This window comes from Molothrus aeneus, chromosome 2 (assembly GCF_037042795.1).
Source record: "Molothrus aeneus isolate 106 chromosome 2, BPBGC_Maene_1.0, whole genome shotgun sequence".
Lineage (NCBI taxonomy): Eukaryota > Metazoa > Chordata > Aves > Passeriformes > Icteridae > Molothrus > Molothrus aeneus.
The window spans coordinates 27,659,258-27,721,447 of record NC_089647.1 but is presented as its reverse complement, the minus strand read 5'-3'; the positions used below and the strand labels follow the sequence as shown (position 1 = coordinate 27,721,447).

The following is a 62,190-nucleotide window of genomic DNA, read 5'->3' as shown; positions in this document are numbered from 1 at the left end:
CTATTTTGCAGAGCTGTGTATGTCCTCTTTCTTCCCCCCATCCCCCTTCCCATCCAGTGTAATGCTTTGTGTGTTCTTCTCTTCTCAGTGTTAGGGACCCCTTTTTCATCCCTCTTGCTCTTGTGGCATCACTGGTATCCCAGCTCAGTGAATTCCAGTCTGTAAAAGATGTAAAACTGTCATTTCAGAATTTAATTATGCTGCTTTCCAAAATTACCGAACACTTACTTGTTTGTTCTCATACACAGAAAAGATAATTAGGAGCTCTTGAATCATTAGTCTGGGAACCCACAATATCTGGAAGGAGCTAAAATTACTTCTTTGCTTTAAATTTGTAGCACTGAATTGCAATTTTCATTTTACCTCTAGCTTCTCTAGGTATGTTTGAAGTTTCCCAAGGCCAGAACAATCATTTAATTCAAACATAGCCTGGGCTTTCAGGAGCAGTGCTGACATGCTGGATGCAGCTGGCCCGTGCCAGGGAAGCTCTCTGGCTCCCCTTGTTGCTTCAGGTGGCGTGCTGGCCTCTCGGGAGCCACGGTCCCCACACAGCCAGCACCGCTGTTCCTGCTGCCCATGCCCAGAGCCTCATATCCACACAGCACACGGACAAGCTCAGAGGAGGGACTTCCCAGCACTGGTGCCTGAAACAGGCAACTTGACACGAGCCAGCTGGTGCTGAAGCATTGAGGAGCTGGGATTTCTCCTTTCTTCCTTTTTGATGCCTTGCCAGTGAGGCAATTTCTGCCACCACCTCTTATTCTGCTGTTCTTTCATTCTCCAAATCTGGAAGTACCTCTAAGACTTGGCCAAGCTGGCTGGAAAATGAACTGAAGGAGAGCCAAAGGCTTCTTCAGGGGGGATGCCAAGGAAGGATGCTGACATGCATGAGGCAAAGGCTGTGGTTTGGATGTGTTGCTCAGAGGTGAGCACACTTACAGACCCTGGGCTTCCTCCTAGGAAACACACTCTTGGGAATACCCTCAGAAAGGAGCCAGTCCAAAGCTGAACATCTTGGAAGAGTCTGGTACTCCAGCCCTACCCTCACCTTTGAGAAGGGTGGATGGAAGCTACTCTTTCTCTGCAGCAGTGTTAGGCTAATGAGCCATTCAAATGGACACTGAATACTGCCCTTCCTCTCCCATCCCCCCCCTTCCCATCCCCAAGATAAAAAGAAATTAGAAGAGGCTGAAGTGCACAGCTTTTTCCCTTCTAGACCTTGGGAACATGGAAAGAAACACGCAGGGTCATTTGGCTCTGAAGGCTGAGGGATGCGAGTGCTCTGCTGCAGAGCCTGCGGGGAGCATGAGTCACATGGATCGGCTCGGCAGATCCGGGCTGACAGCATCCACCAAATCACCGCCTCACGCTGCACTCAGAGGGCAGGGATAAACTGGCAGGCAGGAGGGGCTGGGGGAGGTAGCACTGTGGGGTTATTTCAGCCCGAGTGTTTCCAGCTCAGCAGAACTGGACAGGGCAGTGTATCCTCAGCTGTGCCCAACCTCCTCCCTCCACTGGAGCAAGGAGGTCTGTGAATCCTGACTGGGGACCATTGGAGCTGGGTCCAAAGGACTGGAACATGTTCTTCTCCCTTCTGCAGCCCAGAAACATGGGGATCTGTAGTACCAGAAAGACTGATGTAATAGGAAAAATCAGCACCTCACATATTTTTCCAAACTCATGCTTTCTGCGGTATTTCCACATCACTACACAGGGCTCTTGCTGATATTGTCATTTTGTAAGTATTGCCATGTATGCCATCATCTCAGGGCTACTCTGATGAGCTGTCACCACATGATAAAATAAGTCTGTCATTGTGTTTGCTGCTTTGCCAAGTTGTTTATTGCTGTAGTGTGTGTCCTGCAAAGGCATTAATTCCATTGCATAGTGTAGATACAGCCTTGTCACACCTAGCAAAGGGAGAAGCCCCCAACACTTTCTTCTGGGGACTCATCTGCTTTGACACGTTTTGTGCAAGCTTGTTCTTATCTGGTTTGAATCTCTACCTCTGTGCTGCCTTGAAGCCCACACTGAAGCTTTCAGTATTGCACTCACATGGAAAGCAAAGCCCAACCAGGACTCACTCTGTGGATGACTTTTCTCTCAATCAGGGCAGTCTGTGCATCTAGGGAACAAAGGAGGAAAATGAAAAGACACAGACAGGAGAGCTGCCAAAAAAGAGAGATTTATAAGATTAGAGCCTACAGTGGTTTGTGCTTGCAGGTGAGCTTCAAGTAGAGTAGGGCAGGGTCACAACTTTTGAGATCAGGAGAGCCACTGAGGAATTGTGCAATGTTAAGGAAGGCCTATCATTTTTGTTACACTCGTGCAGATGGGAGAACTGGAACCCGTGCATCTGTGGATGCAGCTGTGCACTTAGAGACATCCCAGTGGCACCACCACATCTGCTGGCATGCCAGCCAGGCCACCTGGGAGCAGGCAGAGGGACCTTCTGCATGGATGGCAGGGCTGTGAGCCTGAGTGCTCTTTGCAGATGGGTCCCAGCTGTGCTTGGGGACAGAACCTTTGGTCACTTGTGAGGACTCAGTGTGCCTCTGCCAGCCTGTGCAAGAGAGGAGAGCTGCATCCTGGCTTTGACAGCTGTCAGGCAGCTCAGGCACCCCCGTGTTCTCCGAGCACCGCTGCTGGCATTGTCTGCTACCCATGCATTTTATCCTGGGCAGGCCAGCTTTGATGGACCCTGTGCTGAGAAGAAATTAACTCTATACTGGCTGAAACTGGGACACAAGGTTTTTAATAAGCCCTGTTAGCTTAGTCTTTTATTGTCAGGCTGATTATCCAGCTGAAGAAGTCAAGGCTGGTGTTTTTAGGTGAAGAAGTGGTTGGTTCAGCTGTCAGTGCCTCAGGTGAGCATCTGAACTGCTGGAGATGGCTGCAGTGCTAAAGGAGCTCCCAATAGATGTTCACCCAGCCTGATTTTTTTGTCCCATCCAGGTATCAGGTGGTACAGGACAATCCCTCTGCTCCAGATACCCATGTGAGTTTGGGTACTCAAGCAGTTATTTAAGATGAAGAGTCTGGACTGCAGAAACAGGGGTAGTTTTTTGTTGAGGGGATTGTGCCAAGCAGTTTAGCATGACCATTACACAGACCACCAGTGATTTTGTGCTCATTTTCCCACATACAGCTCCTAAAATGGACATGTCCTTAAGCCATGATGATGCCTTGTTTAGCAGATTGATGGCTCCCAAGGTATCCAGGCAGTTCAGGGACGGGACAGGAGCAGGAGGAGCAGCTGCATGCACCAGGATATGCAGGCTTTTCCAAAATTAGTGTAGTCATGTGCATGCAAGCACGAGCTCTGGGAAGGAAAGTGATGTTGGTGTGGGCCTTTGTCACTCCTGTTTGAGTGAGGATGATGGTGGAGGAGCAGGTCTGACACCAGTGGGGCCCACACCTGCTGCCACAGCTGCCTGGGGCTGTGTCCCCACCCCAGGGCTTGTGGGCTGGAGGATTCCCCAGGCTCACAGGTGCTGCCTGGGCCTGTCTGTTGTCTGTCAGTAACAGCGTGGTGCTGGCGTGACTGACACACAGAAAACCCCTCCTCCAGCAGCAGCAGGCATCCCTCCAAGGGTCTTCACCACAGGGAGCCCTTCCCACAGCCAGTGCCCCTCTGTGCCTGTCCCCAAACAAACCAGGACTGCAGCCAGTGACAGCTGTAGGACCTCAAGGCCTTTTTGACCTGCCGCTAGCAGACAGACAGTGGAGTAACTTCTATAAACACAAGACTTCTGTGTACATATTTTAACAGCATTTTTTTTCAGGACATTCTGTCATCTCTGCAACATGCTTTTAGTTCCATCTGAAATTTCCTGAGATTTTCACTCCCTCTTCTCATCTCCTTGAGCCAAAAAAAAAGGGGGTCATTTGGTGAGAAACAATCCCAATGGCTTTCTCAGAAGCATCTCCTTTCTGCACTCTGTGTGGCTAGGCAGTTCAAGGCTGGTTTGTTCTCCTAGGCAATTACTTTCTCATACCATTCCCAAACTTACCTTCTAGATCAACATACAGAACTTCCTCAGGCTCTGACTTCCAGATCTGTTGGTATCCTGGGCTGCCCTCCTGATAAAATTAGTTCTGAATTATCCCACTGATTGTGCTGGTTTTACTTGTTTGTTAGCTTGTTATGGGAGAGGTGAAAGCTACAGGCTGACAGATAGATATGGGGAATCAGATATGTAGGTCTAGGGGTAGGTATGTAGGGCACAGAGTGCCCAGGAAAGGCAAATGAGCATGGACAGAGAGGTTTCGCAGAGAACAAAGAGCCGGTGCATTAAGGAAGGCTCATAGCAGCCAGGGAGGTTGGACACAGTGAAAATCAGCATTTCACATCCTAGCAGGAAAGAGAGAAATGTGAATTTGAACCAGAGAAGAGTGCCTCAGAAAAAATGTAGTCCAGCTTGCAAAAAATAACTCCCAACCCCAAAGTAATTTATTGTCACTCAGGCAGATAAAAGAAGCGCATAAAATTGGTTCCACAAGAAGGTCAAATTAAGTACATGAACAAAATGCAAGCATATTATATATATATGTGTGTGTGTGTATGTATACACATATCTTCTGTTCAGCATCTCTCATTATAGAACTGAGGATCAATCATAGCCCCTCAGGGTTTCTTGTCTGGTCCATTGGCTCCTAGCCAGACAACCTCCCTCCATGGCGTTAGACTGGGGGAGTGATGAAGGAATAAAGAATTTCATTAGAACAGGAGAATGGGAGATGGATTCACAGAGCACTGTGGGCTGCCAGGTGGTTATGTACAGGCAGAGACTTCATCAGTCCTTGTGATGCCAGTGCTGCAGTGTTACTTTCTCAGCCGGCTGCAAGAGAAAAGTACTACATGAGTACCACCCCCCACTTGTTTTTTGCATAGAGAATGACTACCTGCCTCTGTGGCTGAGGATGCAAACAGTTACTTGAGCATCCACACGGCTGCAGTTTAGGTTTCAGTTACACTGAGCTGCTTACTTGGCAAAGAGAGTTAGAGAACAACTGTATCAGCACTTGTACTGCACAGATTTATCTAGATTTTGATGTATCTGTACAGACTTTGTCCTCTCTTTATGGGGATTATTTTTTAACCTTGATAAAATGTAGGTGAAAACAAGGTGAAATCTTTGACACGTTATGCTCTTCACCACATATACATCCCAGCTGTGATGGAGTATTTGCCAATAAACATTCTCACTGAATTCTTGGTGACAGTGAAAAAAATTAGGTGAAACTATCACAATTTGCCAATGTCACTGGTGAAAATGAAGCAGAAGTCTGGTTCTGTACCCAAACATTCATTGAGCTTGTTCATGCAACCATTTATACTTCCCTTCATGCTCCCCTTCCAGTGACAGAATGGCTGTCAGTGTTCCCAACTGCTGTTTCTGATGCCTGATACCATATAAGCTTAAAGACATGGAAAAGGGCAGCTTCTCTGCTGAGAAATCCTTGCTCCCATGAAAAGGGTCATGACACAATGGTGTATTTCATTTCACATCACCCAAGGCCTTTAGGAAAGGGTACAAATCAGACTGTTCTGTGATTTTTTTTTCCCCTCCTCTTTTGTTACTCCTGGGAGGTTATTGGCAATTTTCACCAAAAGCAGTCCAGCAATGCTCTAGCAGAGCTGGAATTAAATTATGGACATCATGGATTTTTAAAATTTATGTTTCATCTTTGTGCTTGGTTTTGTGCCTTTCACCTCCACAACCTTGATATCCAGATCTCAGATTCACTGTGGACCCTACCAAAGGACTTTGGGACTCCTGCTTGGGTTCAGCTAACATCTCTCACCACTAAGATAATTTGAGTGAAACAACTCTGCTCAAAAGTTTTCCAGCACAGTGCTACCATGGGTGTGGGATTTAGCATAGCTCATAACTCTTAAGCAGGATTTAACATGAGTAAGAGCTGAAAATGCTGAAATGCAGCTGTACTGTTTCACCAAAGAGGCTCAAGTTCAATTCCTCCCTGCTCAATCATCCAGCTCCTCTCTCTTGAAAACAGTCTTTGCCCATTCTGGGTGCCCTCATTGTCACTTACTGTTGACACTGACATGTCTTGTTTTCCAGCAAGTGTTGTCTTGCTTGTGCCATCCTTTTTGCCCGTTGCTGCCAGGAGAGAAAGGACAAAGAACAATTGGATATTTTTATGCTTCAAATGCTTTCCTCTGAAGTGGTAGTAAAGTGCTGACATCTGCAGACTGCCCATCTCAAAAACTTGCCTTGAGTCTAAGGATTGACTCTTTGTCTGTCCTGCCCTGCACCCAGACAGGAAATCTGACTCCTCCTGTGGTTTGGAGAGCCAGTAATCTCTGCTCCTTTCACAGGGACCATGGCACTCACCCTTCTCCGCTGCCAGCTTACACCACTGATGATGCACAGGCACCCAAGGGCAAATGCCAATAAACTGCCTCCAATGCTTGCTCCAATTATCACATTGTTAATCCAAACAGAAGCTTCCTCTGTGGGACGATACAAATATTTAGACACAGAAACAAATAGAATTTTATAGCTTTAGGGTCGGGGCAGGGATGTGATGCTAATTTACATACCCACGTGGTAGTGAAAGCTGATCTTTTTGTCACCATCTTCTATGAGGTGACAGCTCCACAGCCCTGCAGTGCTGATGTTCACCTCCAACTTTACTTCACGCTGCTTTGAGTTCTTAATGTCCATCTTGGCGCCATTCACAGGTTCCCAGCTCAAGTAGGCATTGGGTGCGAGTGGTCCGGAGACCTGGCAGGTCAGGGTCACACTGGCCCCTCTGGAGAGTGGCCCAGCAGGGTTAGCTGAGACTGTAAAGGCAAGACAAGGACATGTGAGTGAGGGGATGGGGAGATGGGGCCATCCCCATGCTTTTGGGGCTTGCAGGTTTCTGTAGCTCCTCCTCTTCATGACCCACTTCTCTTCCTTCCTCTCACCTTTCATCACCACCAGCTCTATCTTGCTCTGTGCATGTCTTCTTTCGTACTCCAGCTGGCACTGGTACTGGCCAGAGTGATTGAAATGGACTTTGGGGAGCTTCACTTGTATGGTACTTTCAGGTTTGCTTTCAGGTATCTCAAACAACAAGTTGTTGCTTTTTTTAGTCTCATGCAGCTGTCCTTCTGCTGTGATGCTGAAATCAAGCAGCTCATGAGATTCTACACCTTCCTGTTGTTTCCAATTCAGCTGTCCTGTGAAACCTTTTTTCCATTTTATCTTCTGGGAATTCAGGTCCCAGGACAAGATGACAGGACTATCAACAATTGCATACTTTCTTTCCAAATCTGGATTCTGAAAACCTGAATTTAGAAGAGACAAGGAATACAGAGGCAGGAAAAGCCATGGTTACGCTTCCCCATGTCTGCCCTTGATCCAGAGTGAGGCACGCTGCACTCAGTTTAAAAAGGACTTGGAGAAAAGCCATTACATCCTCCAGGAAGGTTAAACAGAGAAAGAATAAGACAGCAGAAAGATCCAAAGCTCCCAAGCACAGCAGAACTAAGAAGAACAGACCCCGAGGAAAGGAGAATCTTCTCCTCACCAAGCCTGGAGAGAAAAATGAGTGCAAGAGTGAAACAGAGCTCAGGAAGCAGAACAAGCCCCAAGCTGCATTGCTGGAAGCCCTAGGAAGTCAACCCTAGAGCACTAGTGCTTGGAATGTGGAGATTAAAAGTTAAACTCATGAGCTGAAGGGAGCAGTGGTTCCCAAGCCTGTATGTGAGTTCCATTTCTGTTGTCACATACCTAACACCTTCACTGCAAAGGAGATGTTCTGATTAATCAATGGAGAGTCTGAATGGATCTGACACACCCAGGTCCCGCTGTCCACAGTTTTCAGTTTCTTTAAATTCACTATGTATTTTTGACGGCTCCTGTTTTGTATTTCTGGTGTCACTCTGTTATTGTTACTGTCAAACAATGTGATGCTGAGATCGGGTAGAGGACTGGATGAATTTTGAGTTAAAATCAGCTCAGGGACTTCATTTTGCAGAAAATGCCCATCCAAAGAGATTGTCACTATAAAAAGAAAATGCACAGGCAGTAAGTAAGTTTGTCTTCCTGGAAGAGAGACACAAGTGTTACAGCAAAGAGAACATGGAGACACTGTGCTCTGGAGATGGAGGAGAAATGAACCGTGATAGCCCGGGACAGAAGAAATGCAGCTGGATAAAGAATCCCAGCAGAGAGGTCTCCCCAAGCTCTATGGTCCCCTCCCCTCCTGATGACCAAAAGCCCTACACTCACTCACAGTTAACGATGTGCAGCGAGGTGTGGACTTTGTGAGTGCCGTATTCACAGGTGTAGATGCCGGCGTCGGAGAGCTTCAAATCCCTCACACTCAGTTTGAATTGAGTCTTGATGTCAGACCGGCCAATAATGAAAGATGGTTCTTTTGAAAAAATAGGCTTGGTTAGGAGGGAAGAGGTTTCTCAGCTGTGTGAAGGGAGAAGGGATAATGAATCGGAAGCCTTACTTCTCCAATATCTCTGATTATTTTCCATACGCCATAGAAGAGTATCAGAGTACTTCCATCTCACAACTGAGTCCCGAGGTAATTGTGATTCAGGAAGTATGCCTGTGCAGTTCAGGGTCACCTCCCCTCCTGCAAGCCCAGTCTGGAATTCATTTTTGTGAGCCATACTGGAGGTCAGGCCTGAAAGTCAATACCCACCCAAAAAAAGGCATAAGTTCACTTTCTGAAGGGTGGCTCAGTAAACCCTTCCCAGCCCTCCAAAAATATGTTGATATTTTTCCTCCCTTTCCCAGACACTGAAATTATCCTCAATTTCTGAATTTGTCACTCCTTTATATCATCAATCAAGCAATCAATCAACTGAGTTCTTTTATTATTGGTCATTCTCTGGTTATTCTCTTTCACATACATTCAGAAAAAAAGGAAAATACCAATAGTTATGGTGGACTGACCACCATTCATAATTTTGAAATGTCAACAATTTTACTGAGACAACCTTTTTCCACTGGATAAGACTTAGTTATTCTACTGGTAGCAACTGAAGGACAGCATATGTCAGCCCTCCTTCACACACTTGATGCAGCACTGACAAATTTGCTCACACCTTCTTCCAGTTTTTGCATGGATGAAGACTGAAAATACCAAAAAATGAAGAAATAAAGTAAAAAAGAAAGAAAGAAGGCTGACCTAATGTCAGGTTCCTGTTCTTGGGAGGAGGGATATGTGATAGTAAAAGAAATATGTTGTATAAAGTTGAAGAAACATTAGGAGTTGTTTCTTGGGAGAATAATTTCCTTTCCTTCACTGTAAAGAAGGTTTCTGCAGGAGACCTTAAGAAAGAGATGCAGTTGCTAGAGATAAGACTGGGAATAACAGGATTGTGATCTCCTGCCTCACTGCTGGTAAGCTCTTAGAGATGCAAATCCCTGAGGTGACCTGAGTACTGAAGAGCTATAGAAGTGTAAAATTAAAAGTTTACATGAGTTTAATGTAGGGTTTGCCAGAAGTTACATCCCTCTAAGAGGTCACCTGCAACAGTACCCATACAGGTTTTTGGTAATTGCACATTGGACTACAAAAGTTAATGATTTTGTCTTTAATTGTGAAATTAGAAATGTTATTAATAAGAGTTGGTATCTTTTGCTTTTCATTTGGTTCTAGGATGCACAAAAGATTTCCAATCTTTCCTCTGTGACCAGAGGAATCAAAGCTGAGTATCTGAGAATTGCAGGCTTGGCCTTATTCACTGTCTTTCCTTTCCTGGAAAATGAGCACTAAAAAATCCACCAGAGCTTATAACATTACCAGTCAAGCTAAGCAAGCCAGTAGCATTCCATTTGCAAGGGCAAATCTGTGATGAGATTCTGAAGATCACATCACAGATGTGGTTACGCATCACAGATATGTTTTTGCCCAGACAGCTGGAGGCAATGTGGAGGGCATATTTTCCACTCTGTGTGGTGTGTATCCTGGTTCTCACAGGACCCCCACTCCTGCATCTCTGTGGGGCAGCTCCCCAAACCCTGGTTTTGGCTGGCAGGCTCAGCAGGTGGGCTGGGAACAACCTGAGTCCCAAAGCTAAACCATGTGAGGAAACTTCTACAACACATCAGAAAGAGCCTAGAAATACACCGAGGGTTGTGAGGCTTGTGAAAAGGCTGTGAGAACCATGAGGGTTTGCTGGGCCCAGGACTCACCCAGATGCAGAAGCAGGAGGGCAGCACATGTGCAGCTCAGGGCTGTGCCACTCAACTCCATCGCTGGGAATGCTCCACCCCTCCCAGGAGAGCAGGGCTGGAAATGCTGCCACCGCCAAGGGATCTTATCCTGGAAGACCCAAATGCTCTGTTAATAATGTTTGATTATTCAGACCTTGATGGATGGGACTTGTTTCCCATTCAGCTCCCACCATCCTTCAGCACAGGAAAATGGAAGCTTATTGGGAAAGTCACCAGAGCCTTTTGTTTCAGCAAAGAATCCATCTGCAGCATGCCCCTGGAGTTTGGTAATAAACATTTCATTTTACTCATCCCTAGGTTTCTGGCATTCATCAGGCAGCAGCTGTTTATACTGCCAAGAGTTCTGTGCTTTTTTACTTCTCTATGGTGGGTTATCATCACTCTTGCAGAGATTAAAGCTAAACACATACAGGGCTGCATTAGCAAGAGCACAGCCAGCTATGCTGGAAGTAGAGTGAAGTAATTATTTCTCTCTCTTTGGCACACCTGAGGTCTCATCTAGGATACAGGGTATAGGTTTGGGCCCCCAGTACAAAAAGGGTGCCAACAAACTGTATGGAGTTCAGTGGAGGGCTGGTGACATGGTGAGGAAGTTGGAGCACCTGACATAAAGGGAGAAGCGGAAAACTGGGCTTGACAGGGAGAAGGGAGCCAAAGTGGGATCTAATTTCAGTTTCCCATCATCTAATGGATATTACCTAGAAGAGTAAGTCACATTTTTCTCAGATGTGCACAGGTGAGGAGCAGGAGGCAGCAGCCATATGTTGAGCAGGGAAATGTTGACTAGATAGAAGGAAAACTTTCTTCCCACTGAAGGTGGTTCAGCAATGGAATAGATGCCAAGTGATTCCACGCAATCTCCACCATTGGAGATGCTCAGAAGTTGCCTTGTCAAGCCCTGAGCAACATGTTGTAGTTTTAGAGTCAACTCAGCTCTGAGTAGGAGAACCACCTGGAGACCTCCCAATGTCCCTTGCCATCTAAATATTTCCATGTAATTTTGTGATTCTATGATTACAGCCATGTATTATTAATATTTTTCTTCAGGTTTGGGTTTGGTTTTTTTTAACTTCTTACCTTAAAAATCTCAATAACCAGCAAGTCTGATGTTGGAAAGACCTGCTTGGATTCTTAGGACTATTCAATGAAAAGTATGGGGAGAAGGGAGGAATGAGGTCCACAACAAGAAGTTGCATTAATGGTAGCAAAACCTTAAGTGGGAACTGGAAGCTAATGGTCATGCTAAGGTGAGTTATCAAATTAGATGCAGTTTCTGACTGTAGCAAAGGCCAAGTGCTGGTAAGAGCTACAGCTGGGTGGGGTGACAAGGTGAAGGGGACCATGGCTGCTGGTGCAAGGACACTACTGAGCTCTCCATCCCTAAACCAAGGCATAAACCACAGACGGGAAGCCAAGCAGCTGAAATGCCCTGGGGAGTGAGAAAGCCAGTGAGATGACCTCACTTCTCTGGAAGCAGGTAGTCCCCATGTCAGGCGTGTGACAGACTGAAGGCTAGAGTCTTAATGGGATTAGACTCAAAAGAAATGCATGAATAATTTTCTACAGTATTTATATGTACGATGTGCAATATTAAGTGTAATGTATTCTATTAGAGGATAATTTAATACTGAAATTAATTTAATGATCAGAGCATGTGAAGCTATCAAAGAGTAGATGAAAACATCAGCACTACATTTAAATGGAGATCAGGTCAGTACAACATCTGACATCCAGACCGATGTGCAGACATGCACAGATGAAAAATATGTGTGCAAGAGTGAGACAGCAGCCATATGCACCATCATAAGAGAAACAGGTGGCAAAGACACAGTCAGAGGAGACTTGTGGCTTGCCTCGTGCAAAACAAAAAACCCACCCCAGGCCAGGAAATATTTGCATGAGCTGTTTTCTGCGAAAATTGTAAAACAAAGGAGCGAGTGCGGATGATTGGAGATCACTCCTAACAAGATGCAGAGGCAGTGATGAAGCAGTTTGCTGGGTTAAGCTACAGAATAAAGAAAGGGGCACTAACAAGGCATCTGTATGCATCTCACTCCGAAGGAACATCCATAACTGAGAACTGGCACGGGGCCCTGAGTAAGATCCATTCCTGAGGTGACAGGAGGAACCTCATCCCTGCTGTGAAATCTTGCATCACCTGTTCCTGTGGGAAGAAAAAGTCAGCCCCCACTCTAAAGTAGTATCTGTGAATTAACAGTTCAGTGATGGGTTTCAAATTTTTTAAGTCATTAAACTTTATATAAAACCTGAAGGTAATGGAACAAGTAAAAATTAATGAAATCGCTGAGTCACACCTCATAATTTTGTTTTGACTGGGAATCTCTATTCTCCTGTCATATGGCTTCAGTTTATTCTTTGTCTTCTTGCTTCCTGGTTATTGAGCAAAGCCACACAACCAGAGCACTGTGGGACTGATGAACTGCTGACCTTGTGCATCTTGGTAGATGCAGATTGATACATCTTTGTTCTTCTGGTTTTTTTCTTGGTTTCACATCTTCTGCATTCCCATTTTGTTCACACTAATCTTTGTATTTCTGTGGCAGATCTCCACAGTGTGATGTTACCACCTACATGCTACAAATCAGTGGGGAAAATGGGTTGCCTTCAGCTAGGATTTCTTTTACACACTTTCCTTCTCTCCCTGCCTATTTCTACTTCTCATGCATGCCACTTCCTATTCCCCCGTGCCTTTCTATCTCCTTCTGCATCCCTCCAGGCCAGATCCCAGGCAAGGCTGCTCCGGAGTTTACAGATCTCAGAGAGCAAGGCTCCACTGTGTTAAGCGAGCAAGCTGCTCTCATTAGCGGATGCTCGTAGCAGACCCACAGCCTCCTTACAGGCAGCCCAGCTGCATCTTGCGGTGGTACTCATAAATTAGGCGGTGTCACAGAATGTCCCCAGGCACTGGAACATACTCATCAGTCCTGTTAAATTGCTAGTACATTTCCTGACACATTTTTGGCCGGGGACAACTCTCCCTCTCCCGAGCAACTCTTGGGATGCATTTAGGTGTTAGCATGGGCCAGGGACCTCTCCCATTAGGTGGCTGGCATGTGGCCAGTTCATTTTGGAGGTTAAGTGAGTTTAATAGCTCAGACCATCTCATGCCAGCTGGCCTCTGTGCCAGAAACAGTCCAGGCACACTTGATTTATTAGCACATCTAGCAACGGAGGAGCAGGGCTCCCTCCCAAGTGAACATTGATTTCCTTTTCATTTTAACTTCCCCCTCTTATTAAACTGGTTTAATTTCCTTCTTGACTTATTTTAATGATCCTTGCTTCTCTGAGGTATAGGAAAAGGAGAGCTGAGGTAGTGAGTGAACTTGCTTCAGAGAATGATGCCTGCAGGACCAAGTCATGCCTGGAGAACATCTGCTTGAGAGCAGGGCTGGCAGCCCATCAGTACTGAACCCCAGTGGGTGATGGCTACAGAGACGTCTCCACAGGCTGGCACTGGCATGACACAGGAGGAAACTTAAATTAAAAAAACTCCAACAAATAAAAACTCGGCAACAGCTCCTGGTGCAGAGCAGGACATCTCCTTTTCTCTGTGTTTTCCTGTGTCTCTTTCTTGCAGTGTGGTTTTGGTTTCTCCTCTCGCTGTTGTTTGTGGCTGTGCTTTTGATCTGGCAGCAGCTCGTTGTGACAGGGTTGGGGGCCCCCAGCCCTCCCTCCCTCCCCACAGGGCTCCACACCTCAGCTTCCGCTGCGGCATTTCCCCTGTGCTGCCTGCCCGGCCAGGGCTCAGGGATGCAGCTGTGCCTTGCCCTGCTCGAGAGGTAGCCTCAGCTGTGGGGCTCTGGGCTAAAGGGCTTCACCTCTCTTCTTCTCAGTTTAAAAATCTGAACCAAAGCTGACTTGGCTCTTTTACCAAACAGTGGTTTCTTTGAATTTACTCCTTGACGTTAAAGCAAACGTCATGCGAGCAGCGGGCAGGGTAAGAGACAAAGTGCAATGAAAATAGCCAGCAGAGAGCAAAGTTATGACAGCAGTGAAGGTCATTTCACAGTCCCTACTGTCCCCCTGGACTGTTTGACCCTCCCTCCATTTCCTCCTGAACATCTCTGCTCATCCAAGAGCAGATGCCACCCTCCCATTGGAGCCCCTGGGAGAGGAAGGCGCCGGATCAGGATCCATGGGTCACACAGGTTAAAGCCTTGTACTTACAAAAGCAGGAATTGAACCTACACTAGAGGAATCAAAACCCTCCATACTTCCTTTATATTACTTTCTAGTAGGGTCAGCTAAACAAGCTATCGGGCCCATATCCCGAAAATGATGGTTCAACTCTTTCCCCTGCTTATGAACGCCCAGGAAAAACTAATCTTTATCGCTAGCTTACTCCTAGGAACAGCCATTACTATCTCAAGTAACCACTGAATTACGGCCTGGACCAGCCTTGAAATCAACACACTCGCCATCCTGCCATTAATCTCAAAATCCCACCATCCATGGGCCATTGAAGCCGCCACTAAATCCTCCCCAGGAGAGGTCCCACCATCAGGACAAGGAGGGTGCTGAAGTCACTGTGTCAGCACCAGCTGAGCTCCCCTCAGCCATGAAGTACCCCATGCCCAGTGACATGCCTGGAACCACGTGGAGGCCGCAAGAAGTGGCTCCATCTCCACAGCCCAGGCTGCTCCCTTCTGGCCAGAGGGGAAGCCAAGACCTGCCAAAATCACCAGAGGCTGTGACTAATCAAGGCACTGTGAAGCACTCTGAAATCAGCTCTTTCATCAGCCTTCCCAGCCTTGTATGTGCTTGGGATGACATTTGGGTATCATCCCTCCGTAATTTTGCTCTGGTGAATACAGAGTCCCCACGAGAGGCTGTGACAGATCAGGTGGCACCGTCCCTGGGCACTCAAGAACCTCTAGTGGGGATGAGGTGGATGCTCAGTTTGGATGAGCCAAGCCCTGCTGTGCTGCAGGCAGACATGTTTGTGAGACACTGGGGAGGACAAAGGAAAAGACAAGGGAGACCTCATCACAGCCTTTCAGTACTTAAAGGGATCTTATAAAAAAGAGGAAGAGTGACTTTTTAGATGATCAGATAGTGATAAGAGAAGGAAGAATGGTTTTAAACTGAAAGAGGGTTGGTTTAGATCAAATGATCAAATGTGTTAGGAAGAAATCTTTTACTCAGAGACTGATGAGGCACTGGAACAGGTTGCCCAGAGAAGCTGTGGCTGCTCCATCCCTGGAAGCGTTCAAGGCCAGGCTGGATGGGGCTTTGAGTGACCTGGTCTAGTGGAGGGTGTCCCTGCCTGTGCAGGGGTGTTGGAATGAGATGTTTTCTAAAGGTCCCTTCCAACCCAAGCCATCCTGTGATCCTATGATTCCAACCTGCAACAGGGAGTGTTGAGTTCATAGTGGAGAACACTGAGCAGTAACCTGAGCTCAACCCTCATGTGGAGGAATATCTGAGGTGGCTGACGGAGGCTGAGCATGATATGCCACCTGAAAGTTGAAATATTCAACCAGAAATTAAACTCCTGCTTTCAACAGCACAGCAGCCCATGTGAGGGGGAAGCAAATCACTTTTCTGTTGTCCTGAAATTGCAAGGATCCCTCTTTTTCCAAGAAATCCTGCTCACTCAGCCCTGAGCTAATGGATCAGGCTGCATTGGCAGCTAGTGTCAGGCAGTGAGCCAGTCAGCCTGGATTAGCAGAACAGACCCCTCCAGTCTCAGCACGTACAGATGTAAGTAGACATCCTTACTTAGCTAGAGACTGGCATCTTCTTGTTTTTGCAGGCTTTTTTTAGAATAAAGTTCCCCTTCCTGCAGGGTATGTGGAGAAGGTGATAGCAAGTGGCAGCTGGTAGAGGGCTGCTTCCCAATGCATTTGCAGCCCTTGGGGATGTGCAGTCACCAGTGACAGGCCCTCATATAGGACATATTTCCCTATATATGCGTTTAAAAGATCCATGAGATCCCCAGGCTCTGAGCTTTTTGTAACTCCTTTTTTTTATGCCCCTTTCAGCGAAAATTCCAGGGAGTCAAACAGTTTTTAGTTAAAATTAAAAGGCCTTGGAGAATTGCAGAGCCAGAAGTATTATCAAGTCAAAGGTTTAAGATGGTTTTACAACAGACCTTTAAGTGGGGCAAAACCAATCCATCCGTGCCGAAACAGCAACTTGAACGCAGTAATAAAGTTCATAGCATTAAAAAACCCGAAAACAGGCTGGCCTCTTATCAGAAGAAAGAGTTTCCTTACCTCTTTTCTCTCAGCCTCTGTGTTTCTGTCTCCTTGTGTTTGTCACCTGCCGTAGTTGATCTCACCCAACTACAGCTGAAACAAAAGAGGAACGAAGTTGATGTTCACAAGCAGATGTAGGGCTGGCCTTGATGTCTCCTCCTCTCCAGCCAGAACGACAGCAGCAAGGTCTTACTGCCCGTCCAGGCTCTGCCGACACCCGCCAACTCCTCTGGGCAGATGGTGATTTTCCAGAGGCATGTGATTTCCACTCTGGGTGTGGGCAGAAATGGACCTGAGCGGAAGGCGAGCCATGGCAGCGGTGGGGAGGATGAGTGTGCGGAACAGAGAGAGCCTATTGGCCACGGGGCAGCTGATGGAGGCCCTGATGGGGCTGAAACCTCAACATGGATGGCTGGGAGCTGGTTGTGCTCTGCTGAGGAGGAAAGCTGACAAACAACAGGTTAGCTGAACAGATCCACACCCAGCGCACACCTCCCGCACTCTGCAAGAGCCATCTGAGCTCCATTTCCCAGCCTGTCTCCTGCACCACCACTAAGAGGAGGCACCTCTGAGGGCTGACCCCAGCCCCACCTGTCTGCAGAGTTCATCTGAGATTTAGGGTGAGATGAGAGAATATTTTCTTTATAGCAGTGGTGGCTTTTCCTTGGCTGTCGGCCAGCACCCACCCAGCTGCTCTCTCATTCCCCCTCCTCAGCAAGGCCGAGGGATAAGATGTGAAAAACCTTCTCAGGTCAGGATAAGGACAAGGAGATCTCCCCCCAGCTACCGTCATGGGCAAAACTGACTTAACTTGGGGAAAGGTTAATTTAATTTTTGGCAAATTAAAAACAAACAAATAGATTTATGGCTAATTAAAACCAAACAAACATAGTGATAAATTTTAAAAAACCCAACAACTTTAAACAGCTTCTCCCACATCTCTTTTCTCCTCAGGCTGAACTTCACACCTGACTCTTCTACCCCTCCTTCCTCCCCCAAAGTGTCACAGGGGACAGGTCATAGAAGTCGTAGTCAGTTCATAGCACTTCATCTCTGCTGCTTCTTCCTGCTTATGTTGTTCCTCTGCTGCACTGTGGGGTCCTTCAATAAATGCTCTGATGTGGATTCCTCCCATGGACTGCAGTTCTTCATATTGAACTTGACATTAGAAAGACCTTTTTTACAGTGAAAAAAATCAGTCACCAGAATAAACTCCCGAGGGACATGACAGAGTTGCCATTGCTGGAGGCTTTCAGGGTGTGATTGGGTAGGGTGCTAGATAATCTCATCCAGGACCGCACTGTGAGTCTTCCATAGGCCACAGCTTCTGCCAGAAAACCTACTCCAGTGCAGACTCTCCATGGGCTGCCAGGGAATCTCAGCTCTGGCACCTGGAGCACTTCTTGCCCCTCCTTCTCCCCTGATCTTGGTGTCTGCAGGGCTGTTTCTCCCACATATTGTCCTTCCTGTCTCCCACAGCTGCTGTGCACAGCTTTTTTCCCTTTGTTAAACACACTGTCACAAAGGTGCCACCAGCATCACTGATGAGCTCAGCCGTGGTCTGCAGTGGGTCTGCTCTGAGGCCGTCTGGAGGTGGCTCTGACTGACATGGGGCAGCTCCTCACGTCTCACAGAAGCCGCTGATGCAGCCCCTCCAGTACCAAACCCTCGCCCTGTAAAGCCAGTGTAAGGTTACTCTTCAGTAACCTGTACCAACCTGCACCACTACCGAATCTCAGCAGTTTCCCTTCTCTGTGGGGTGGAGGAGGGGGCTTTTGTGGTTTCCCACCCACATTTGGTCTCTCTCTCTCTCTCTGAATCCCAGCCTCAGCCAAGGTGGCGGAAACCCACTGAGCCCCAGACATGGCTGAGATTTCATCTCTGCGCCACCCACTCTCCTCCTTTTGGCAGTGACTTGCCCCTTTGTGTGAGGATGGGGCTGTAAGGTGCAACCAGGCTCTGGGGGCAGCAGGACAGACAGCCACAGCAGCGAGGCTCACAGTGTGCCACCAGCTGTGACAGGAACAGCCGTGATCAGGCCTCCAGTGCAAGGGCTTCTCCATTGATTGGGACTTTGGAGAAAGATGATGTCCTGCTTCAGAGAGGAAGGCACCTGCACGAGACAGGAACTTCCCAGTGTGGGATACAAACTGGGATGGGATGGGATGGGATGGGATGGGATGGGATACGATGCAATGCAATGCAATGCAATGCAATGCAATGCAATGCAATGCGATGGGATGGGCACTCTGCTAGTGTCCAGAACTTGGGAATGTCCTTTTCTGAGACACTCTGAGCTGTCTGGCAAGAACCTGACATATCCCATTAGCATCTTCAAAACTCTCTCACATGTGTCAAATAGAAATGTCCTTTTGGTCCCCAGCTGCCAGAGAGGGGATGTCCTGGGAAAAAAAAAAACAGCGTTAAGAAAACTCAGGTTGGGATTGTAAGGCTTTGGCATCTCAGTGCTTGGAGATCTGAGGCATTGAGCTGATGCTTCAGTTTGTACAGATTCTGGCTCGCGTTTTGTCTCCCCAGCATGCTGTAATGCAGAAACACTGGCTTGTTTTTAAACAGTTGGTTTATGTCACTGCAAATATCTACCAGAAATAGCACTCCCTGAAGGGGTAAAGCTTGCAAAATGCACTTGAACTTGCTGCAGAGTTGCAAGGAGAAGCAGGGCTGTGGTCTGAGGTGACAAAGCCTCAGGCTTGTGACGTTGCGAGAATGCCTGTTCTGGATCCAGTGTCACCCTAGGGTGGGGATCCATCTCTTGGAGCTGCTGCAGTTGTGTGGGGAACAGGTGCCTCTGGGACCAAGGGTCACAGCGTGCAGTGACGTGTTTGTATCTCTTTCATCCAAGCATCTCAAAGCACTTTGCAAGCATTAATTAAACATCAGAATCCAGAAGGGATGAATAATATTAGCCAGTCAGTCTCTCTTCTGAATGTAATATTCCTCATAAATATTTAAGTGGTTTTTAGGTTCTTGGCAAGTCTGGTTCTCACCTCGCTGGGGCAGTTGCTGTACTGCACCCCTGGGGAAAGGGGGCTCATCCAGCATCACACAGTGACCCCCCCAGCACAGCGAGAACAGCCTGAGCACTGCACACAGCTCTGCCCCCACCAATCAGGGGCTGTCATGTTTCCCTGCTTTATCCCTTGCAGAGACACTCTGTGCTCTCTCTCTTTGCTCTAATCCCATCACCAGCAATATTTTTGCAAGCTCGTGTTGGAGAGAAACAGATCCTCTCAGCAGAGAGGAGCAGCTTCCAGGCTGTGCTGGGTGATGGTCACAGTCTGCAGAGACACTGGGGGTCTCCAAGTAAGTGAGAGATAAAGGGAGAAAAGGGCCTCAGAAATCAGATGTTGAGAAAGACCTTTTAACTGGCTTCACTGGAAAGCCAAGATGCCTCCAGAGATCATCTCCTTAAAACCAAGTTCCCTGCACATCATGGGGGTTCTCAGTGTGCCTCTGTAGACTGAAAGATGAAAGATACCCAGATGTGTTGGAAAATTAGTGATTGCCAAGTGGTACTAGAGAGAAGGAAGGACAAGTGTTTGATGCAGCATAAAAGCCAGATCTTGAGGCACCTGACTATCAGCAGCTTCAAAGGCCAGGAGCGTTCTCTTTGCAACAGAGTAGCTGACACCTGGTGAGCCTCTCGAGGGGCATTTCTGGTGCCTGATGTGGGAGCTAGAAACAACAAGCTGGCTGCTGAGGGGGCCAGTGATTCACCCCAACACAGCTGTGTTCCTCAGAAATGGGGAAAACTGGGGAGAGACACCTGTCTGCAGGAACTTGGAAGCCTGAACTGGGAAGAAAGGGCTCTCTAAGCAGATATCATAAAGGTTCATGTGCTGATCACAGTGGAAAATCAGGAACCCTCCAGAAAGGTCCTTCATGAGCAAGGGGGTCCCCTGTATTTAGTCAGGAGGGGTGGAGCCTGATGGAGCAAGACGAGCCAGGTGCGCTGGGAAATTAGGGACTGCTTGGAGGGCACTGACAGAGGAATCAAGAATGGAACCTGCAGAAATGTGTCACCAAAAGTGACAGAGGGTAAAGCAAGCCTAACCAAGACCAAGCCCATGTTAAGGACATGTGAGAAATGCAACAGGCAGGAGGGGGGTGGCTGGAGGAGTTTTTAGTATAGGATGCATATCGCTTTACTATCTCACTATTGCTGGCCTTGGCAAAAGCGAGGGGCAGAAGCTGGTGGCAGGGGTTGTTCGGATGCGCAGCTGGAGGTGTTTCAGCAGCGCAGAATCCCGCGCACGGTGCACTAGATGGCGGCATTGGCTCGGGACAAGGAGCTGGGAGGGACCGCGGAGCAGCCGCGGTGTCCCCGCAGAGCTCTGCCCGCCCTGCGAGCCCGAGGAATCACAGAGGGGCTTGTGTTGGAAGGAACCTGAAAGATCATCCACTCCGACATCCTGCCGTGGGCAGCAACACCTTCCAATAGACCAGGATCCTTGAACACTGCCAGGGATGGGGCATCCACAGCTTCTCCGGGCAACCTGTGCCAGTGCCTCTCCACCCTCACGGCACAGAATTTCTTCCTAATATCTCATTTGAGATTTTGAAGGGCTGGGGAGTGCCTGAGCACAGGGTCCTAACTGAGCTCCTGACAGCCCCCAAAACTCGTTAGGGAGTTTGCTGGTGTGTTCTCCTTGGTCCAAAACCTGTGTCATTTTACATACAATAAGGGCAATGCTGACCTGGTGACAAGAAAGAAGACACACAGTGCTTGTAAAAGAAAAGGAACCTCAGTAAGAATGAGAATTACCAAATGCAAAATCTGCCCTTGTGTGTGACTTCCTGCGTTTCTGGGCTCCAGGAGTGTCCTATGTCCTCCTGCCATGGGACCCTCTGAGACCCCTCTGTTCAGGTGGGAGTGACCCCCTTTTCAGAGCACGTCATATGACAGCTCTCGGAGGGAGAGGCATTGAACTGGCAGGCCAGAGGGACGGAAACCTAGGAGAGAAACTCTTGGGCATGATGGAATCCACAAGTATGAAAAGACTGTCCCAGATGCTTTGGAACTTAGTGGGAGGCCCAAGATGCACTACCCACAACAACAGCATTCCCGTAAGGAGCTTGGTTTGACAGTTTGGCCTTTAGAAGGCAAAAGTAAAACCCTACATATTTTGGCTTTATTCATCAGGGTTGAAACAACAGAAGCAGAGTAAGTCGTAGATTTTTTTGCAGGATTGGTGCTGATATTGTTCCAATAAATTTGCCAAGCAAATATAAAACTCAGTATGCCTTAGTAGCCTACATAATTTGATATCTGGTTTTAACATTTCATTGTTTTTAAAAGGCTGTGCAGAATGCACAAAGACCACAATAGATCTATTTTTCTTGTTGCTCTTTTGTCAGATTATGCTATTTGCTAGAATTTAGCCTCTCACTGTAAATCCCTCAGAAGTCTGGGTTGCAGAACATCTGGACCTAGTTATGATTTTTTCTAATGATGCTGATCTTTCTTACTGAAAAAAGATTAGTTTGGGATTAAAGGTTGTCTTCCAATTCCTTTTGGAGGAGTCCTACGCAAAGGAATTTGCATGTGTAACACTTTCTTTGCATTCCTTAAGGCCTCCTCTCTGCTAAAAGGGAATCCACTGGATTTCCTATGTTTTTTTAAAAGTTTCCATCCACTGTGCAATGAGTTTTTGTGGCAAGGTGTAGATAGTTGGGGAGCTACAGAGTTGGCTTCTGTGAGAAGCTGCCAGAATCTTCCCCCATGTCTGACACAGCCAATGCCAGCTGGCTCCAAGACACTGATGGCCAAGGCTGAGCCACCAGTGATGGTGGTAGAGCCTCTAGGACAACATGGTCAAGTGGGATGAAAAGAACATGAACAACTGCAGCCAGAGAGAGGAGTGAGAATATGTGGTAGGAACACTCCTGCAGACACCAAGGTTGGTGCAGGAGGTGCTCCAGGTGCCAGAGCACAGATTGCCCTGCAGACACCAAGGTTGGTGCAGAAGGAAAGGCAGGAGGTGCTCCAGGTGCCAGAACACAGATTCCCCTGCAGCCCATGGTGAGGCAGGACACTCCTGCAGCCCATGGAGGTCCATGGTGGAGCAGAGATGCACCTGCAGCCCATGGAGAACCTCAGGCTGAAGCAGGTGGATGCCTGATGGAGACTGTGACCCCATGGGAAGCCCACACCAGAGCAGAGTCTTGGCTGGACTTGTGGCCCTGTGGAGAGAGAAGCCCACACTGGAGCAGGGGAGAGTGAGGAGTCCTTCCTCTGAGAAGGAAGGAGTGCCAGAGATAACACCTGATGAAGTGATTGCAACCCCCATTGTCTGTCTCCCTGTGCTGCTGTGGGGAAGAAGGTACAGAAAATTGGGAGTGAAGTTAAGCCCTGGAAGAATGGAGTGGTGGGATGGAGGTCTTTTGAGTTTATTTTCTCAATATCCTGCTTGGATTTGATTTGATTTAATTGGTAATAAATTCAGATAATTTCCCCATGGTGAGTCTGTTTTGATGTGATGATAATCAGTGAGAGATCTCTCCCTGTCCTTATCTGGACCAATGAGCCTCTTGTTATACTTTCTGCCTCCCATCCAGTTAGAGAAAGGAGTGATGGACCCAGCCAGGGTCAAACGACCACATTCTGGTATGTTGAAAATATTTTTTTTTAATTTGAGTTTTGCACCTGTAGCTGCATCCTTATGGAAAAGCATCAGGTCTCTTTCTGTCATATGTCATTTGCTTTATTTCCTGTTTCTATTTATTGACACCACTTGAAACAGGTTTCCAGATTTGTTTGCTTTATTGTGCAGACTCTTGGTCCTTCCACCTCAACTCCACCGACTTGCCTTGTGCCATCTTGATTTGGAAATATTTTCCTATATATAGGAATGGTTTCTAGGAAGGAAAACTTAAACTGCATAAACACTTCCAGGCTTTTTCTCACTGTAACTGCACCATGTCAGGCATCTGCCCATCATGACAGGCACAGTGAACAGCTGGCTACAAGCTCAGTGTTGTTCCACTTCTTCCAGAGAGGCAGACAAAACACGGAAGGGCTGGATGGAAGTGATGCAGAGAAAGGCTCTGTGTCTCATGTAAACCAGCACTGCTCCCCTGCTGGGCTGCTGCCTCCTCTTCCAGAGCAAAGGGCCCGAGCAGAGCTGACCATGCACAGAGCTGGGCCTGCCCAAACTGTCAGAGAGAATGTCCCAAAATCTGGGATTTGTACCTGAAAGGCAGTGAGTCAGGAGGGGATGGGGAAATAACAAAAAAGGGGCTGTGATAAAATGTGGTAAAATAATGGCCATCCAAGGTAGGATAGATTTGGGAGTCCCTCTTTTCCCAGCCTTTGTGATGGGAGAAAAGAAAATGGTGAAAGTGGAAAGCTTTTAGTTCAAAATGGAGAGAGGAACCATTTTCACACAGTGAATAAGCAGATCTGAGGATGGATTGCCAGAGGAAGTCAGAGAGTAGAAGGAAACAGGGAGGTTTAAAGACAGACCAGGCACACATCTGAGCAATGAGAACATCCAGGCTGGTCACAGGCAGTGCTGAAAGTGGTACCCACAGGAGGAGAGAACATCCCATTGTGTGTGAGAAGAGAGAGCAAACAAACCACTGTCAGGCACTGAGAGAATATGATGTGATCCTGGTGGATATTGGATTGCCCCTCAGCCCCACAGGGGTTAACCAGCCTTTTCTCTACCTCCAAAGCAACTGGCAGACAGAGGTGATTGAGCTAGACAGATCACTCCCACCTGAAAAAAGAAATGGCAGCATTATCATTTGCCTAGGAAGATGCTGGTACCACGCTGGACTGTCTTGCCTTTTGTTGGTTCTGCTCCAGGGTCTGACTGAAATTGCATGGGATGGCTGAAGCAGACAAATCTAGCTCACAGCTCTGCTGCACTTCTCTAGCATTCAGTGGAGAAAGAGGTGTCATTTTCAGTAAAATACATGGATAGCTGAGTAGCTAAAGAGCTGAGGAGTCCAGACATGCTCCCTGGAGTGGGCTACTTGTGAGTAGCTACTTGGGGTGTTGCTGTGCTTCCTGAAGTCTAAGGACACCCGAGTGCATTCACTACCTGAGTGCCTGAACCTTTTGGGGAGGGAAGGTGGGACCCACACAGTAAGAAGGTCTATTCATGTGCCTGCTGAAATAATAAAAAGCTGTTCTGGCTGTGACGTTCCCTCAAGTCAAGAGAATCTTCCATCCTGAGCAGGGAGCAGCCTCAGCGTGGGGCCCATATGGGAGAAATCCCACGCGTGACTCTCATTATTAAGTGTTTCTTCTGGGGCTGCATTCAGTACCACAGTCCTCCATGGCTGCTCAGAGGGGACATGAAGAGCATTCTGTGACTGCATGAAACCTAAACACATTGAAGGTCTTGAGAGGTGGGGCCTGGCAGACTCATGCTTACATTGCTAAGTACGTCCTTAGAAGAGCCATAATGTCGCTTGTGGATCTTTCAGGAAAATGTGAGGACTAAAGGAATAAATGAATGAATGAACAAGGACAGTCAGATGGGAGAAAAAAAAAGAAAAGAAGGCTCTGAAATGCAGCAAAAAGGAAAGACTGAACCTGTGATTCTTCCTTCTCTAGTGGCATTTAATTTCCCCCTCCTCACTGTGAAAATGTCAGAAACGAACAGGAACTTCAGTAAAACAGAACTGAAAGAGAAAGAGAAGGCAGCAAAAGCCTTAGAAATGGCTTCACACAGGCAGAGGTACACCCAGCTCTGTCAAATAGGCACGTTCCTCCACAAGCACACACAGGGGTCAGTGGGCTTTTTCATCACATGAATTTATTTTAAGTTCTAAAATGATTTTCTAATAAGTTAAAATGCTCAAAATGTGCAACAGGGCAGTGAGCTGGGCAGTGCAGGGAGAGGGAGAGGAGAAGAGAGTCAGTATGGGGGGAAAACATTGTCAGACTGCAGGGGAGATGGATTCCAGCCATGTCCTCCATCCAGGTGTTCCACCAGAGAAAGCCTGAGAGAGAGGCCATGAAGGAGGGGCAAAGAGTGGGACAGACATGTGGCACTGAAGCAGGCAGTAGCTGCTGGCTCAAATACTCCCAACAGCTCCCAAGCATCTCTGCTGCTGGCCACCTGACTGCAGTGGTGAGTCTGCCTCGCCCTGGCTGCAGCTTCCAGCCCCTCTGCAGGTTCAGAGCTCCCAAGGTCCCCAGCATTGCTCATGCCATCCCTAGCCCCTCCTGCAGAGAGGGGTCTGCACGGTGCCCATCTCTCTCTCTCTCTCTGTGTGTGGCACACAGAGTTTCACCCTGCCATGCAGACCAGCCCCGATGCCCTGCGTCCATCAGCACTCCGTTTGCTGGATCTTCCCTTTCTGCTTTTCCTCCATGGGCTTCCATGGCACACTGGCTGCAAACATCCCTTCCAGTGCTGGGAAGGCAGGAGCCTGTGCCTGAAAGGGAAGCAAGAGGCTACATCAGACATGGGAGAGAGACTGAATGGCGCAGGTCTGGGCTTCTCCCTGCCATGGAAGACAATCCTACTGCTTGCAACCAGAAGGCTCCCATTCCCTGCCAGGGCCAGGGAAGGAGACACTCTCTGAGACATGCAATTCCTTCTGGGGAAGGCTGGCTCAGCACAATCCTCTGTGGTGTGATGGGCATAAGGAATAACAAAGACAGGACCTGGCTAAGGGAGAGCAATCACTGATCTGGGCAATGGTCAGGCCACTGTCAGGTTTGATGTATCTCAGATTGTACAACACCTTTTTGGAGAGGTAATAAAGGCATGAAGGCTTGTGCAAAATGAGATAAGAACAAATTAGAGAGAGAACCACTATCACAAGTGAAAAAGAGGTCGATCTCAGGGCTCCTGATAGCTGTATAGGGTTACACCAGTACAGCAAGAAGGATGAGATTAGTTAGAGAATGGCATGGTAGGTGTGATCTCAGCTAAGAGGAAGGGACTGGGGTTTGCTGACAGGTTTCTGCCAGACTGAAGGGAAATGAAAAGCACAAGTCTTCAAAGACCAGTCATTATTGGCACAGGGAGTGTGAAAGTGCTAATGAGTTAGGCAGCTGATAAAGTTGAGGAGCCTCATTTGGAAGAAAGAGGATGAGAATATCATGCAAGACAGATATTTTAGGAGAAGGCAGCACTAACCTGTGACAGGATCAATGAAATGCAACAGTACTGATCAGACATTGATAGGATCAGGGGATTGGAATGGGAATTCCTAATGTGTGGGCAACAGCCCATCGGGTGTGCACAATACACCTTGGGGAGCATCCAGTTTCCAACCAGGGCAGGAACAGCAAATGCAGTCTCAGAGGATGCCAGCAGAGAGAGAGAGAGAACCAGAGAAGAGCTGATATCTCTGCTCCAGGCACCACCTCATCTGCCCTCTGAGGGAGGGTGAGCCCGGCGGGGAGCCTGTGCAGGGAAGGGTGTGAATCACAGAACCAAAGGGTGGCTGGGGTCGGAAGGACCTTTGGAGATGATCCAGTCCTGCTAAAGCAGGGCCATCCAGAGCTGGCTGAGGAACACCCATGGATAGAGGAGCTCTGCTGCCACACGGGAGCCTGGCTTGCTCAGCACAGCAGGGCCATGGGGGCAGATGCAAATGCTTTGGGGCGCTGAATATCCTGGTGGGATGGGAGCTGTTTAAGCAAACAGCTAGACACCCATTTCCTGCTAGCTGAGGCTTTACAGGTGCACTGTCAAGGGGTTCCAGTCCAAGGTTTTGGGCCAGAAAGGTTGGTTCTGATCACCTTGCCCTGGACTTGCACACTTTAGAGAGTCTCACAGAAAGTGTAAATTTCTGCCTCATATTATCCTTTACCATCAGTGCTGATTAAGGATGGATGACAAAGAACCTGTCACGAGCTGCTCTTGCACTACCCACAGTGGTTTCTTTAAAATTTCCATCTTGCTTCTTTTGTGATGCTGCCTGCCTTCAGTCTCCAGCCACTGGGACTTGCTAAGACTTTTCATCAATTTTGTCACATCCCTCATGTTCAGCTCGAGGCAGTTTCAAGGCTCCCAGCTCTTTCACCAGGGTAAGCTCTTCCAAACTCATCTCACTCTCATCGCCCGGCCCCTTCCCCACCAGAATTGTCATCATGGGCCCTTTCCACGAGGCTAAGTAGGAGGCAGCTGCATTAGCTACTCCCTTGTCTGCAAAAGGAAACCCTGAAGGATGATTTTGCCACGTTATTAATTTGCAGAGCAATAATATGAAAACTTCAGAGAAACAGTCTGACTTGTTTGCACAGTTTTTTCCAGTGACGTGCTGGGGAGGGATTAGTCCTGGTCTGGTCTTGGGGGATCATAGAGGGAAGGTACAAGGCAGAGTTTTCAGAGGACAAGATACTGGAAGAAGCTGAGCAAATGAAGGGCATTAAGTTGCAGGAAGCTGAGAGCTGAGGTGTGAGGGCTGAGCCAGAAACAGCAGCCCTGCATCAATACCTGTGTCTGGGCACCAGCAGGCATTGGTACAGAACAGGAGATGGTTACATTAAGGCATCCAGCTAAGGAATGAGAGAGAGGACATCTACAAAAGCCTGGCAACTGACCCTCCTCTACTACAGCATGGCTTGATCTCTGGGGGAATAAACATGAGGCTTTTCAAAGCTTAGGAGGTTTTCTTCCTTCTCTGAGGTGTCTGAGCTGCCCCTAAGGAATGCTGTGGTTAGCCAAACCTGCCAATGCCCAGGTACAATGTGCCAATGCCACAGCTTTCCCAGTGTGTCCATGAACCATCAGCAGGCTCCTCCAGCCCCACATCTCCTCTGGCCACTGCGTCCCCAGAACCTTTCACTGCTGTCTCTGGAGTAATCTAGGGAAGGTCAAATAAGGGTGGATGTACAGGAGAGATAACAGAAGTGGGGTGATGGACACTTACCCTTTTTTGTAGGGTCAGAGCCACAACACATACGGCAAGCAGGAAGAGGAGGGTGAGTGTGAGCCCAAATGTAATCTGCCCACTAAAGATGGAGGGAGCGCTGGAGACCTGGGCACCTGTGAGGAGGAATCACAGTCAGGAAGGAAGGGATGGTTGATTTTGCACCAAGGAAGGGGTGGGACTGCACAGCAACAGGCAAAATATGAAAGAGGTAGGTGGGGAACTGGAAGGAGCAGCATGAAGAACTGGTGAAAGATAAGAAGATGGGATCCAAGTGGTCCAAGGGGAGAAGGACAGGATGAGGTTGAGAGAGGAAAGGGCACCAGAGAGCTAAGCAGGGTGAGGAGAAGAAGAGGTTGTTTGCAGAGCCATGGGGGACAGTACCTGTGATCTGCAGGTCATACTCCACTGCTCCCAGTCTGCCTTCTGGGCCATACACGCTGCATTCCCAGGTGCCCATGTCCTTTTGTGACACTTGGGGTATTTCCAAGGTCGGTCCCATCCGGGAGCTGTGGCCCTCCAAGCCACGCGGAGTAGCCACAGCCAGCTTGCTCTTAGTGGGGGCTGAGTCAAGGTGTGTCCACTGGAAACGCTCATGTCCCTGCGAGTGCATGAGGCTGCAGATGAGCAGCAAACGATTCCCCTCAGAAACTGGTCCTTGGATGCTCGGAGTCACTGTGGCAAAGGGAAAAAAGCAACCTCAGGAAAGCCTACAGGCATGTCCACATCTCTTCCTCGTCCATTCTTCTGCTATTACATCTTTTCTTTATTACTTCCTCTAAATGATTTTCTTTGTCTTTCTCATTCTTAAGAGGAATAATCAAGTCACCCAGGAAAGCCCCCCATTCCAGCAGAGTCCAATGCAGTGCAGTGCCCTGAACAGAAATCTTGCTTCCTGCCCCCAGGGTGGGAACCCATGACCAGGAGCTACCCATGCTCATTGCACAGACATGTGGGGATGTTTGTCTGCAGTGAGGGACCCCAGTCTCTCCTCTCACCTGTAAGCACGGCCAAGGTCACGTCCCTGCTGATTGTCCCGTGTCCCACCGAGACAGCGCAGCGGTACTGCCCTGCATCTCCCGGCCCCACCACGGGGAGATGCAGGGGGAAGCTTCTGCTGCTCAGGTTCTGGGAGATGCCCCTGTCTTCCAAATGTCCTCCTGCAAGATGGCTCCAGTGGGCTGCCACCACCCTCATCCCAAAGGCCCTGGGAAGGTAGCTCAGACTGCACGGTAGATCAGCTGCAGACCCAGCTGCTGCATAGACCACAGGGTTGGTTGGGCCATCAAAACCTGAGCCAGGGAAAGAAGGCAATGTGGGGTGGTGCCTGGAAAGAGCTCCTCAGGGAGGTGACTAACCTGGGAAGTGAGGAAAGGTGGGAGCTGGGGCCATGGGGGTTAGTCAGTCACATCAAAGGGATCAGGTTAGGGATTCTGGGGTATCAACACACAGGCTGAGCTCACCTAGAATTTGCAGGTTGAAGGTGGCAGAAATGATCTCTTTATCAGAGTACCGAAGCTGGCAGCGCCAGGAGCCCGCATCGCTCATGGCTGGATGGAGGATGGAGAGAGTCCCAGACAAGGAGCAGAAGGTCCTGGAGATGGGGCCCAGGTGCTCCTCGTGGAACCAGCATGTCTCCACAAGGCTGGCCTGGTGGCTGGAGTTGCAGCTCATCAAGAGCAGTTCACTTTCTATCACAGGGTTGGGTGGATTGAGGGTCACTGCAAAAAGAAGGGTTTGGGTTGGGGGTGAGCTAAGGTCGTAGGGGAGCCACCAAAGTAGCCCTTTGTGTCTGTGCTGCCCTAACTTTATCCCTTTGGCAGCTCTCCCTGCAGAGCTGAGGGCAGACAGCACCAAACTGCACTTTCCAGAGGGTGCTGCCTGTGCCAAACACGGCCCTGCCAAACACAGCATCCCCACCCTATCCACCTTTACAACCTCCCCTGCCCTAAAATCACCGTTCCCCGGGTTTTCCATCCTCTCATACCTGTGATCACCCCCAGCTCCACGTGGCAGCTGTGCACCTCTGTCCTGTATTTCACCTGTGCCTCGTAGAGCCCCACGTCCTCGCTCCGGACGGGGACAATCCGCAGGGAGAAGTTGCCATTGCGTAAGGCGGAGTCCTGGAGCGACACCCGGGGCTTCATGCGCTGGGCTGTCTTCTGCAGGCCCGAGTAGCCAACCTCCAGCACCACGTGGGGCTCCTGGTGCACGCTGCAAGCAGGACAAGGGAGCAGCTCATGCCAGAGGCAAACATGAGATCAAGGGAGGGGGCAGGTAGAAGGGAATATGGGGAAGGAAGGAATATGGGCAAGGAGGGAATATGGGAAAGGAGAAAAGGGGCTCAAAGAGCCTCCAGCCCCCCCATTCCCCCAGAAGGACCTCGTGTCTCTTGTGGCCCTGGCATACCTTCCCCCATGCCTCTTCCACAGCACAGATATCTTGTCAGGCAGCTGCTTTGAGCTCTCCCTTGTCTTTCTGGGGCTCAAGTGGCAGGGCAGCACAGCTGAACTCCCCTCTCTGACCCACACTTTCTGCTCCCTGCTTCTCCCCTCCGATAATCCTGGTAGGATGTGGCCAGCTGTAACAAGATGGAGAGTTGAGCAGAGAGTGGGATTCAGTATTATCCCACTCTGGGGTGGGGATGCCATCTTTTCCAGGCTGGGTTAGGATACAGCATGATATCTGGCCACCTTCTGTGGAGTTGGAAGGGCAGAAATTTTCCCTTCCAGCCTTTGCAGAGATCAAGTAACACTCAGATTTCTGAGCTACTCTTCCCTCCCCAATATTTTCAGCCCCTCTTACCAGTGAAAGGCAGCAGAGTGAAGATGAGGAACAGCAGCAGAGACACCAGCCTCATGGTGGCATCCAGGAGGGGGGCTGCTTCTCACTCAGCTCTGTGCTTAAGGAGGTCCAAAGCTTGAAGAAATCAGCAAAGATGAGGCATGGGCAAAGAAGGTTGTCAGAAAGGGTGGGTGAGCATAGGGGTCAGTGGGATGTGCTTGCTCTCATGCTCTCTCTCCCCCTCTGATCAAAGCATTTCCCTCAATGCCTTTATAGTGCAGGTGGGCAGCGAGTTTCCTCGTATCACTGAGAGGATGCGTCACGACCAAGAAAGCAGCAGGAGCCCGGGGCACGTGAGGGCAGAGAGGGAGGGACCAGAGACACTGCTCTAAGCATCTTTTAGTGGAAATTCTTTGGGTCGCTGTTGTTTTTCTTACACGTTTCGCTTCTATATAGCCAGTGGAAAAAGTGTAGAAGACACTTCCCAGCAAGTACCCTTCATGTTTTTCTTTCATCTCTTGCCTTTTTTGGTTTGATCTTCCCGTCTCTTACAGATTCTCTCTTAATTCTTTCAGGGCTTTTGAGAACATGGTCGTCTTTTTTACTGCTGTTCTTTCTTTTGTTGGTTTTCTTATTATTATAAAATTTTTTTCCTCCTTCTTTAATCTTTCCAATGTGCTGACTTCTTGGCTTTTTCTCATTGGTCAGCTCACAGGCAGCATGAGGAAAGGCTAATGCTCCATGCTAAGCTCCAACAAGGATATATGTGACCCATCAATCTAGAGTCCAGGGATAGCATGGGACACACCTGAGGTAGTCCAAGGAGACAGAGGGGAGCATCCAGAGGGAAAAAATAAGCACTGAAAAGATGAGCTGCATGCTGTGGCACTCTGAGGAGTGTGAGGAAGGAAGCTTCTTGCTCCAGCAGCTTTGGGGGAAACCCACTCGAGCTCATGTGCTGAGGGGGCTCATCCTGGCCCCGACGCAGCTGCTGACCTTTGCACAGGCCAATACATTTCCATCCACGTGCCTCATCCTGGGCCCCCTTTTTGCCTCAGAGAACCCCCATTGTTGTGGTTCACAGTTTCCAGCTACCCACTGGCTCTGACTCTTTCAGATTATCAGCCCTTTGTGATGAGTGTCAGACAGCCAAGCCCCTCAGTGGCTCATCCACCAAGGGCTTGGGCTTTTTCTGAAGCTGAGGGAAGGGAGGTGACTCATAGTGGCTGCTCTTGACTGTAGAAGGAATTCTTATTTGCTCTCTGGTTTTCCTCAGCTGTGTGGTGGAGGTGGAGGATAAAAGAGAGCCAGTGCTTTGCTTCCCCTCAGCAGAGCTCTGTTGTAGGGACAGCTCTCAGGTCTTTCATCCCACGTGGCTCCTGAGCCTCCTGAGTAGTGGGACTGGTGTTCAGGTGTGGCCTTACGTGCCTCCATGGCCCTGAGGGCAGCTCTGCAGTGGCCCTTCATGCCCTCTTGTGTGACACTGCCCAGGGGATTGCATGAGAGAAGAGGAGACAAGTGAAGATGGGGGAGAACTTGTGACAGTTGTCAGGAGGTGTTTTTTCCTCCTGTTCAAGAAAAACAGTTTGTGGTGACCAGTTCAGGCAGAAAACATCAAGTTCTCTTTCCCTTGAATCAGCAGTGCAAGAATGGTGTGAGTGTGTGGGTGCAGACGAGAGAGAGAGAAATTGAGAGGGGGGGCGGGGGGGAGCTGAACTGTGGTGGGGAGACACGTAGGGCTCCACAGTCCAGCAGCCTCTGCTCCCCTTCTCCTGGCTTTTTTCAGGGGACACACCAAGCTCACTGCTCTCCCCTTCACTTCAGCCCTCCCTGCACTCGTAGCCTTGGCACCCTAGCACTGTCCCACTCTCGCCCCCCAGACCATCCTTAGTGAAATCTATACTCTGGGAAAAGCTTGTCTCTTGTAAAGACCAGCAAAGGAGAGGATGTGCTTCCATCCTGAGAGGTGGTCCCAAGGGACTGATGGACAGCCCTGGAAAATGATGGGCATTGCCTGGCACTGGGGGGACATCTGTGGCTCATTGTGCTGAGTGAGCACGTTGTGAAATGAAGGTTTTGGAGGCACTTTTTTACTCAGCACCAGGCTATCTTTAGCAGACACACGGTGACGACGTTTCTGCCTAACGACCCACTTTAAATGCTGACTCCTCGAGTGGCATTTTCGTCATCTCCCAGAACAGGACCCCGGCGCAGAGATAACAGTGACCGGAGGAACATCAGCATGGGAACCTCTTCCCAGAAGTGCCCGTGGGGGTCCCCTGGGCAGAGAGGCTGCCAGGCACCTGTGGGACTCTGCAGAGCCATGGGAAATGACAGGCAGGCTACACAGGAGTGCCAGGAGCAGGGGGACGGGAGCCCAGCGCACCAAATGCTCCTTTAGGAGCAGTGCCAGGTGTTAGGAGCTCCAGCCAGGTGCGCCCAGAGCAGATCTTGGAGTTTTAGCTGGTCAGAGTGACCCTGAGATGGGTTAGAAAGTCTCTTTTCCCAGCCTGGCAGTCAGAGTCAGAACTCTTCATTTCTCATTCTCAAGGTTGTTTATTGTATCTTATCTATAAAATTCTTTCTCCTGGTCTGCCGAGGTCTGCTCAGCAGGACAGACAAAAGGCACTCTGCCTGCCCCAGGGCAGTGCTATCTTTTTATACTAAAAACTACATGTACACTATTTACAATTACTTTCCAATACCTATCAACCATGCTAGACAGTGAGCTTCTACTCTAAACCAATCTAAAAGTGCCAACATCACAGCAGAAGATGGAAGCCAAGAAGAAGGAGAAAGGCTGGACACTCCCAGATTCCTCCATCTTGCCCCCTGAACCTCCATTCTAAGAACCCCCAAAAATCTATTTTTCACCCCGTGACAAACTAATTATTATTCTACTTATACTTTCATGGCTTGCAGATCTTCATATAAGGTTGGTAATTTGCTCCATGGGTCATAATCAAAGTCACAGGCATTTTGGTCTCTGTGCCAGGGTCTCTGAGCCCCCTGGCAGGGGTCCTGGCTATCCAGGACAGCCAGAGGGATGTCCTGAATTCCACCGAGCAGACACCTTGTGCACAACCTTAATACATGGCTTTTCTTGTCTGTCTTGGCATGTCTCACAGGTGCAAACCACCCTGACCAAGAAAAATAGGAGTAGAAAACACTGTTCTGCAGTATCATCGAGTTAGTGTCGCTGAAGGAATTTTTGGTTGTGTTTCCAGATTGCTGTGGTACCATATTTTCCTCTGAGACATTTCACCTTCTCCTTTTGGTTCTTGCAGCATCAAGTGTGAAGCTGGTCACAATCTTCTGCTTTATGCTGACTTTGTGAGGTGCTGCAGAATTTATTTGCACGCTATAGCTGATCTAAGGAGCCACGCCGTGGCTTGTAGCCTGGGTTATCAGCTGGCCTGGGTGTTCCTGAGATAGAGCACCCTGCAGAAGGAGCTTGTGTAAAACATCCTGACTGCTGTTTGCCCAGTGCAAAAGCAAACACAGCAAGCAAAAACAAGTTACTTACTAATAAGAGATAACTAATAACTCCATGGCAAGGGACTGTAAACAGAAAGCAGCCACACCTGGGGAAACAGAAGGGAAAGTCTGGCAGGGACGTGGTGTGAGCAAGAGCTGCCGGGCAGGTTGGTACTCAACAGGCGCCTGCACAGGCAGCAGGGTTCCAGGGATCAGGCTGGGATTAACTGCAAGACTTCTGGCACTGCCTGGGAAGCTTAGGGGGCCAAAAGACATCTGAGGTCAGCTGCAGAGGGGAAGGAGTGGAGCTGCCCCTCTCTGGGCACTCGGGACAGATGCAGTGGTCCCCAAGCCACCACCCTGCTGCAGCGGGGCCAGGCAGCAGGACACTGAAACAGAAAGAGTCAGTGCCCACATCTTTGCAGTGCCCATGTCTTTGCAGGCTTTGTGTGAAATGCAGAGTGTGGAAACACATCAAAATAGCACCCCTGGGGTAGACAGGCACTGAAATAGCACCCCTGGGGTAGAGGGATGCAAGCCACTCTATCCACACAGAGTGCCACGGTGGTTTCCACCCCGGCACCAACCCGAGATGCGTTCTGTGTATGAAATTAACTTGAGGGTGGGCACAAACTTCCTTTTTTGAGGGAGGAAGTGGCTGCTCCAGTCTTTTTTCTGTCCCTCTGTGATGCCTGGAAGCAGTAAATTATTCCCCTAGGGGTGGGATATACCACATGTCAGAGGGATCCACTCATCCAGGGTGAGGGTGGCAAAAAGGAGTGAGGAGAAGAGGATTGGAAAGGAGAAAGTTCACATCACTCAGCAGATCTGGGTGAAACCAAAATGTGCCCCTGCAAAGTTTTTGGAATAGGAAGAGTGACTGGGTGCCTGACTGGGAGGCTTTTCTGAAAAGGGTTTTTTTCAGCTTTTTAGAGGGTTTGCTGGATGGGCAGTGCCTGAGCCACCACAGGTCTCTGCTGTGGTGCTGAAGAGAGTCTAGCAGTGGCCTGCTTCCCAGAATCCCACAGGAACACCTTTAGGAAAGCATAGCTTTATGGGGTTTTTGGACAAATCTGCAGCCTCTTTCTGCAGTGCTATAGGGCAAGCACCCTTTGTATGACAATCCTCAGTAGACAGCTGAATATCCCACAGAAACCTGAATTAGAAAGTCAGGAACAGCACTGGGAGGTCCTGGCTGAAGCCGTGGGCTGCATTTCTGCTACAAAATAAAAACAACTGGTGATTTAATTACTGAAGAGAATCTGCAGCACTCATAGGCAAGTTTGGCAGCTGGCAACTTGTATCTGGCCAGCATTCGTTGTGGAGAAGTGTGAAACTATTCTCTTTCAAAAGACCCCTCCTGCAGGAAAGATGGGATGCTGCAGGATCCCCTTCAGTTGTCCAAAATTACCTGTGGAGATGGTGATGGCTCATCAGTACCTTGGCCAGTATCTAGTTAAGTGATGTCTTTGATGCCACAGCCCCTGTGTATTGCAACACAGAGGGTGAGGTGGATTAACTACAAAAATCCATGCAGCAGGCTGGGTTACATTTTGACTCATCTGTCATTGCAGCATCCATGCTTTTAATGCAATGGAAAAACATGCAATAGCCTCCCAAACATCCCAGGGCTGCAGTGGGTTTTCTCAAGGGCAAAGAGGTACCCAGGAGCTCAACATGTGGTGGCAAGGTGGTGTCAGGACAGGCTCTGAAGCTGATGCTGGACAGGCAGTGAAACCAGAGCACCCAGATTCCCCCAACAGACTGCAAAACATCCCCTTAGGTGTGGCTTCTTTGCCTTTCAGTCTCTTCACAGTTTTGCAGGGAGACTGTACAACTGCTTTTCCTGGAGATTTTTTGGCCTGTGGGGCCTCCAGAACAGATGTGGCTTGTGTCTGCTGGCCCTAAGACCCAGCAGCAGATCTGGGGGAACAATAAATTTCTCCTGAAGCCAAGAGAGAAAGTTTGATCCACAAATTTCAGGCTCATATCCCCACTGCTGCTGTTTCTCTCAATTGAGAGTATAGAATTCCCTCAGAGAAAAATCACCACAAAAGGATGTGCCTTCTGCTCCTGGGGCTCAGATCCTTTCTGTGCCCTGCTCTGGGCAGTACCATGGGTCTCTCCAACACAGAAGAGGCACCTTGGTCATGTCTCAGATGCTGCTGCTCAGGGCACAGAGGGGTCTGGCTCTGGGCTTAGCTGCATGTGTGTCCTGAGGAGCTGTGAAAAGTAGATGTGATCCATGTGCTGTGTTTTCATGGTGCATGGTGCACTGCATCTCTGGAAGCTGCAGGCAAACTTTCATAAATAGTGAATATGTTGTTTCTTTCTTAGTGGGAAAGCTAGATATGGAAAGTGTAGGGTAACTAAAGGAGCATGTGATGCTATGAGAAATCATTTGCAGAAGAGTACAGCCACAGGGAAGGTTGCTGTGGGTGATGGCACAGCAAGGAAGAGCACAGCAGTGCTCCAGAATAGTTCTGAAGAGAACAAAGTCTCTGATTTGGTGATCCCCAGCAATTTGGCTCTGAACAAAAAATTGCTAGGGAAGGAGATGGTGCATTTTTAAACTCAAAGGGCTCGTTGCAAATCAAAATGGATTTATTCCTTTATAGTTTAGTTTTCAGCTGGATCAATTCTCTGCTGCTCATCAGTGTTGACAAAAGAGAGGCAGCAGGAGAGATGAAAGGGAGGATGGGATTGCCCCTCTCTGCAGCACCACACATTTGTGCTGGGTTAACAGGATGGTGTGCCAGACTGCAATTCAGAGGCTGCTGGCAGCTGAGCTGTTCTTTCAATTTCCTCTCCACTTGGCACCTCATGGCAGGTAGCACCCTGTATACTTCTGTAGGATATCTCCTACTGCCCCACTAAGAAAAAGGCCCACAAACCCAAACAAACCCTCCTGTTTGTTAGCCACAGCATCACAGGGAGATTAGGGAAGGCACCTCTGGGTCCCCACTCCACCCCTCTGCTCCCAGCAGGGCAATTCTCAGACTAGACTGGGTTGCTCAGGGCCTGGCCCAGGTGAATCCTGAACACCTCCAATTGTGGATAATCACTGCTTGCTGAGCTCTTGCCTGTAGCACTGCCAAGAGACCTGGCTGGCTCTGAGTACCCCTGAATGCTGGGAGAGGACTGGCACTAATAGGACAGGCTTTCCTGGTGTAGGGGCTGGCCCTTACTCACCCTCAGAGGAGGCTGGGACCAAAGAGTTGGAACTATGAATGCACTTGAAAATTCCCAGGCAGGGGTAGGGTCTCCTGTGTCACTATGAGAGATCTGGGTTCCCAAAATGGAGAGCAAAGTGAATATTAGAAAGTTGGTCACTGGGGTGCAACTGAGGAGTAAACACGGGTTTAAGCTTGACCTTTTTTTTTTTCTTTGGTGCCATTTATAATTTTTCCTGGTTCTAAGAAGTTTCTGTTTGCAGACATAAGATCCCATTCTCTAGGAGAAGAACACTCTGAGCAGCATTCTCTCCCCTGTGACAGGTTTCTCTGCCAGGTTTTCCTCTGAAAGCCCCAAAAGACCCAAGGACTCTCTTTAGCTGCACAGCGTGTGAGAGAGTAGAAGATAAAACAGCTAATGCTTTTGTGGCCTGTGTAAATACTTCAGACCCTTTGCTGAGGAGATGAAAGTGTCCTGGAAATTCAGACTACGTGAGCTTCCAGTGCTAGGCTGCACAGGATTTGTTCAACATCCAAATGCCCATGGATGTCTTATACTGCCAAGACATGGTGAGGAGGCTTCACAGCCCTGCAGGTGAGACTGTCTCTGCTGGCAGGGTGCATCTATTTGGCAAGGTTCAGGGGAAGCCACTGCCTCCTAAGACCCCTGGTAAAGTCACACTTAGAATTCAAACATAAGGTTCTGTGTTGAGGAACAAAGTATGTGGATCACACTTCCAGAAGAGAATACAGAATCCTGGGAAGACAAGACTCCAGGGAGGGAGATGGATGATAACATGCTGTATAAAATGGGATCTCAGAGAGTGAACAGATTGTGTTACCTCTGTTTACAGCACAAGTTACTGGAATGTGTCCATATTTCGAAAAAGGATGTGGAGAAATGGAAAAGGATTTAGAAGATTGGTACAAAAAAAAAATCTCACTTGAGAGCCTGGGGATCTTGCTTTGAAACGAATGAACTTGAGGTGTTTGGTTTCTTCTGCCTAATCTGAAGAAAACAGTGGTGAGCTCAGGCAGCAACTTTACTGCAAACAAAACAAAATTAATGTTATGTGTCACAAAGACTGTATAATTCTTGTTAGATAATGATGTGGAGGCCAGGAGTACAAATGAGTTCAAATACAGATTGGGTTATTTGTGGAGGATCAGTTCCTCTCTGGCTTTCAAATATGCTGACCTGGTATGAGTGGTAGCTGAAGATGTCCCTGACTCTTGCACAATCCATCTTTGATATTTTTTTCCCATGAGCAGAAGATGTGAGCAAGAGGCAGGCTCTCCACTCCAGCAGAGGAACACACAGATGACCAGAAGCTCTAAATTGAACCCCAAAATCTGCCTGGAAAGGAAGTCCAGGAGGTGAGGAGGTTTCTCACAGAAAGAGACTAACATGGGAAGAACTCTTGTCGTGGCCTCTTCACCACCTGCAGATGGTGAAGCACCATGTTAACATGAAACATGGTCAGTGGCATCCCCTTGCTCAGCTCCAGGATATGGGACTCTGCAGGATTAAGGAAATTGAGCCAGACAATCGCCACCATCAGAATAAATCACTATCTACTCAGATTTCTCCAGGATTTTCCCTTACTCACAGCCCTGACTGGAAGGGCTCCCAAAGAGTTGGTGTGTGCCCTTTTCAAGACTCAGAAGTAAAAGCCAGTTTGTCTTGCTCTGCAAGAAAACTCCAGTGGAGGGAAACTGTGGATGAGCATGACTGCTGAGCTGAGGCACACAAGGCACAGGGAAAAGGAAGGAAAAAGCTCCTGGACTCAGATGAAGTGAGGTGGTGGTGGCATGTGGGTGTGGGGACTTTCCTCTGAGTTTGGCAGGGACTGCCTGTTTTTTCCCTAGCTACAGGTGCTCAGAGGGCTCATTTGTTCCAGCCCTGAAGGAGATACAGGGGTTTCTATGTTTTCTTTTTTTTTTTTTTTTCAATTGCTATAATTTTCTTCTGTATGTTGCTTATTAAGTCAAAATAAAAGTCACTCTGAAGGACTGCTAACCCCAAGGGCTCTGTGTGTCCCCTGTCTGAACTGTAAAACTAGATCAGCTTGTGCAGAGGAGGAAATACAGGCAAAATGGTCCAGTCATGAGCCAAGGTAAAGTTTAGAAGCCTTAATAATGGAAAAGGAGGCTACAGTCATACTGGCACAAGTGTAGTTATTCAAAAGGGGAAAAAAATTAAACCAAGCCAAGAGCAACAGCATTTCCTGGTCTGTGAAAAACAAATTTTTGGGGTAAATATAAAAAAAACCAGGAGTCCTCAAAGTGAAGTGGCATATTCATTCAAGGGTCAGAAGATGATCTGGAAACCTTCCCAGGTTCTTGAGGGTGGGATTCCACCTTACAGGTGTTTTCATGAGGAAACAGATCCAAGAGATGCTCTTCCAAGCTTGCCTTCCTGTCTCAGTGCCACAGGGAATGACAGCCCCTGGCTACATATTCACTGCTCCTGGCACAATGTCTGATAATATGGTCCTTCACGGGGTTCTAGGACAGACCAATGAAAAATTTGGTTTAAAAGGAGGAGGAGGAAAAAAATGTGAGTAACTAGAATAGGGAATAACTAAAATTACTCCCATGGCATATTCCTACAGATTGGGCACAGCTGAGTGGATGATAAACTGTGCTGGGGGTGGAAAGGACAGAGAACTTTAAAAATTCTATTGCTGCCATGTAGAACTGAAGCTGTGGACAGTGAGAAAACCAGGCCCTACCTCCTAAGGGTGGGACAGTCAAATCCAATGCTCTACCCTGGGGATCCAATAAGGGAAGGAGCACTTCTGGGAAAGGGTCCAAAATCCATATGTGCCTTTCTAGTGGAGGTCCCTTGGGCTTGCCTTGGACTGTCTATAGGCAAAGGACTGTGCCTTCTGGAGCCAGAGGGACACCTGTGTGCCTTCAAACCCTCCTGGGGACAGCAGCCAGGACCAGTCTGACCGTGAGTGACCACACAGGGACCTCTCAGCTCTCCAGCTTCACCACTGCTGAGTGAGCAGAGCCATTCCAGCTCCAGCCCGCCCTGTGCCGGCATTTTGGGTACAGGGACACGGGGACGAAGCCTGCTCCGGTCGTGCACTCAGGGACACGCCGGGCTGGGTGCCACCAGGGGGCCCTTGGCAGGAGGGAAAGCTGCGCTGCAAGGGCTCCAGCCGTGCCTCTCCTGGGATAAATCTGTCCCAGAGGAGCAAGAAAAGCAACATGAGGTGAGCCCTCCACGCTGAGAGGTCTGAGCCGTGTTTGGGTGCGCTGCTTGCTCTCCCAGGGTGCTGCTCTGCTTCAGCACACACAGAGGGTTTGGGAAAAGAGATTGGGGCTCAGCCTTTGTGCCCCGAGTTCAGGCAGAAGGACTTGGTCCTGCTGGAGGTCACCCCGGAGCCCTCAGGGATAAGAACATGTGCAGCACTAAGTGTTGTGCTGTGCAGCAGCTGGGACACCACAGGTGTCACCTCTCTGTCCCAACCCCATTGCTCCCCGTCCTCCTTCCTGTCTGCAGCCTGGGATCCCATCTGTGGGCTTTTCACACTTGGAAGGAAAAGCATAAACAGCCCTGGGGGATACTGGGAACACCCAGAGGGATCCTGCCACAGATTTGAGATTTGATCTGGAGTCAGGATTTGATCTGTAAGCCCTTTAAAGCATAGAGAAACTGAGGCAGAAGAGGATCCTCTCCCAAAACGAGGAACTAAAGTCCACATGGCACACCATTAGCAATGCCACACCAGAATGCTTATTTCCAAAGCTATGGAAAGGGATTCACAGACCCTGAAGCAGTCTGTATTTTCTTTAGTTATGAGCAAAACCTCCTGACTCATTTGAATTACAAGGCTGGCTTTTCCAAACATCCCCACTGAATCTTCTGTGAAATTTACCTTGTGAAGAAACATCAAATTCCCAGCTCAAATCTGGATCCATATTTACCATGCTGCTGTCCTGGAAGCTCAGGAGGTTTGTTGGAGCCATATTCAACAGCTTCAGCTCTTTTCAAAACTGGATCTGACACAGGAAAATATTTATAAGTACCAAGAAACTTCTCAAAAGAAAACAGCAACCTGGTATAAGTTTTCTGGTGTGCTGATGGACAAGCCTACCTGGGGTCATGCTGGGCCTGTGCTGGGAAGTGCTGTCCAGCAAAGACCTTTTTGTGCTGCCCAAGGATGCTTCAGGCAAGGAGCTTTGAAAGTTTGCATTACAAATTGTGCAGCCTAGTAAATGCATCCTAAAATGATGCATGAACTGTTATAAGACCAGGGAAAGTCTAAGCCATGACCCTACCTCAGCTGCCAGCGAGGTATTGGCAGACGCAGGTAATCACAGGGCTCTGGAAACCAGCTAGTTTTGCTTAATCTTGCACCTTTTACTGGTTGCAGGATCTTCTGTCGTGGATGCAGGGAGCCCTGGTAACATTTTGTACTTAGGGACAAGATCCTTCACTGCAGGACATGTAGCAAACACCCTGCTGACATGACCCCACTGCGTGGCTGAAGGGACTGAACTGAGAATAAAGCACCTTGTACCCAGACAGGACACTGAAGAGGCTGACCTGGATGCTTTGAGATGCAGAGTTTAAGATACTTGGTAGAGAATGGGAGCAATAAATATGTCATTTCAAAAAGCACCAGAGGTGTATAGAATGTGCAGCTCCTCCAGCCCCCTGGTGACAAGCAGCATCAGTCAGATGTCACCCACAGCACACACAGGAGTTGTGTGCTCTTCTGAGACAGGAAAGCACCTTCTGTGTCTGATAGGATATATCACCCTCAAAAGCAAAGCTGTGCTTGGTGGCACCACGCTGGCTGGGCCCATGTTGTGTGGCTGAGATCCTTGAACACTTAGAAACCTTAGGTTTCTCCTCACCCCTGTGACTTGTCCAGGCTTTGCTAAAACCATAAAAGCTCACCAGGAAATAGTACTGGGTTTGCATGGCAAGGTTTTAGTCATGGAGGGGCTCCATGGGGTGGTTTCTGTGAGAAATTGCGTGTGATGAACTGGCTGCAAATCCCTGCACTGCTGGAGGGGAGGAGATGGAGAAAACTGGGAGTGAAACTGAGCCCAGGAAGAAAGGAGGGGTGAGAGGAAGATGTTTTAAGATTTGGCTTTATTTTCTCATCATCTTGTTCTGATCTGATTATTAATGAATTAAATTAAATTTTCCCCAAGTCAGGCCTGGTTTGCCTGTGACAGTAATTGGTGAATGATCTCCACCTATCCTTATCTTGACCCATGGACCATCCTTGATGCGAGCCTTTACTGTATCTTCTATCCCCCATCCTGTTGAGGAGGGGAGCATTAGAGCAGCTTTGGTGGACTTCTGGGGTCCAGCTGGGGTCAGCTCAGCACATAAGGAAACCCCAAATTCACCCACTGATGAGACATCTGCAATCTGTCCTGAGCCTGAGCCCACACATGCAAAGACAGACTCCTTCCCTGAGACAGCAGACTGGAGCAGCCACGAGCATGGCTGTCTTTGACTCTGTGTCTGAAATAAGGGAGAGAGGTGGGAGGGAAAAGTACACGGGCTTCCCAAGGATCTGGGAAGGCGAGTGCTTCCAGCTTCCCATATGGCATTTGGGACCTGGCAGAGCAATGTGTCCCCTAACCAGAGGGACTAAAGAACCCCTGATCCCAGGGGGAGAGGAGGAATGATTGGTCTTCACTGGTTTTTTAAAGCTAGTGCAACAAGGTGATTGTGGACTTTCCTGAAGCAAGAAGGGTTTTCCTCCCAGACCAGCAGTGCTGGAGGGCTCACTTTTTCCAGGTCTGAAGGAGGGTTCACGGCTCTGCGCGTGTGATGGTTTTGATTATTCCACTCTTGTATCATCTGTTGAGATAAAACTGGTGTGAAAGACAAAGAAGCTGGGCAGAGAGGATCATTTGCCTAAGGGGAAATGAGAAGGTGATAGCTATAAGATACAAAGAGCATTTATTTCTGGGCTCAGCACTTCAAAATATCTTCAGACTCAGCTCACATTTTCAATGGCAGGCCTCTATTTCTTCATGTATCACAGAAATTGGTAGGTGGAAAGGGACATCTCAAGATCCCCAACTCTCTTGGTCACATCAGAGCTGATTCCAGAGCTACAGCTGGTTTTATTCACCCAACAAGGCAGCATTGTTGGTCACCTGCAGCAGCCAGAGCTGTCCCCATAGGTTTGGCACCCCTTTCACAACCACAGCAGCCCTCAGGAGGTTTGCTCGTCACTCTGGTGGGCCCAGGTCCCACCTGTCCAGTGACCCCTGCCAAGGAGCAAGGGATTCACTCACTCATCCAAGCTAGGACAGGGACCCAGCTAAGACCTCCTCACAGGGGGCTCTACCTGCTCTCTGCACTGGTGCCAGCGTTTGCTTTTCCAGACCACACCAAAGGGCCATCAGAAGCAGAAATTGTCAGTCTAGAGGGAAGTTAGCAGAGCCTGCAAGAGCACGACAGCGACACCTCCACAATTCCCTCAAAGCAAGCAGACCTGGAGGAGGAGGAGGAGGAGGAAGAAGGAAATCTCCGGTGCTGCTTGGCTGGCAGGAGCAGATCTGCTGTGAGCTCGCAGCAGGTTCCATGGGAAGCAAGGAGGGGACAGCTGAGGGAGTTCTGCCCCCAGCTGATGAGGTTAACAGATGGCCACAGGAATTAAATGAAATGAGCGGAGAATTAGCACAGGGACGAGGAAGGCGAATAAGGCCCCGAAAAGGCTTCATAATTTCTGAGGAATCACTGGTGAACACAGGCTTTGTTCTTACCCTGCTGACACCAGCACCACACGACTGATCTCATTGTGGGAGAAGAATCAGGCTGAAAGATGGACAAACCCGCAGGCTCGGACACAAACCAAGCACACAGGCAGGCTGGAAATGAGGCACGGTGCAAAGCCCTGCATCCTCAACTCTTACTGGAAACCTGTGCCACTGTTTGCTGGGCTCACTCTGTCAGCCAAAATACTACTGGATTCAGCATGGATCTTTGCAGATCTACAGGAAAGGAACAAACTGTGTCATTTTCTACTGTGTTATCTGTAGCCCTCAGCTCAAGTCAGAGATGATGCCCTGCAGGTCACCAACATGAAAAAAAACCCAAAGCAGATATTTTTCTATGTCTGTATCTCTAGCTGTATCTTCTAACTATCCACAGACAATGACAAAGGTGTTCAATAAAAATGAGTTAGGCGGAAGAAACAGTAGAAACTGGGGAGCCAAGGGGCCCATAGAGACATGGAGAAGCTGCCTGGCAGCCCTTTGTCACTTCCCTCTGTCCTGCAGTATTTCCCTCAGAGGAAAGGAAGGGTGGCTGCTCACATTGCTAGTGCTGGCCTAACAATAAGCTGCTGCCCCACTTCCTTCTGGATGACTGCCTGGATAGAGCCAGTGGTACTGCTGTTGCCTCCATATAGGAAGCAGAGATGGAATTATGCTTCCATAACTTCTCATTAGCAAGCACATTTTTCACTACCCCCAGCCAGGCGCTGCACGGGTGGTGGGGAGGAAGTATGAAAACTCTAATCTGCCTGTGCAGAGATGCTATCACCTACTGATAATTCGGCTTCAGTACTGAGCAGTAAAAGCTGGCTGCCAAGCAGAAAGTTTGGGGAAGTCCTGAGGACTTGCCCAAATCTGGAGCAGAGACTAGAATCTGTAATTTTTTTTAAATGAAAGAACGCTGGGCATACCAAATGGCACCAGCACGGCTCCGAGGTACGCAGGGGCTGGAGCAGCCCATGGATACCAGGCGGTGCGGGTCTCTCCCGGGCTGGAGCAGCCCACGGATCCCGGCGGGAGCAGGCAGGGGCGGTGCGGGTCACTCCCGGGCTGGAGCTGCTCTCGGACCGCCGCTCCCGGGGTAGGGAGCCCCCGCTGGCCGCGGCTCCAGGGCCGGCAGCTCCACCGGGAGCGGGCTGCGGGATGCAGGGTGACCCCACGGGCAGTGGGGCTTGGCAGCAGCTCTGCCCCTCTGCCCAGCCCCGCACCGGGAGAGAATGCCGCGGATGCTCTGCCGCTCTGGAGACGAGCGAGTGTTGTCGCTCCCAGAGGCGACCCGCCGCCGCAGCCGGAGCAGCACAAAGCCGCTGACGCCGACACAAAAGTTGGGATTATTTACAGCTCCCGGTGGCTCCTTGCGCGGCTGCCAAAGCGCGGGTTCAAAGAGAAGAAACACGAACGGCAGCTTTAAAGGTCTGCTCAGATAAAAAGACAAACGTTTGACAGCTCTCCCCAAGGCAGGCGGTGGGACAAAAGCGAAGCTGCCGCCTCTCGGAGCGCTGCCGGCCGCTGCGGCTGGAGCCGGGTGAGTCACGCCTGGAGGCCGCCAGGGCAGGGGCCACGGGCAGCAGGGCCGGCCTGCAGCCAGCAGCCACAGCTCGCTTCCCTTCCCAAACCCCTTCTGCCCAGCAGCACTTTCAAGAGACTCAGGACAGCCCCGGAACCTCGTCCTGCGTTTGTGCCGTGCCCTCGCTGTGGCCCCAACAAGGGGCCCCTAAACACCCAACACACGCCCCTTGATCACCCTCCGGCTCCCCTCTCCACCCACTGCCGGGCTGGCCACCCCCTCTGCCCACAACTCCCACCGAGCCCTGCAGGATGTGAACGCGCAGCCGTGCACACCAGCGGTTTGAAACATTTTTAAACGCTTTTATTTACAGTGCTTGTTGAAAACAATATATATATTTATATCTATCATCCTCGTGATGTCTGTGCCATAGAAAACGCTGTGGCTATACTGCCTTTAATTTACAAAAAATGGTCACAAGAAAATTCTGAAGGGAAAAAATGGAAATCAAAGTTTGGTCCCCAATTGTGTCTCTCTTGATTTGTTTTAAAAAAGCCTCCAAATTAAAAAAATACACAGCTCAGATGAAATTCATATATAAAAGCAACCCTTATCTTCCGAAAAATTCACGAGGGCCAGCTTGCTGTCATGTAAACTTGGAAAAAAAAAAAAAGAAAAGCTTAAAATAAATCCTGTCTCCATGTGTTGCTTAATACAACCATTATTTGCTTGTAATATTCTTTGTCTCTCAGGGTTCAGCGGGAAAGCTGAAGGATGAGAAGAGGCCTAGGGCTGGGGAATGCACCATGAGATCTGTGCCCGCACCTCCTGGCTCAGGGAGGAGCTCTGGCAGCAGGGCCGGGGGGCGGGAGCTCTCAAGAATCTCACACCAGTGACAAAAACAGGCGGGCAGGTGACAAGGGGACAGGTGACAAGGGAACGGGAGGGGCTTTGCCACGTGAAGCGCCTGGCGAGGTTGTGTGCCCAGGAAACCATGAGATTCTTGAGGGAAGAGGAGCACTGGGAAGCAGGGTGCAGTGAAGGGATGCAGGGACAGGGATAATTCAGCTGGGAAATGATACCATGGACAGGCCAGGTCTTTGGGTGAGAAGGGAACTGCTGTCTTCCCCGTCTGAGAGCATTTCTAATCTTTCCTCATCTGAGATTGTGTGAAGCCAGAGGCTAACAGGCAGTGCAAGCACAGGCTGGAATGGAGGAAGAGAGATGGACGGAACAGGGGAGATGGGAGGGGAGGATTCAAGCTGAAGAGCCGTTTTCTGTCTTCTGTCTCTTTGGATCCACTTCATCCTGCATCAGCCAGAGAGAGGAAAAAGAAGGAGTTACCATCAAACAGTCAGCACCCCAAGGTACATAATTTCTCCACAGAATTGTTAACTGCTGCTCTTTCCTCCATATGGAAATCTCTGTTAGGCCCACCCCAAATCCACTCCCCTCTAAAGCACCCTGGAGTGCCTGACACAGCTGTTCTGTTGGCCGTGGTTAAGATGTGGACAGTTCCATCCAGAGGGACACCATGCCTATGCTGTTACTTCCAGGAGGTGTAAGAAGCCGAGGCTCACACCACTCCAGACAGACCTCAGGGTCTGCCCTTAATGTGGAAGATCAGACCCTTCAGTCACCGCACCCTTACAAGTCCACTTCCCGGCCTGAAGCCCAGAAGACACAGGTAGTTCAGAGGTCAATGCCAAGCGCAACCTCCAGCACCTCGACTCTCTCACCTTCTCAGCACCACAACTGCTTGTGGAAGGACCTGGATCCTACAAGGAGCATCCACCAATGATTTACAATCCCCTCACCACATCAGATTTGTTTACCCATCTGCTCCTGAAGCAGTGAGACCCAAAGCCTATCTGAGATTCTCAGCAGCAGCATCCACATGGATTTGATCAACAAACAGCAAGTAGCCCCTTTCCCTCTCCCCTCCATTATTCTCACACTACTGCTCACCTCCTCCTCCTCTGCAGATCGTTTCTCTGCGTGGCCATCCTGCTCCTGCCCATTCTCATCTGCTTCTAAGCACAAGCAAGAAAGGAAAATCAGGGTTAAACTGAAGCAGCATTTAAGGGAATGTAATCTCACAGTCAAGAGGGATCAGAGAGGGAATTTCCCTCCACAATCCTCTATTTCTCTGCAGCCTCCTATTCCTTCAATTTTCCCTACCTTCATCCTCATCACCACCTTCTTCTTCATCCACATCATCAGGATTCTCTTCATCATCCTCGTCAGCTCCATTCTCCTCATCCTGAATGAAACAAACCGGTCAGAGCAGAAACTGGTGCCAGGATGACATTTCCACGTGCTCTTTGCTACAAGCACAACAAGTTCCAGAGCTCCAGCCACTCCAGGTATGCATTTGAGTGCATTGTTGCTCTGACACCGTTATTCCCACCACCCTTGCTGTACACTCCTCCCAACCAGCCTTCCTTCACAAAGTCAATCCTTCCAGTCCATCCCCAACAACACGAAGCTCCTTGTCTTACAACCCGATGAGCTGCTGCCATCCCTCCCAACAACCACAGCATCCCTCTGATTACAGGCTAATGACTTAGCCGAGGCTCACGGTACATCTGCTTCCAGATCCCTCCTGACGTCCATCAATCTGTGCCTTTCCTCACTGCTCCTCCCCCCACCTTCTCCAACACATGCTCCTTGTGCACCTCAGGATACCCCAGTGGGCGCAGGACCACATCTCCCGTGCCACATTCTCCCACTTGTGCTCCATTCGCTTCTTTGACCTTTTTTCTCCCCTATGGGCTGTGCTGACTACACCAAGTCCTTCAAGGCCCATTCTCCACAATTATCCAAGAGCTCACTCTACCTCTTATGCTGGATCTCCCTTTGCCTGCTCTCTTTCTTCATCTCCCATATTCCCTTCCTATTTGCTACCCACAGCGAGCACAAAAACCTCCCCGACGTCACCAAATCCGTCCCTCAGAAGAGCCTCACCTCTACTATCTCCTTCTTCTTTTCTTTGTGGACTGCTTTCTCTTCGAGTTTTTCCTTCTTTTCTTTCCTTTCCTAGATATGAAACGAGGTGCGGGGGGGAAGGGGGGAGGGAAAACCAACAACATTCCGGCGGTCAGCGGCAATAAAAGAATAAAGGACGGGGATGCCTAGACAAAGAAGGCTCGGAGGAGAGGCGGCATAGCGGGCGAGGAGAAGACATATTAGGCGTTAAATCCGCCCGCCTGACAAAGGAAAACAGCACAGCGAACGCGCGTCACAGCTACTTTTAGCCCGCACACGCGTGTGGAAACCAGAAGCGGCACGGAAGAGTTTTAACGATTTATTACCATAAAAAAAAAAAAAAAAAAAAAAGGCAACCTTGCCCGTAGGATCGAGGCGTTTCCGGACCTCTCTCTCTCCATCTCTCCATTCCACCCCTCCCTCCTCCTTCCCCCGCCACCCGAGGGCCCGCGCTTTGCTTTGTGTCCACACAACTTTCCCCCTGCTCCGCCGTGACACCGCTTCCCGCCGCCCCCCCCCTTCCCTCCCGCCGACCCCGCTCCGATCGGAGCCGAGCGGAGCCGAACCCAGCGCGCGCTCGCGCCGCCCGGCCAATGGGGGGCGGGGGCGGGGCGGGGGGCGCGAGGGCCCTCGGGGCTCCCCCCCCCCGCCCCGCCCCCGCCCCCCATTGGCCGGGCGGCGCGCGCGAAAGGGGCCGCGCGCGCCCCCCGCCGCCCGGGCACCTCACGGAGCCCTCGCGCCCCCCCCCCCGCCGAGCCCGCTCCCTCCCCTCCCCTCCCCTCCCGCCGGGAGCGCCGCCGGTTGCGAGGGTGGGAAGAGGGGAGCGGGAGCGGAGGGAGGTGTCTCACCTTAGCGCTCAGCTCCGCCGGTGCCTCCTCAACGCGTTTTTCCGACATCCTGGCCCCCTGGTTGCGAAGGGAAGAGGCCGGTGGGAACTGTGCGAGGGAGGGAGGGCGAGAGCGAGAAGGGGTCAGCGACAAAGTCCCAGCGGTCCGCAGACGGCGGCAGGATCCCGCCCCGGGGGCCAAAGTACCAGGGTCTCCCGCGGTGGGGGGATCCGCCGGGGCAGGGGATTTATACAGCGCCGGTGACGAGGGAAGGAGGGACCTGGGGAGGGAGGAGAGAGGGACGGGAGGCGGAGGAGGGAGGGGAGAGGGACGGGCCGCTAGAACAATGTGCGCTCAGCTGCGGCCGCCCGGCAGCGGGGGCGCACCGCGGGTCCCCGCAAGGCGCCGCACGGCCCCGTCGAGGCCAGCCGAAAGCCCCGCTCCGCTCCGCGGTGCTGCGGCTCCGACGGGAAGTGTCCGGGGAGGGGAAGGGAGCCGAGCCCCCTGCCCGCAGCACGCCCGGGGAGCCGCCCGTACAGGCTGGCTAGCTCTCCAAGAGGAATCCGGGGGAGGCGAGAAGCGGCGCTGCGGGGCCGTGTGGGAGGGCAGCGCTGGCGACACGCGGCCTCCTGCCTGGAATTTTCCACTCCAGCTGCCCGCCCTTCCTCCGCTGGAAGCGCTCCCGGCGGCGGGGCTCCTCCCGCCCCTCCCCTTCTCCCCCCCCGCCTGCCCGCCCAGCGCCGGGCGCTTTTCCCGCGCTCTGCGCGCGGCGGAGGGAGTGGGCGGGGCCTCGGGCAGGGGTAGGTGGTGCTTCGCGGAGGGAGTGGGCGGGGCAGCCGGCGGCGGCGGGGGGGTGGATTAGCGATCGCATCCCCGCTCCCCATATAAGGAGGGGCTGGGGCCGGGACGCCTGATTGGGCCATTCAAATGAGCTGTCTGCCTGGCAACAGGTTTCCTATTGGCTGGGGCGGCGGGCAGTGGGGCGGGGGTGCGGGGCCCTTTGGCGCAGTGCGAGGCGGGAGGGGCCGCTGGCACGTGGGGCAGCGGTAGGCGCGCGAGGGCGCGGGAATTGTCCCGGTAGGCTCGGCTCCGCCGCGCCCGGCATCGACTTCCCGCTCCCGGGCACCGGCCGGGCAGTGCACGGCGGACTATGCTGACCCCTGCCGCCCGCCTCGGGCCCGGAATCCGGCAGACGTTCTGCCGGGGCCTCTCTCCGGGCTGGGAAGGATCATCTCCCGACTCCGGGTCTCTCTTTAGCCAAAGGTCCTTCCTGGGGAACCGCAGGTGGTGACTTGAAACTGCAGGGATTTGTTGCTAATGAAACAGATGTTCCTGTAGCCGCTCTTCAGGCCTTTGGTTATCAGCTTGAGCAGACTGGGATGACTAAATTCCCTTCACCTTTCCCAGAGGGTTTATATTGTCCCGCTCTTCGTCACAGACTCATACAAAAGAAAAAAGAAAATAAATCTGCACAGATTTGCAGGCCTACCTACATACAGAACTGAGCGTGTACAGATGTACGTGTGAAAAACGCCAATCACTTGTTTTTAAAAGTTTAATAGTAATAAAATGGTTATAAAAATAGCAATACAATTAGAGTAATAATAATTTGGACAACTTGAATTAGGACAATATGAGACAATAGAGACAAAGAGTTACGGACGTCCGGGTACTCCAGGTACCTTTTTCTGGGCAGCACGAGCCCGAGAAAGGACCCCCGTTAACAGAGGATTAACCTTTAAAAACAATAGCCTGTTGCATATTCATACATCTCATACATGATGCATAAATTCCATTCAAATACAGGGTTCTGTCTGGTCATGGTCAACTTCTTCCTCTGAATCCTAACAGTGCCTTCGAGGCGGGAAGAAGTTCGTTTCTTCTGATAAGAGGGCAATAAATTCTTTTTCTCCAAAAGATTTAGGTGTCCTGTGGCTGCTATCTCAGTGCGAGTCCTTTCTTTACAAAAAAAAGTATCTTACATAGCATAGTTTCTATTTTAACATTTTTTATAGCCTAAAACTATATTTAACCCACTACTTAAGAGAATTAATACAGCATTACTTTCTAACACAACACATATAATATTCATTTTAATATTTGCAAAAAGCCAATCATTAAATACGCATTTTTCACATACACATGTACGCAGTCATTCTCACAGGTGCAAGGCAAGGTTATTAACCCATCTGGTTGGAAAATGTATTGAGGTGCACAAGCCCTTCTTGTCCTCCAGATGCAAACTCAGCCTCTGTGCAAAGTCAGGATTTAGAGCTGATGCTCTTGAGTTTAATCGAATGTGTCTCAGTTAGAGCATTTAACAGCAAAAGCCATTGGTATTCCTGGAACACAGCGCACTGAGTACATATCTCCTGAAGAAAGTATGAAAGAGATTGGATAAATTGTGATCTGTGTGACAGGGAGGTAGAAGGTCCCCACCTTGCCATCTCGTCTCCTCCACAGCTACAGCTGCTTCTCTCATGATCTGACTAATTGACGTTCTTCCCGGCTACACACAGCACAGAGTGCCTGCCCCAAAAACAGTCCTGTAACTCTAGACACACACACATCTAGACTAGTACCGAAATAAACCAAATTATGAAAATGCATGAACTAATTTTTTTCCCCCTACTGTTTCACAAAACCCATCTGGCCAATTTCTCAGGTCTAGCTGCTATCAGCATTCCAGCCCTGGTTTGGCTCAAGTACCCCTCTTTCATCCTTCTCTTTTGCATGAAGAAAATCTTAATTTCTAGATATACACCTAAAAATAGGACCCCAAATAATCCAAATAATGGCCAGATGTTGTTCCTCTCTGCTTCTGTTTGTCACAAGGTGTGTGGTTCATTGCTCTGCTGTTTTCCTCACTGATCCAGGATTTTTTTTCCAGGATCCTTTTCCTTTACACACTCAACCACTGAACACACAAAATTGCATTGACACATATCCCTTGGCAAAGACATCTTCACATTAATGCACAAACAGGCCTTGACACAACATCCTAGAGGGGAGAAAGCAAAGGATTATGTTCAGAGATGTTCCCGTGCCCAAAGCTCCGTATTGACACAGACTGCGCACCCACGGATGCAAACAGACAAACACCTGTTTGTGCAAGGGGAGCTTGTTTCCAGCAACCTGTGGGATGGAGCTGTGGGGTCAGCACTGCAAGCTGGCATGGCAGCAGCGAGCTCTCCTTTCCTCCCCAGCACCTGCAGTCTGCAACCTCACATTGTCCCTTCCATGCTCCCCACCCCATCCCCTTTGCAATTTTTCCCTCACCCGCTGCTTCTTGGTATTTGTCTCCTACCTGTGTTCTTGGCAGCACTCTTCCCATGGCCCTCTCCCTGGCTTCTCTTTGTGACATCCTGTATCTTATGTACAAAATTCATCTCACATCCCCTCCTTTGTTTTTATCATGTCCCATTTTGCCCTGCATGGTTGTATCAACTATGCTTTTCCCCTTAAATCCAACGTGAAATTCTTCTTTGTGAAATTCTTGCCTGTTTCTGCATTCTGACTCTTCCTGCCCTTTGGATCCCGGTGGTGAGATTCCCTGGGCTTCTAGTGTGCAGCTGCTTCCCTCAAGCCCTGAGGGTATCCACTGACTGTCTCACCTAGCTCTTCCCTGTGACTCCTGCTCCTCCACCTGATCTGTGCCACTCTGCATTTCGCCTGCCAGATCGATCTGCAGCTTTCCTCTGCTCCTCTCTCCCATCTGTGCTCTCCCCTTTGTTGCAAACGCAAGTACACTCATTGTGCGCTCTGCAGATGCCAGTCCCTGCTCAGTGTGTTCTCTAGTCTTTGTCTGTAGTTGCTTTGCCAGCTCAGCAGAATATATTCCATCCTTTTCGGGGACTGAGATCCTTAGACAAAATGAGGGAGGTGCAGAAGTTACATGACAGATCATTGTGTGGAACAGACACTGTCCGTGTCTGCCTGCAGCGCAGACAACAAGGGGAATGTCATTTTCTCCGTCCAGTGTCACAATTTCGGTGCTGTACCCTGTTTGTGCTTGGTGTTTATGAGGGTGTGCGCATGTGTTTAGGTGCAGTACATACCTGTTTGGGTACGGAGGGGATACTTTCCCTCTGTTACATTCTCTTACTGCTGTGAGTGTGGAAAGCATGGTACTTTTCTACTGAGGCGTGCACTGAGCTCGCCAGCATGTGCCATCATACGTGAGCACGTGGCTGAGATGTGTTTGGGCTTTCATGCATGGTATCTATTCTTCTGCTCGCAGCAAATGCGGGGTGAATGCACCTAGAAGCAATTATTTATGCATTTTGGTCTATTACCTTGCTAGTCATGTCACTGTGTTCTGATGGGGGCAGACAGGATGGTGACTTTTGTGTTTATTTTGAAGGCTGAACTACCTAACTGCGAGCCATTTTCTGAGCAAAAGCAAAACACAATAACTGGGTATTTTAAGAATTATATTTACTGAGCTAACTTCTAAGTGGTTCCAAACCACTTCCAAACTGTTTGCTGAATAACAAAAGAGCAAAAGGATGTGAATTTGCATTAAATTTTCTCAGATTTACATAAATACAAAATATCTGTCCTTTCACTCACAGCAAAAGTAGCAAAATCTCAGTGTGCAGAGGGAATGTGTTTGAATGCATTTATGTATTTAACCCACGCTGTTCATCTTGCTGTACTGTGTCCATTAAAAATCCCGGTAGATAATCCGCTTTGTTCTTCTTTCACGATGCCCTATACCGAATTTAAGAGGAAATACCCAAGAATTCAACCACGGGCCAACTTTTCATTGGGAAATGGCTTCCTGAGAGGCAGCATATTTAAATAAGCCCTGCAGGAGGGCTGGGAAACAGGGTAGGTAGGTAACACAAGGAGAAGAAGCAAGAGGAGGAGAAGGGAATGACGAGGGGTGACACAGCCTGTCAGAAGACTAGAAAGAGGAGGGATGTTTTCAATCGTGATTTTTTGTGAGCCTCTCTTTGCTAACGCAGCACAGATGGAGGTCGTGGTTCTCGCTCACAGTGTGACAGACACACTCTTAACACGAGCAAAATATTCTGAAAGTAATCGCAAGCTGCAGCCACCACAAGCTGGCTGCAGCCTCCCAAATACGAATTTTCACATTTGAGGATCAAATCAGAGCTGTCCTTCACTCAGGGTGCCCTTCATTGAGGTCAGAGTTGGTTGTTGGGTGAGGATTACGTAAGAGGCACAGACGAAGGGAGCCAATGAGGAGGTGGCTGTGGGCAGCTCTGGCTCCTGCTAACGAGCATTTCTTTGTCTTCAGGCGGCCACGGGGCCCCCGCAGCTGTTTCTGCCTTCCCGGCCCAAATGCTGGGTCCGTGCCGGCAGCAGGTCCAAGGCTCGGTGTCTCACCCTGCCTTTATTTGCCTTCCCCTCTCGGGATGATGCTCGGTTCGCTTTCCGGGCCGGCCGTGCCGCCGGGGGGGCCGCGGGCGAGGCGGGGCGGGGGCAGCGGCGGCGTTCATCGCTTCCCGCTCTGCCCTTCGCTCGCCTCCTGCCCTTCCCCCGCCCCCAGCACAACCTGGGCAGCTCCAAGGGGAAGAAGAGAGGGAAAGGAAGCGGAGAGACATAATGGTTTTGATTCACGGTGAAAAGAGGAGCGGCCTGAATGGAGAGTGCGAGAGGAGCAAGATGGGAGCCTTGCTTCTCTTTCACATCCCAATGGCCATCCCCTTGGAGCACATCGGGCATAACGCGGTGAGTGCTGGGCAGAAACCTTTCCTAGGAACACTGCAGCCGCAGATCCTGCATTCCTCAGACCTTGTCCACATTCCACGAAAAGGTTGCCGTTCTAATTCCTCCTTCCAGGGTTTCGCGCAGCGTTTGCCACCAGCGTGACTCTCTGCAAGCAAGGCTCCCTCGAGGTTTGCTGAACTGGCAATGGCCCCGGAAATGCAGCCTTTGGTAAGGTGTCCATCACGGGTTAGGAGTGCCTGTAAGGCTGCAGAAATACCCAGGGAGAGGCACAGCCTCAGCCCCCAGTCTCACAAACCCAGCCCTTGGGTTGCACTTGCAGAGGAGCAGCATTAGGGACAGAAAAGGGATCTGCAGAGCAGTGTTTGTTCCAGACTCTTTTCTGTTCCTTTCCCCTCTATGTTTGAAGGCAGCAATGCTTGACTTATAATTTGGAAAAACTGAGAGAGCCCTACCATCTCTGGGACATTGCAGGAGTGGGAGGATCACTGGTATCCAGGGGACAGCAATTTATTTTATCCCAGATCTGGGGAAAAGAAGAAAGAAAGAAAAAAAAGAAAACTGAAAGAGATGTTTACATTCTGCCCTAGAAGATCTTTACCTCCCTTTGCATCCTGACACTGGAGGTCAACTCCACACTCCAATCAAACACCAAGAGCACCTCAGAGCAAAAGGAAAACACACACCAGACAGGAAAGGCTTTCCAGACTGGAGGTCTCTGAAGGATGGTTCAGGTTTGCAGAAGCAGCATCGGAGAGGTTGAGGCAGCGCCAACAAGGGCTTTGTGTGAACTTCAGCACTCACGGATGAGCTCTGAGCTGGTGACAGGAGCTGTTTCAGCAGCTCACTTGTGAACAACCTCCCTCCAAGAGGTTTGACCCTGCTTAACCCGTGCCCTGCCCATAGGACTTGTGTCCACCTCATGATCCTGCACCATTGTGCTGCCGACAGTTCCCCTATTGTGGATGTTTTGGTTTCAGCCTCTGCAGAATGCAATTACTGTGCACAGAAGGGACTTCTGAAGAGCCTTCTGCATGCACAAAGGCAGGGGCCCTCCCCTGAGAGGTTTCTTTCTCAATACCAAGCAGTTCTGAGACCTGCTGGAGCAAGAAGTGTTGCCAAGTCCTCTATGCATTCCACACGTGAACCATGCTACTGGGTCATTTTCCTCTGTCACACTCCAAAATCCAAGGACATGGCTCCTGCCACAACTCAGAAGCTCAATTTCTCAACCACTTCTTGCAACCTGCTATTTCCAGTCCTCTGGCACGGGTCCAGCCTGGCTCCTGCACACAGTGGGCCGGATGCAGGAGTCAACAGAAGCAGCACTGAGGAAGCATGCCCTGGGCTGGAGCTGGGATGAGTCACTGCTCCCTTCCCTGTAATCCAGTGGGGCTGAAGGCAGCCAGCATTCCCCAGACATGGTGACAGAGGTGTCATCCCCCTGCTTTCTGGGGATTCCCCACCACTGTTGTGGGTGCACACAAATACTTACTCTTTGCCTGTGATTCCCAGTGGCTGTCCAGGATCAGTGAAGACCCACAGCTGGCTCACAAAGTGTCCTGCCTGCTTCCGCCAGCAGAGCACTGCGTGCACTCGCTGTCCATGTGCTCAGCGCGGCCCAGCAGCTCTGTGGGTGCCTCCCTACATGCCCATGCCGTGCAGGAAGCCTGGATGATAAGTGCTGCCTCTGCAGCAGCCGGGCAACGCTGTGGACTCTGGCCGGGAACCAGCTGGCCACGAGCCACAGGGGTTACTACAGAATCACAGAATATTCTCAGTTGGAAGGGACCCATCAGGATCCTGGAGTCCAGCTCCTGGCCCTGCACAGGACAATTACCAAGGGTCACACCATGTGCCTGAGCGTGCTGTCCAAACACATCTTGAACTCTGTCAGGCTTGGTGCTGTGGCTACTTTCCTGGGGAGCCCGTTCCAGTGCCCAGCTACTCCCTGGGTGAAAACCTTTGCCTGATATCCAGCCTAGACCTCCCCTTACACAGCTTCAGGCCATTCCCACGGGTCCTGTCACTGGTCCGCCGAGAGAAGGGATCAGTGCCTGCCCCCGCGCTGCCCCTGCTGGGGAAGCTGTGCGAACGATGGGGCCTGCCCGGTACCTCTGTCACCACCCATTCCCATTCCCGTTCCCATTCCCATTCCCATTCCCATTCCCGGGCTGCCCGGCAGGAGCTGCGGCCCGGGGGCGCTGCCCGCGGGGGCCGCCAGGGGACGCTGTGCCGGCGGCCCCGCCCCGCCCGCGCCCTCCCCCGGGGTGGGCGCGCATGCGCGGCGCAGGCGGGGCGGGGGCAGCGCGGTCCGGGACGCGATGGGCGCGGAGGCGTGAGCGGCCCGGGGGCTCGGGCTGCGCCGAACCGGGACCGCCGACACCGGCAGGCACGGCGAGGTACGGGCGGGCCGGGAGCGGGGGCAAGGGGGGGAGCGCTGCCATCACCTGCCCGGGCTAGCGGGGCGGGGCGGGGCGGGGCGGGGGCCGGTTCCGGCGCTCCGCCCCTGCCCGCCCTCAGGCCGGCTGCGCTCACCGCCCGGTCCCCTCCGCAGAGGCCGCCCCCGAGCGAGGGAAGCATGTTCCGGCTGATGAGGGATGGCGAGCCGGAGGACCCCATGTTTGCCATGTGAGTCGGGGCGGGCATCCTGCGGGGGGAGCGGGAGGGAGGACTGCGGCACGGATGGTCCCTGGGGAGGCGTGCGCTGCCCCCGCGTCCCACCGGGCGGGCAGAGGCCGGGCGGGCCCCGGGAGCGCCGCGGCGGCGCGGCTGGCTGGGCACAAACACGCACATCCTCCGGAGGGACAGCGCCGCGAGGAACAGGGGTCGCGTCCGTCTCGTTCCTGCGATATTGGAGCGTGGTCTTGGAGCGAAGCGCAATAAAGTAGGCCAAAAGGCATCGCAGCTGTCTGAGAGGAAGAGAGGGCTGGAATAATAACTAATCTTTTTCTTTGCGCAAGGATTTTTTTTTCATTATGCAAAGTAGGGTTGCAGTTGAGATAGATAAAATCTGCTGCTCTGTCCAGTGTTTGTTGCTGTTCTGCACAGGAAGTCATTAATGGAGCTGGAGAAGGCTGCTGAAACAGTTGTCAAGTTGTGAGGAACAAAGTAAAGAGAAAACAACGAGTAGTTTTGAAACACGAGTATTGAAATCTAACAAAGGTCCCAAGAACTCTTCCTGGGATTCCTTTCACTGAATGTTTTTGTTTCCATCCTCAGTACAGAAATTGGATGCTATTGATAAATTTTGGCAGTGACACTAAGTTGGCAGCCCTTGCCAAAGTGGATAAGGAATAGACTGTAGTACAGGAAGAATTTGATTATGTTAGACAAGACACTACTAGAAATTTGGTGAAATTTATGTATGTAGAAGAATAGTCAATTTTTTGCTTATGACATCAATAGTAAGCCAGAATTTTATGAGCTTTGAGGAGATTAGCAGGAGAGGAGACCTTGATGTCCCAGTTACTCACCAAATGACAGCGTGGTCTCATTAACATGGCAGGTATGAGTCTAGCTTTTATTATGGGAAGCATTTCCAGTAGAGACAGAAAAGTATTGGTTTTAAGTAGTGGGTCCTTCTGTCATCTCAGGAATAGCCTGTGCTATTAATGCTGAAGAGGGATAATTGCAGGCTCCAGGATGTGCAGGAAAAAAAGCTATGGTATTTCCTAGAAGTTTCTTATTGTGGCCACCCCATTTTGTGACTCTTTATCCTTACCCTCCTTTTCCTCCTCTTGCTTCACCAACCTGTGTGAGTGCGTGCAGCCCTCAAAGTGGAGGCTGCAAAAGAAGGGAAAACCAGTTTGGGATCCCAGTCATTGTCCCCTTTCTCCCTCAAATCTGGAAAAGCTGTATGTGGTCTCAAACCCCGGGGGGGGCAGAGGGGTGTCAGGCCATGCAGTCCAGTGTTTGTGTCTGTGTACATGGAGGGGTGAGAGGATGATATGTAGGATCTCCTGCTCCCTGATCCATTAAGTGTAGCCAGGCAGGTCTTTGTGCACCTTCCTACAAAAGGTGTTAGAGCAGTGAGGTTCTGGAGTGGCCTTGGCCACACTCGGTTCCAGAGCAGTACTGAAGCAGGACACCAACCTGCTTCTGAGCAGACAGAAATTATACCTGAGAGGGCTTCTGTGCTATGAAACCTTCTCTCACAAGAAATGTGATGGGATCCAGAGATCCCTTCCAGCCCCAGTAATCACCATGGACAACACAGACCTCTCAGGATTCTGAATTTTCAGCTTGGGAAGGGACGCGCGGTTGTGTAAGAATAACACAGAGCTGGGAGGAGCGGATTAGATGGGGCTTTGTCCTGACCCTTGTTCTCTGCACCTCTCCCAAAGGGATCCTTTTGCCATGCACCGGCAGCACATGAACCGCATGCTGTCCGGGAGTTTCGGGTTCGGGCCGCTCCTTGGCATCACCGACGGCACCACCCCTGGCGCTCGCCAGGCTGGCCGCAGGATGCAGGTAACACAGGGGCTGAGTGCAGCCCAGAATCTCTCACACTCATCTCTGTTTCTGTCTCCCACCCTTCCTGGGCTGGGCACCCCCTCTCCTCCACACCGGTGGTTTTATCACTGCCTAAATCTCCTAGGCAGTGGTGTTCTGGTCCTCCTCTTTGTTCCACCTGTATTAAGGTGTTGAATGCAACTGTGTTCTAGGTTGGACGGGAGGAAGGGAATAAATATATGTTGTTTATCAAGGATGTGAATTCATACAATGGGGAGAAGTTTAGGAGCATCACCTCATGTCTGGTTCATTATGGGTGATATGGCTCGAACCCCCAGGAATCCGTGGGGTGCTTTTTTTGAGCTGTTTGTAGAGCCTGAGTGTTCCCAGTTCTGTTTCTGAGAAGGATTACTGTGTTCTGATGGGGATCTAATGTTTGGCTGCTGCAAAGTCATTCTCTGTTCTGTTTTTCTGTTCTCCTGGCAGGCAGGAGCTGTTTCACCCTTTGGGATGCTCGGCATGGTAAGTTTTCTGTTTTTCTGGGTCAGATTAGAGGCTTTCCAAGTAGTGGCTCCATACTGAGATTCATCAGCGCTGTGTGCAACCAGTGCTAAAATGTAGCCATCTGTGAGCATGACCAGCTATCCTAGCAGGTAGGGAGGATGGGAATGTCTGAGGAGACCAGGATGAGCTTTAGATTTATAATAAATGGAATAGGGAAGAAGGTATTGAACTGAAACTGGAAGCATCTGGTTTCTCCTGGATCTCTCATCGAGTTGTTTTATGACTTCAGGCCTTTACCTTGTTTCCCCTCTAATGTTTTAATCCTGTCTGTGAGCTCTGTGTGTATGGGGAGGTTGTATTTGCACCTTGACCAGAGAAAAGTCATAAAGCTGTTATAGCACAATATTTCATGGGAATTGGGACAGTTAATATCTGGGAAGAGCAGGTAGTCCCTTAATAACCTCATATGTCTGAAAAGAAGCTGCAGATCTGGAGGTAATGGAGGAGCTGTGAGGATGTGAGGAAAGGACTTGGCCATCAGTAGGCAGAGGGGATTATTGCACCTCCTTTGCCAGTGGAGGAGGCTGGAGAAGCCAGCAGAACTCTTCAGGTGAACAGGGCTGGAATGAGAATGGCTGTGTGTACGTGAGAGCACCGCGCTCGGAGCGTGCTGATCTCCATCTTCCTCCGAAATAACACAGTGGAAATAGGTTATTCCAGATCCAGCAGCTTCAGAGCTGTCTTGCTCTGCACAATTGCCTCAATGAAAGAGACTCCAGTGTCCCGGAATTTTTGTAGCTCAGAGGAGGATTAATAAGACTACAAACACATAGACTTCAAAGCATAATAACATTGTGTGTGAGTACTGCTCTGCTGGAAACGAGAACAAGAGGCTACTCGAGGAAACAAAAAAAAAAGAAATCAGCAAGTTTGAGCTGACATTGTAATTTTGTTTACATATTGCACAATTAACCTGTGAGACCTGCTGGCCCAGGGTGTTACTGCAGCATTCAGGTTTACAGGATGGAAAAGGCAAGTGTTTGTAAGGCAAAGTAAGCAAATTTGTTGTTATGCTAGAAAGAAAACAATCAGTGGAAATTTTCTTATGATCACTGTTAGTGCACATGCTGAGATTTCTTCTCCTAACTTTGCTGAGTCCCCAAGCTCACAAACCCCAGTGCATTGGCAGTTGGATCCAAACTAAAAGAACAGCCTTTGCCAGAACATGGGCAATGCAACCTGAGAGAATGGAGAGAGCAACAACCCCAAATTCTGTTTTGGTTTTGTTTTCTGTGCTACTGAAAGAATGTGAAAAAAAATAATCAAGGTTCTTCTTAGGCAGCAGGTTCTTTTGCAGACAGTTTGTTGTTCTTTCCCCATGTCTCTTCCCAGACTGACTACTCTTGTGCTCTCTTTTCCTTTTTATCAGGCGGGTGGCTTTATAGATATGTTTGGGATGATGAACGACATGATTGGAAACATGGTAAGAACCCTCCATGACCCGTTCTGTATTGAGGGGAGTGCTGAGGATGCTTCTGCCATCCCATCTCTTATCTTACTGTGCTGCTTGGGATGGACTGAGCCACACCTGCCAAGGCTGTAAGCTTTGCTCCATCACTGGGAGTCAGTGACAGAGCTTGTTCCTGAGTGCAGGGAGAGGAGAGGGGTGAGGAAGGAAGTGTGTGGGTGGACATGTTTAGCAAGAAATAAGTA

At 49.9% G+C, this 62,190-nt stretch overlaps 4 protein-coding genes across 4 annotated transcripts in view; 1 reads left to right on the top strand and 3 right to left on the bottom strand.

Moving 5' to 3' along the window:
- Positions 1-4,564: 4,564 nt before the first annotated feature.
- On the bottom strand, positions 4,565-16,491 carry CD4 (CD4 molecule). Its single transcript, XM_066569813.1, has 10 exons — positions 16,454-16,491; positions 10,173-10,302; positions 8,476-8,655; positions 8,251-8,391; positions 7,746-8,018; positions 6,938-7,300; positions 6,569-6,811; positions 6,360-6,478; positions 6,058-6,125; positions 4,565-4,841 (listed from the first exon to the last, which is right to left on the bottom strand). The coding sequence occupies exons 2-10, from the start codon at positions 10,231-10,233 to the stop codon at positions 4,826-4,828; spliced, it is 1,464 nt and encodes a 487-aa protein (XP_066425910.1). The 5' UTR covers positions 10,234-10,302; positions 16,454-16,491; the 3' UTR covers positions 4,565-4,825.
- A 9,250-nt stretch (positions 16,492-25,741) lies between these two features.
- On the bottom strand, positions 25,742-31,160 carry LAG3 (lymphocyte activating 3). Its single transcript, XM_066569807.1, has 8 exons — positions 31,106-31,160; positions 30,710-30,881; positions 30,288-30,514; positions 29,764-30,021; positions 29,299-29,592; positions 28,685-28,975; positions 28,301-28,416; positions 25,742-25,849 (listed from the first exon to the last, which is right to left on the bottom strand). Exons 1-8 carry the CDS (start codon positions 31,158-31,160, stop codon positions 25,742-25,744), a joined length of 1,521 nt encoding a protein of 506 aa, XP_066425904.1.
- A 15,987-nt stretch (positions 31,161-47,147) lies between these two features.
- Positions 47,148-50,402, bottom strand: PTMS (parathymosin). Its single transcript, XM_066569798.1, has 5 exons — positions 49,843-50,402; positions 48,974-49,045; positions 48,188-48,269; positions 47,975-48,039; positions 47,148-47,314 (listed from the first exon to the last, which is right to left on the bottom strand). The coding sequence occupies exons 1-5, from the start codon at positions 49,888-49,890 to the stop codon at positions 47,264-47,266; spliced, it is 318 nt and encodes a 105-aa protein (XP_066425895.1). The 5' UTR covers positions 49,891-50,402; the 3' UTR covers positions 47,148-47,263.
- Positions 50,403-57,806: 7,404 nt separating this feature from the next.
- The window catches only part of MLF2 (myeloid leukemia factor 2), a 6,592-nt gene continuing 2,208 nt past the window's right edge, over positions 57,807-62,190 (top strand). Inside the window, exons 1-5 of the mRNA XM_066572181.1 lie at positions 57,807-57,920; positions 58,076-58,149; positions 59,865-59,991; positions 60,460-60,495; positions 61,907-61,960. Of these exons, the coding sequence (XP_066428278.1) occupies positions 58,100-58,149; positions 59,865-59,991; positions 60,460-60,495; positions 61,907-61,960 (267 nt within the window). The 5' untranslated portion in view covers positions 57,807-57,920; positions 58,076-58,099. The remainder of the gene's footprint in view (positions 57,921-58,075; positions 58,150-59,864; positions 59,992-60,459; positions 60,496-61,906; positions 61,961-62,190) is intronic.

Excerpts from the sequence above, each read along its gene's own strand:
- CD4 (XM_066569813.1), bottom strand. The coding sequence starts at position 10,233 with ATGGAGTTGAGTGGCACAGCCCTGAGCTGCACATGTGCTGCCCTCCTG. Across the intron at positions 8,392-8,475 it reads TAATCAGAGATATTGGAGAA|AACCATCTTTCATTATTGGC; the intron begins GTAAGGCTTCCG and ends TTTTTTCAAAAG. Across the intron at positions 6,812-6,937 it reads AGAGCTGGTGGTGATGAAAG|TCTCAGCTAACCCTGCTGGG; the intron begins GTGAGAGGAAGG and ends TTGCCTTTACAG.
- LAG3 (XM_066569807.1), bottom strand. The coding sequence starts at position 31,160 with ATGAGGCTGGTGTCTCTGCTGCTGTTCCTCATCTTCACTCTGCTGCCT. Across the intron at positions 28,417-28,684 it reads GTATGACCTGCAGATCACAG|GTGCCCAGGTCTCCAGCGCT; the intron begins GTACTGTCCCCC and ends TCCTCCTCACAG. Across the intron at positions 25,850-28,300 it reads CTCTGACCCTACAAAAAAGG|GCACAGGCTCCTGCCTTCCC; the intron begins GTAAGTGTCCAT and ends CTTCCCTTTCAG.
- PTMS (XM_066569798.1), bottom strand. The coding sequence starts at position 49,890 with ATGTCGGAAAAACGCGTTGAGGAGGCACCGGCGGAGCTGAGCGCTAAG. Across the intron at positions 49,046-49,842 it reads CGGCGGAGCTGAGCGCTAAG|GAAAGGAAAGAAAAGAAGGA; the intron begins GTGAGACACCTC and ends TTTCATATCTAG. Across the intron at positions 47,315-47,974 it reads GATCTGCAGAGGAGGAGGAG|GATGAAGTGGATCCAAAGAG; the intron begins GTGAGCAGTAGT and ends TGGCTGATGCAG.